Below are 60,948 nucleotides of genomic sequence, written 5' to 3' on the forward strand. Positions count from 1 at the left end.
AAAACTATATATTCATGCTATATTATATTTCAATTATGTGAGGTATGAGCTTATTTTTTCCACGACAATCTCAATAATGCATATGTATATCATTGCTACGTAATCTAATTTCAACACCTCCCTATAACATACACGTCGGTTATTACTTCTCGAATCACCTAGGGCTATGACTGTATTTACATCTAACACAACGCCAAAGAGGGAAAAAGTGATGCTTGTGGTTTCCCTTTCAAGCACGCTGACAAGTACTGAGCAAAATTACGATTTTCCACTTCAAAAAGTGTAAATTACCTAGATTTCGCGAAAAAGTAGTAAAAAAATCAATTTCAGCATTTATTCGTCAAAGTTAGCAAATTTCGCATTTACCGCATTTATTTCGTAAATTTCGCATTTATCGCGGTTATTTCTTAAATACGAAATTTACGTATCCCTAGCTATTCCGCTTCAAGTATTTTTTTCCCATGGTATTTATGTCAGGATATTTGCTAACGTTATTATTTTGTCGCCAACGATAAATGGCCAGGCCTGACCACCCTCAACTAAATTAGCCAATCAGGGAACAGAATACGGGCTTCCGAACATTTTGTCTGTAGATATCGTGAACATGCAGTCGTACCTTAGCTTCATCTCATTAATAAACGTTTTTTATTACAATTGAAACCTTTGCGTTCTCCGTATATAACGGCGCGTTCGTCGTTCGTATACACATGCAAATAACAGTTTACTTCAATAAGTTGCGCAGAACTTTGGACTGGCGGGGAGCTCAATAAATTCTAGGCCAGTGGTCTGGAGGCCAATCTTATTTGCAAAATTTTCATTCAGTATAAATTCACTGAAAAAATCAATTTCAATCAATACGTACATAAAGGATATATTGCTTCTAGATGAGGGTCGAAGACTCTGGGTACGACAGGGGGGCCACGAGAAAACAAAATATGGTTCAAAGGGGGGGGGGCCACGGGCCAGAAAAGGTTAAGAAACACTGCTGTAATCTGCATGCGTAAATTTTTATTCCTCCATAATGAAATCTTGAGAGATTCGAGGAAAGTATTTGATTTTCAGAGAAAATGTTGCTTCTACTAAATGCCGCATCCATGCACCTTATAAAAAAATATGCTCACATTTTACATTTAATTCCTCTTTATTTTGACTTTTACTGCGCGGATTATACACAGGAAGTTGTCGCATAACTGCCAAGTCTCCCGGATTTTCCGGGAGTCTTCCGAATTTCTACTCCATCTCCCGGACTCCCGAAAAATTCTTATATCTCCCGAAAATTTGCTAAACAGCCAGCGTAAATCGGGCCTTGTAACATCCGAAATTGGCGAGATGACTTGTATTTGCTTTGACCATATTTCCAGTTGCGTCTGTATGGCCCGTTTAGAGCCCGATGGCAATTGTTTTGTTGGCGTGATTTGATTGGAAAGTAGTAATGACAGGTAATTTAACTTACCGGTTGACAATGATTGGCGACTTGGCGTGATGTCTTTGCACGATGTCACGTTTTTTGCAAAAGGAGAAATCCCTACATTGCTTTCTAAAAAATTTTATAATTGTATTGATTTTTATGCATAGAACTTGGATCTGCGTAAAAACCTCCCGAATTCTAATTCCCCAAAGTTGGAAGCTATGTTATCGTATGCTTGCAGGATTTTCGCAGGGAATTTTGGGATTTTTGCAAGAAATTGCAGGATTTTTGTGCGGAAATTACCGGACTTTAGCTTTTTCACGTTTGGCATCGGATAGGAATCACCTATATATTATCCGATCGAAACGGATTAAAAGCTGAATAGTTAAGATTTTTTTTTTAAATCGGATAATTTCTGTTTTTGAAACACCGTGCATATTTATTTGTAAGTTTCTTTAAATCTAGATTTGTTTCTTTCATGAGTCGCGCAGGAAGGCGCCATATTGGTTACCTTAGACACGGTTTGTATGTCACTCAAAGAGGGAGATACATCACGGGATCCAAAAAAGCCTCACAAGAAAACCCGGGCAGCGCCGGGTATTATAGCTAGTCAGAATATACTATTAAGAGTTTTTCCGAATTGGAAAATCAATCGGAACAGAATTTATAGATTGATTTTTATTAGCAAATATATAAATGTGCCTAATTTAACTATATTTGTTTTAGATCAGTGTTTCCCAAAGTGGGCTATAGGACCTCCCTGGGGGCGATGGAATGATCCGGGGGGGGGGGGGGTAAAAGCTTTGGGTTTTGTATAGGAGCTTATGTGTTGGCTTGAGTTGGGAAGAGAGAAGTTTTTTGGACAGGGGCAAATGGAACAAAAAGTTGGGGAAACTATGTTTTAGATTTATTACATGTGTTAAATTCCCAGTGTTTAATGATTTCTTTTTGCAAGCTTTCTTTACTGGTAGACAATGAAAGTAAAAGAACCTAGTTATAAGCTGGTAAATTAACCTTTTTTTCAGTTGACCTTTGGATTGAACATCTTTTTAGGAACAAATTACGTATTTGAGATTCACAGGGATAGCAATGAATGATGGGAACTCACTTTCACTTTCAAAGGACCCAAATTTTGCCAATAATCCGCGACCCAAATAAATCAGAGAACAGCGCCATCTTTGCATGTACATAAAAAATTGAAATCGCTGACAAAGGAAATTTCTGCCAGAGAAATTATGAAATTTTATTACTAAATGAGTGTCATTGATAGTTTCGACAAAATGAATTCATTCAGCGCACAATGCGATGAGCATCGAAAAACTGTCCTTACTAATGTATTTTACATTGCTCAGGATTTGGCGGCTATTCGTGCTTTTTTTTTTTTTTTTTACTCTGCACATGCAAATCTCTTGGCAAATTTTCAAGCATGTTATACTTCAAACCATATTAGGGGACTACCAAGTGAAAATGAAGCCACGAATCAAAAGAGCTCAAAAAATCAGTCAAACTTCTTCTTAAAGTGACAAAACACTGGATTAGTCTTTGTTGTAATGAGCCCTTTTGTCCAAAGAATTAAAAAAAAAAAAAAAGGTACATGTGAAAGAGGGTTTATTACAAAAATATATATGTCGTACCTTACAAATAACCTATACGTGTTTACATCTGGAGGCGCGTGAAATGAATGAATTACATTTTTATAGCATCAGTTAATACTATATAGCAGCAGTTCACAACCTTTTCCTACCCGAGGAGCCCATTTTAGTACATAATTTATAAGGTAAAACCCTTTAGGCCTCTTTTTTTTATTATTTTATTTTCCTCCAGCGTCTGCGGGGCCCCTGGAAAATGCACACGGAGCCCCGAGATCTCTGCGAAACGCCGGTTAAGAACCGCTGCTATATCGTAACGAAAAATATTCGATTAAAAATTTTTAATTGATTCCCAGCCCCAGTAAAAAAATATCACAGCAAAGGAATTCTTCGTTATGGCCAAAAGATTCGTAATCGGAGTTATCACTGTAAACGTTTACTAAAGAGAAGTATCTAAAAATAACACATCTACACTCTTGATCGACGTTTTTTTTTCTTTTCAACTAAGTATATAATAATGACCATTTATTTCATTATCAGAAATTTACATAAGGTTTTACATTGAAAAAAATCAATGTAGCATATCAGGTAGGTGGTGTTTTTTTTTTTTTCCTTCTTCCCCCGTCGTCGACATTTGATATGGACATCTGAAAAAAGACATGATAGAGGGAAAATAAAAGACGCATGTTACAAGGAAAAGCTGGTCGGGGTTTCCACGAAAAAAGAAAAGCATCTCTAATTGACCTGCAACTGATATTCATAGCTATACAAATAACCGAAAAGCAAAAGAGTGATGATGGAAATCGTTCCGTTATGTACACGTTATTTACAATATACTTTGTTGTTTGCATCCAGTATTCAACCTCATGGTATTATATAAGGCATAAATTATATTATCACACACGGCGCAGTTTTCTATCGAGTAGGGAAAAAAAAAAAATTTATGTGACAGAACCGTTTCGAGACCTCAGTCTGTGTGACGACCTTGTTTTTACTGGTACCGAAGGCATGCTCGCAGATTTTGTTTTCAGTGGATTTAATACTTTGGTCTTCTGTGGACTATTATTAAGTTTGGGTTGATTTAGTTTCGAGACTTTGCTAACTATCAATGGCACGTTGTTACTCCCGCTGTTGCTAGTGTTCTCCCTGCATTTCTTTGGTGGGCACGACTCTGTACAACAGGGGCAAGATCTTTTAACGGAAGTCTTCGGGGTGTCCCTTAATCGGGTCCTGCCGGGAGCGATGGCGTTAGTTTGAGGTTCAGCGTCTTGCCGCTTGTTTGCAGTTTCGTCGCACCGGCTATTATCACACACGCTGTACAAGTTATTGTTTCGAGACTTTAAGTACTCGTTGTCCTTTTCGGTTTTGCTTGTGAATTTTGGTATCCTATCTACACCATCTTTACCGATCGCATCAGCGCTGGTTTCACTCGAATAATTCCTGTTGCCGTTCACTGATTTATACGAGGATTCAAAGTCCTTTTGGATTTTGTCACTGTCATTTCCGTTGGTTGATGACCCGCCTGTGGTGATCACAGCCTTAAAGTAAGAGTTGCTGCTGCTGTATACAGGTGATGGGTCTCCGTTATCGGGTATAGATATTGTCACTGCATTTGCTACAGGCATGTCAGCTTCGGACATAGAAATTATTTTGTTTCTGGGACTGGTATTCGGATAATGGTTGTTATCCGGGATTGTTGGTCCCGTGGCTAGTTTTTCATTCGCGACCGATGATTCTTGTGCCGTACAGCTAATATTTGCTGCCAAAGAATTGTCCCCAGCACTAGCAGCGTCATCACTGTTGCTACGGTTAGATGAGTTGGGTTGCTTCTGTGATGGAACATTATCATCAGGAATCACCTTAGCGTTTTCGGTGTCATGGCTTTGCTTAGGCTCGCGTAGCGATGAATGTACGCTTTGTTCTTTATCTAATTTATTGATTTTGTTAGAGTCTGCTAAATTATTTTCGCCTAAAAAATGCAACTGTTGTGTTTCGTTTGCTTTTTCGGAAGCGTTTTGCTCGTCAGTTGGTATCCTAGTGATATCCTGATTTTTAAGTCCTAAAAAAGGGTTCTTTTGAGTGTTTTCGGTTGTTAAGAAATTACTCTTATTACTGTGTGGTTGAGAGGAAGTCAACTTGTTTTCTACGGGTCTTTCCGAAGCCTTGTTTTCGCTTGTTTTTTCTGGGCTTGGGGTGTTACTTCTTGCCTCTAGCGATTCTGAATTTTTAAGGTGTTTTTCACAATCGGATATTTTATTCTGCAGGTTACGCAGCTCTTTCTCTGCATCAACGTTGTCATTGTGCATCAGGGCACCCGCGTAAAAACTCGGCATTTCTGGGTAGACCTGCCCGCAATCTTCAGTGAGGTGATTGCCAAGACCGGAATCTGATGGTTTGACAGGCTCTTTGGCTGGCTTCGGGGTTGCACACTGGCCCGAAACACATCCGCTCTTCCCGTCTTGGCAAGGTGGGTTTAAAAAAACCGAGGTGTTATCACTGTAGCGAAAAGTATGCTGTTGCTCTTTTGCGTTCGCTGGACTTCTTGCTTGACCACTGGCAGAAGCTGGCTGAAAATGTATGTTACTCGACTGCGAAACTGGTAAGTTTGCTTGCGTTGAGACCATAGTTGACTGCGTAGCAACTTGTTCCGTGCTGTTCGTCCCAGAACTACAGAATCCTGGTGCTTTACAACCAGCTGCCGTTTTATGCACTCCACCGGGAACAATCGCTCTACTCGGTTTGGGATTTCCACTGTGGTGCATGATTTCGATGCACTGCACGCTGTCCGAACTATGGCTATCGTTTTCCTCTACAACCGACCCACTCGCTAGAATCCCAGGAGCTGGATTTGCGCTCAACTTCCCACGGGCTTCTGGAGTTTTATGCTCAAACTGCTTGGTATCTGTGTAACCCGTTGCACACATACTTTTAGAAAGGTTTGTAGTTGGTGGTTCGACTGATTTCTTCAGACATACTTTTTTCTTTGTGGGACAGGACTTAGCAGGTAAACTCTTTGAAGCGACTGGTATAACAGGTTTGCAGGCCTTTGGTTTAGTGACCGTTTGTTTGTTTCTGCTGGGTTGTGCACCTTTCGCTTGCTGCACACCACTAACGGAAACAGCTTTTATGGGACTGGCAGCTAATGCTATGGCATCTGCATTTGCACGATTTAAGGAATGGACTTGGGAAACTATTTGTTCGCTGGTGGCTCCACCCCAGGGCATGTTGTCCAGGAGAAATTGCTCTAAATCTTCTAGACCCTCACTCGCTTCTGCCGGCGGGCGGATAATGGGAACATGAGCCTGACCGCTCACCAAGGAGATGTCGGCGGCACCGATCCCTGCAAAGGTTTGAGAACAGCTCGATCGTTCTTGTCCAGAATGTGGCACAATTCTGGATAGGAACTCGGCATTTGAAACACTCTGCACTGCCTGACCCACATAGCTCAAATTAGCTTGGTTTTGTCTCGCTGTTGCACAAGAAACTAGGGTCTGTCTGACAGCAGAATGAAGTGCTGACTGGTGCTGGGGAGTGGACACTTGGGGCTGAAAATATTGCAACTGGGTCTTCATTTGTGCAGCGTGTAAGTCTACAGAAGCCGTTTGAGTGGGAAGCTGCAAAGAGAAATCTGGGGGTCTTCCTAAAGCAGCTTGTCGGATCTGTACTAATTTCTTCATCTGCGGATTCAAAATAGGCGGTTGCAAAGTGTTCCCTGTAGCCACTTGCTGCATCTGAACAGGAGTCTGCTGTAACGAGTCAGATTTGGCCAATGATTGATTTATGCCTGCTTTTTTGAACTGCATTGCTTTCTGCTGCACCTCAGCAGTATGACGAGCTATGCGAATAGCTTGTTCCTGAGCAGCAGATTGCAACATGCTAGCCCTCTGTTCCTCTTTATTTTGTACAAGTGGACACTGCACACCTTGTTGGATCTGTTGTACTTGACAAGGCAGGGGCTGGACAATCGTAGATTGCTGTTGTATGTCAGATGGTTTTTGTAAAGCGGCTCCAGGCTGTAGGACTCTAGATGTCTGGCCTGTTGCACCTGCTGGCTGATGGAGCGTCGCCATCCGTGGGACACCATGGGCGATCTGTGTTGCAGGGTGCGATCCTTGTATCATTTGGAATTTCGGAACTGGTTTGGGCAAAGATGATGCGACTGGTAAAAAACTGCTTTGTTGTCCCTGTCCGATCGAAGGAGTGGGCGATGGTTGCAAGTGAAAATCCTTTGGTGGAGTGACTGCGGGTACTTGAACAGCTGTTTGAGTTTGTGCTGCTGATCGGGGTGGAGAATGCAGCGTGTAGTTCGACGAAGTATTCAATGCTTGTGCTACTTGCTGCTGGATCTGCTTGGAATGAGCAGTTGGTGAGGTCTGGTGGCTGAAATCCTTGCTTTTCCCTTCTGCAGTTGGAGACTGAAGAAGAAACTCCTGTTGGCTTTTCGAACCAACTGATGATGATTGTGTGCCCGATTCTGTAACTGCACTGCATATAACTCTATCTCCGACCTGTGAAATACACTGGCTGCTGCTGGTGGAGAATGGCACATCTGAGGTACCTTTAGGGAGATCCATTTTATGCACATTTCTGCAATGTCGCCGAAGGTTATATGCTGAGAAAAAACCTCTGTGGCATATCTCACACCAATATCGCTGAATGGCATCTGGATCTCTCTCGACCTTTTCTTTCTTTTTTCGCTTCCTCTTCACTTTCTCTTCTTCTTTCTGTTCGCCAGTTGTTCCTTCTGCCTCCATAGTTTTAGTTGCCATTACATTAGAAACCAGATCATCTGTACTCCATTCAGCTGCATTTGAAGACCCGCTAATGTGGCACTCTGCATATGAATCATTCTGCACAGTACCAACAACAAAAGTTTGAGAGGCTCCAGCTGTTGATGACAAGTTATTAGAATTTGTTAGAGTTGTGATGCTTGTCTCGCTAACTGCTGCAGTTGCTGCTTGCTGACCAGCATAAGCGACTGCCTCTTGTACAAATGTAGGATGAAATGTTTGAAGAACCTGTGAAAAAAAAAATAAGGGAAAATTACCGTCATACATGGAATAGCCCGGAGAGATGTTTTAGTTTTGTACTACACAATTTCAATTTTAAGTATTACAATAGGACCCCTAATTATAACTGAGTTCCAGGTTAGGCGAGGTACTTCTCATCAATTGTTTCAAAAAATTAGATGTAGTAAAATTCCATTTTGTCGTGACGAAATTGTTCACAGCATGCTACAGTGAATAATGAGAGCTTTACAGGTTGTGAGGGTAAATAACGACTTGGACCAGCATTTTCCAAAATGAGAGATATCACAATGTGATGTCCTCAAACTCTCAGTTTGTTATACAAGTAAAACCTTGACATGCTAACTCCCTCTACAATGATAATTTTTCGTATCTACTACAAACCTTGCCTTTAACCCCTAATGTTAAACTCTTTTCGATACAACAATATCCTCTGAACTATGAGAACTCCACTCTATATCAATATTTTTTAGAGAGCTATAACGATACTTTTTTAGCTTTGCTGTTTCCTTTTCTATTTTTTTCAAACTCTTTTCTTCAACAAGTCTCTGTGAAACCGGTAATTGGTTTTGTTCTGTTTTCTTTTCCCGAATGCTTGTTGTGGTGTGTTATCAGAGTTTTTCACCATCTGCACCCCCTCCCCCCTCCGTCCCCCATTCCTCAGCTACTCCCATGGGTCAGCATTAGATAGCTCTTTGAACAACCTTCTCTTGGGTATTGCCTGTCCTGCATGCAGGAGGCTTTCTCAAAATTTGAGAATAACAGCACAATCTAATTGTTTGATACTGCAGTTATATGTGGGTTTTTTGACCGCCACCTTGTCCCTTTTTTGAGGACTTGTTGACTGTCTAAAACTCCAGACATTCCTTTTTGTTTTTTTGTTTTTTTTCGCCAGGCGCTCTAATCCAAAAATTCAACGCCTTCTGCTGTGTTACAATATGCAAGTCTAGTGCTTCTGCGCATGGCTTTCTGGCAAGGGTAGGGCTGACAAAGCTCCAGCCCTGAGGCCCAGGATGATTCTCATATTTTTTTTGTTTTTTCACACCATAAATTCACCATAACAGGGCTCGTAAAAGTCTGGTCAGCCCGCGAAAGATCTCAGCCTAGTGTCCTGCTCTAGGATGTAAGGGCCATGCTTCTGCTATATGACACAAAATCACTGTGTAATAATTTTTTTTCCCACAGGTTAAGGCTGTTAACAATACGGTATGTGCTGTGCTAGCTACTAGAAGCCATTGATAGAAGCCACCAGAAACCAAGAAAATACCCAGTAATATTTGCTTCATTAATTGAAAAGGGGGGAAAATAATCAGTAGTTGTATGTTTTCAACAAAAATGGTCGGTAAGAAGGCCAAAACTAAGAAGTTCGGCTGTCAGTAGGATTCATCCCTTGGTCACCATATGCTGTGTGTGAAGCTGTGCTGGTTAACCAGTCAACTGTCCAATTAATTTCTCCGAGCGTTACCCGCAGTGCCCACTTTTTTTTGAAGATGGGCGCGCTTTTTCCCTCTTCTTGGAAGTTTGAAATATTAAAATATATTTTTTATAGCATGTTTTTTTATAGCTGGAATGTATCGAGACATAATATGACACCCCAAAAGTAGGAAGGGGCAGTCATAATGTCCTGTGACTAAATGAAATGCTGTTGATGGATTTATGTGGAACCATAGGAGTTGAACCTTTGCTAAAAGATATATCAGTAATAAAACAGATGCATCTTCGCAAGGGAGTTGGAAATTGAAACAAAAACGATGGGGATGCAGCTTTGCAAAGCATGACAAAGATAATAGTAATAATAATCTCAGACCTTGAAATATAATTGTCAACTCCATTTAGTGATGAGATAATAGAGTAGAAGGATGGCTGTACAGAGATGGCAGCACATGTATGACAAATTATTTCGTCATATCTATGTGAAAAAGACCGAAAAGTCTGTGTGTCGGCAAATGCCGTCGTAGGCAACACCATTACGTATATCAGCGACGGCAAATGCCGTTTTAACCACTTGACTGGTGAAAAAAACCGAAGAAAGTCTGCGCGTCGGCAAATGCCGTCGTAGCCACCAACATTACGTACGGCCGCGACGGCAAACGCCGTCTTAACCACTTGACTGGTTAAAAGAAAACTTGACTTTCAGCATCTTTTGTTTGTAGTGGTACATGTTGACCGAACAGATGAAAATATCAGATTATTTCAGATGAACATTAGACAACAATCTGTATTTTCAAATAAAATATGTATATGCGGATACAATACATATTTTCTCTCATTTTATTCATTCAAATTTCCATTATCATATTATGTGTTTTTCCCCCGTTCAAAGTCATTTCAATTACTGTTATCATCACTGGTGTATGCAACAAGGAGATTCCTTGAACTAACATATTAAAAAATGAAAGTAGTAAAATATGACACCACCAAGAAAAAATTCTGCCTACACCTATGATTATTAAAAATCTCATGGCAAACATTACTTTTACTTTTTTTGATACCCACATCATTAATTTTTAATAACTAATCAATATGGAGTAAAATAAGAGATCGTAAGTGCATTTATGATTATACTGATTACACTGGGCAACAAAATTTCAAGACTTTTCTGCTACCGAGATGAAAATAGCGATTTTCTAATTAATTTAATGTACTGAATACGAATATGACAAAGAAAAAGCTGAATTGGCTACGTTTTGTTTTGTTTTTTTAATGTGTACGCATTATTCAGAAAAAATTTATGCACGTAAATGTTACACTGCTCAACAACAAAAATCATTTTTTCATGTTCATAAGGAAATTTTAATGGTTTTACTGTATATTGGGGTTACTGACTCTGGATCTGGCATTGGTTTCGTCAGATTGGCTCCAGTTTTTGAGATAAGAGGAAATTAAATTTCATTAATACATAAGCAGCATATAAATCACATTGTTGAGAGTATACAATATCCCAAAAACTAGAGCCAATTCGGTAAAACCATTGCTAGATTCAGAATTAGAGCTCCCAATATCACCCTAAAATCAATGAATTATCTTTGACAATCATTTACTATATGTGTTTATAACACACCATTTCAAGTGATTCATATGCTGCTTATGGTAATATCATTGAAATTTAATTTTCACATTATCTCAAAAACTAGAGCAAATATGAGAAAACCAATGCCAGATTCAGAATCAGCATCCTAAAATCACTGAAATACCTTTGCAATGATTTACTATTTTTCTTTATAATGCACAGTTTCAATGTGATGTGTATGTTCCTCATGGTATTACCACTGAAATTTAATTTTCACTTTATCTGAAAAGCTAGAGCCAATCTGACAAAACCAATGCCAGATTTGGAATCAGCTGCCCCAATATACCCTAAAATCACTGAAATGTCATAGATAGCAAAATCAGTGTAGAGTAGTGTTATGCAAAACTGAAAGAAAAGCCTGCAGTGCTATAATTGCGGCACAGCAGGGTTGGTGAAAAAACAAAAAAAGGGTTTTTTTTTTGGTTCAAATAGCATTTACATTAAAAACAATTATATTTCTAAAAATCCATTCAAACTTCTAATAATTAATTGAAATAAATGATCATTAATGTAATTAACACTATTCCCATATTAATAAATACATATTTCTTGAATTTCAACAACCAAAGCTTTTGCAATGTGGTTATTTTATAGCTAGGCTTAAAAAATTAATATTAGCGTTAACACAATTGTCAAACACAATAAACATATGATAGAGACGTTTTCTCCAGTTACTTTCAACATGCTTAAGAAGCTATTTTGCAAAAACGGATGAAAACTAAGTAAAAGTACAAAATGCGTTTAATGAAGCATAATTAATGCAGATTAGTTAGCAATGATTTACAATACACACACACACACACATTGATTACATTAAAGTTCTGATTTCAAAATACTGTAAAATCAGAACCACTTGCCAGAATGATGAAAATTTGCATTTCCTGAAGCAATAGAATTACGTTTGGCAAAGTAAAAAATACTTAACCTCTATATGATCAGGGACATAATATTGCATCCACACAAAAATGCCAGTGGAATAAATTAAAGTAATCTATTTCTTCTACCTCTCTTTTCCTGATTGCGAAGGGTTACTATAACCATATGAAACAGAGTTGTGTGTGTTTTCCCCTCTGTTCTTTCGCCACCATTGTGATATCTCAACAAGATAACGATCAACTGATAACAATGGTGACGCCATTCTCCTCAGCTTTTCCCCCCTCCTTTTCTCACTGTATTACCCCCCCCCCCCCACACACACACACTCATATAATTTAATCCTTCTATTATATACTGCACATAGAAGTGAGGAAGAGAAAAAGTAAAAACAAACCTACAAAATAAGTTTGTAGCTGAGGCCGAAAAAAGAAATGCACTGTACTAGTACTTTCTTATACAATTATCTCTGTACTGTGTTACTTCCCGCCATTATTATTATTTTCTTTCTTACCCTTTCTTCCTTTTTAACGTAGAACAAGGCTACCACATTAATCGGCTATACGTCTAATATAGATCATTCAAATTTATCGCCAGTAGCTTGTACATGAAGAGGTTTAAAATGTAAAAGACGGAGCTCGTACAACCCTTTGCAGAAGGATACAGAGGATATTACTGCGCAATGTAACTAAACACCAAGCATGTTAAGTAAAAAAAAATGTTTTATCTTTCTCACCTGGTTTTCTACTGCTCCAGTGGCATCATCCATATCCATAAGACTAAATCTAACTGCGTCACTTATGGAAGTCAGAGATCGAGTTGGAGCATCAGAGCTGGAAACTCCATCAAGTTTGTTTGCTGATATCATTGAACTCACTGATATCGTGACCAATGGTTGCAATTGTTTCTCATGAGAAGTTGAGACTGATATAATTGGCACTGTAATTGAACTAGCTGGTGTGACTTTTGCTTGTTGTGCTGGCAACTCCGGTGAAGTAGCTGTAGCAGCACTCAGGGTTTCTCTTTCCATGGAATCATCTGCATTTGACTTTGGGCTCGCCGGCATTGAGTCGGCTTCTGAAACAGGTGACATCGGTTGATCGTTGGAATTGATATCATGTTCGATGTCAGCATGGTCATGCTCATTCTCGTCAACTGATGCACCTGTAATAATACCTTTTACATTGTCATGGCCCTCAAAATCAGATGCTTCATCTTTTCCGAGGTCTGTTTCAATCTGCTCTTCCTCCTCTTCACCATCAAAAGAGGTACCAAGTTGTTCATGAGCCTCTGATTTTTCTGCCTCATTTGTAATTGCTATTCTTTTGTTTATTTCATCATTATTGGTTGTAGATGAGGTTTCTATGGAAACGTGATTTTCATCAGAAACTGCAGTATCTAGCATTTCTTCTGAATTTCCTATTTGTTCTTTTTCAGTACCTTTGATAGTTTCTGTGGTAATAGACCCAGTAGGTACATTTTGCAGTTCCTCGAAATCATTTTCCCTGGTGGTTTGATTATTAGATGGAACCGGGGACGCAATATTCTCAGATTCAACTCCCTGAGCATAAGACCCATTATCAGCCAGAGCCTTATTTTTATCAGCATCAGCTGAGACAAACTTCTCTTTGTTTTCGCCAGCAGTAGATGCGACTAATTTTACATTTTTATATGCCTTTTGAAGTGGTTTTGCCACAGAGCATAATTCAGAGTTCTGGTGGCCTTGTACACCGGAACCTGTTTTAAATGGTTGCGGAAGTTGTCTACTAGCACTCCCTGAAGACAGGTTTGTGATTTTCTTTGATGATATAGGCTGTATATATTTTTTTACCACTTTTCTAGCAGTGTTAGGTAGTACTCTGTTGGTTGCAGCAGAGCTCTTTCTGTTCGATAAGGAACCAGCTGGCATTCTTGCTGTAGCATTAGACATCTGAGCGGGTATGACTCTCTGAATACTTTGAGCGACCGGCATCATACGTGGTCCACTATTGGCCTTTTTGACAACAATCAAATTGGAAGCAGGATAAACAGAGTTGCCAGACGAAACAACAACACCACCTATATTAGGGTTGCCGTGCATGACTGTGGCATTGCCGATAGATGAACAGCTGCCTAAAGGTATCACAAGTTTACCAGCAACCAGTTTGCTTCCGGCGTTACTCGGAACTGTTTGAGTCACTGGAAATGTAAGGGCAGTGATCACTGGGTTTGGTATGGCACTTTTAGAAGTTCTTCCGGTCACGTAACTGGAAAGAGGAGCAGTGACCACTTGACTAGTTCCACAAGCAGACATAGGGATCATGTTTCTGTCTTGCCCTGCATAATTTCCACCCTGCGAAGCAAAAGAAGTTGAAGGCATTGAAGTTGGGGAAGAGTTATCATCAGCCTTTTGCGAAAAGCTGCGATTTGAAGCTTGGGCTAGTGAAAGCACCCTGGAAGTTGTTTTAGAGCTCACATATTTCAATACAGTTTGTTTGTTGGATGCAATCATGAGGTTATCATCGTAAGGCTGCTCAACTCTTGACTCTGGAGACTGTCGATTTGCAGAAAGAAGTATCTGAAACTTTTTCAAGTCTTCTGGACTATATGTTTCAAGTGCATTCCGACTCAAGCTTTGGGGCAAGCCGTTCTCGTGTGCTCGTGCAGTACTAGGCAAATTATCAGAGCCATCTTTATTGACATTACTGAGATCGAGTGACATCGAACTTTGTCGTATCTGGACAGATTGCATTTGTTTGACGCTCGAAAACTCTACTATCCGTGAGTAATCCTGGGAATGGTTCATAGATTTCTTTTTATCCCGCTTCGATTTGCTGTGTTTGTGCTTCTCGTGTAATTTTACGAGACTGTTTTTCTTCTCCTTTAACTTCTTGAAACTAACCTGCTTTCGTTTCTTTTTTGAGGGGAATTGGCTTATGCTATTCGATTCAATGGAAGATGCAGATGATGTAGGTTTGCGTTTTTGTGTATAAGAGAGTCCGCCCTGAGAAAAACTATTGGAATGTTCATTGACTATACGCATCAGCTCAGTGGAGCTGAAATCACTACAGTATTCTCCGGGATCCAGCTGCAGGTCCTTTTTCTTTTTCATTCGCTGCCTTTTCTTCTTATTCAGCACGAGGTCTCGACCGTCTTTGTTATGAGTCGAATGATGTTTCTTGTTGTGGCTTTTCTCTTTCCTACCCTTCCTCCTTTTCTTTTTTTTCCTCTTCAGAATGTCGTGACTATACCTGCTGCTATGTCGCAACTGTTTAAGCATAAATTTCTTTGGATCCCGAGTTTTATGTCTTCGATGATGTTTAGCGTGGTCGTGATGCGATGATGAGGCGTCTGCACATAGCAACCTATCCAAGTTCAAATATGGATGCTGGATGTCAGACAATGTAACGAATGTTGTAAATTTGGAATCGGTCCCTCCATTCACAAATCTACGGAAGAGTAAAGTCTTATCGATGTTAGCATCATTACGAACAGTACTGTTACTTTTAAATGAAGCGAGATCTCTATTCCCTGCCATAGTTACATCGGAATCTTCTTCGCTGTCCATGCTGCCATTGAGTTGCGTGTTCAAGAACATACACCGCAAAGACGACACACTATCTAAATAATCTCTGCAGGCTTCTTTTAACTCTGTCCACCGGCTCGTACTTCTCAACTGCTGATGCCTGAGACTTTCTAGAACTATTATAAAGTCAGCCAAAAGTTCGGAAGACACTCCCTGAATCTTTGCGTCCATTATCACATGTTTGAAAGCATAGTTATGATGTTGTGCATTCCTAATTGGTGGAAGAATTTTATCTTCCACTAATTTCACAACTCCAGGAGTGTTTTCTTTATCGCTATTGATGCGACAATGATTTCCCTCTCGACTGGGACAAACATTGTCCACCATCACTTTCACAGCACTGTCGATTGCCTTTGTGGCAGCAAAGTGAACTTCATCAGGGTTTTTTTTCTCATCTGTCATAGGATGAACAAGAATGCTCTTTATTGGTAAACAGGTCCCGTTAGAATGACTGTTTTCCAAAGTACCATTACATGGAAGCTTACTGTCTGAAAAATCACTTTTGTTATGTGAATCTGATTCTAAAACAATCATTTTCTCATTTTCTGATGATTTCCATTCATCGGTCTGCGACTTGTTGGTGAAATCATTCATACGTTCGCCATTATCATCATCAGATTTACAGCTAATTTTGTTAGACTGATTTGGAGACTCGTGAAAAGCATTCAGATGACCATTCATCAATGACCCATTCTGAACAAACTCTACTTCTTTATCTGATGCTTTCAAATCATTGCCAATGTTTTCTGAAACAGGTTTTCTCTCCGCAGAATCATCTACATTTTCTTGGTCATCATACTTATGCCCCATCATTCGGACGTCACCAGATACAACATTGATTATGCAGTCCAAAATTACGTTCACAACAGATGTGACGGGAGAATCGCAATGTTCTTCACTGGTATCATTAACTGCTGAACAGCCAGTATGTTCGGTGATAGGATTTTCTATGGCATTTTCAGAGTCTACAGTCGAGTTTTCTTTGTCTGGCGGCTCTTTCGGAGAACATTCGTGACTAGAAATAGTAGTTTCTAATTTGCTGAACGAATCATTCATTTCGGAGATGACTTTGTCAGTATCAATAAAATCTGAGTTTTTGGCACACGTATTCTCGCATTCAATCAGCATTTCTTCCAAAATGCCTGCAATATCTTCATCAGTAGAGTTACCAACCGGGAGATTTACGATGTCTTCAGTTATAATATGCGGCTTTGGACAGGTATCCTCCATCGGTTGTTTAGCTGTAACAGTTTGGCTCTCTCTGCAGAATCTCAACTGACTGCAGTTGAATGGTTGGCTCTCCCCAACTTGGATGCCCCTATCACACATGACTTTAGAGACTTTCCTCTGTGGGGCTCCACCAGCCGCTGATGGCCACATTCCATGACTTCTCTGAGATTTCTTACTCCTGCTCAATATACAGTTCGATGACTGTGACTTCCTTGACTTTTCCACCGAGATCTGGAGCGACAAGGTTTTGATGAGATCAAGTTTTTCTTTCGATGGATCCAAAGAGAAAGAACTCAGAAGGCACTCCAAAGAAATCTCCTTGCTGACGTCAGTGAATAAAGTAGAAAGCTTGAAGTACACAGTAGCCATATGATTCTCGATTTCCATGATGGATTCTCTCGCATCTGCTTGCCTCGCTGCTTCCAGGAAGTTCAGGTCAGATGTTAGACCTCGTATGAAGAGCTCCAAGTAGAGGGGCAGCAAAGCTATTCCATACTGCAAAGAAAAAATTGTACTTAAAATCATTTATTCAAAGAAAACATGTGGTTTAGCTAACTTAAATTGGTTCCGATTAGTTTTAAAAATTTTCAGCGCCTTGATTCACATCAAGGGCTTAAAACTTCAATGACTACACAATTTATTTATAGTGCTAAGTACACTTTTGCCACAAAGTAGGAAATAGTAGTTCAGCTAGCCAATAGATCAATGTAACAGAGCGTTCAAACTTCAACAAATACACTTACGGCCAAATAATAATATTCCCCTTTTGTGATGGCTTTCTGCAGTTGCTATTTTGTCTCTCAGATACTTAGATAACATAAAAAAATTCAAGTGTTTACCATCTTCACTTTAAAGTATGGAAGACACAGGTGGCACTGACAACATAAATATGTTAGGGCCACATATGCACACAACACATTCCTGCATGCACTGATTCATTAGAAATTCTGCAGAGGAATGTGTACGATGTACATGCATGGGTAAGTATAGTAGTACTAGTCACTATTTTAGTCGCTTCCTAAGAGATAGCAGTTTCAGAAAATGGAATTTACTATGAAACAGCTCAACCAAATTCTCAAAAGTAAAAAGTTTTGTTTGCCCCCCTAGAATGGCAATCAGATACTTTCTACTACCAATATGTAATTTAATGTGAACCATATACACCCAGTAGCCAAAAAATTAAGAACATTCTGCTACTAACCACTAATATCATGTGGGACCTTCTCTGACTTTGATGACAGCAGATATTTTTCTAGACATGAACTTTACAAGTTGCTGAAAGTTGCTGTCTGTAGTCGATAAATATGTTTTCTTTGGTTTCGGAGTGAAATCAAAGGGACTATTGTTGATCGGCGACTATTAAAACCAATTTGTTTTAAGATCCGTCTTGTAGAGCATACAGCTATGCTTTGCAACGATCCTGAGTTATATTATGCTGCAATTTGTGTTGTATTATAGCTCTTCAATTGCTGCACACAATACTTGTCAGTTGCTTTTCACCTCTTTCACTCACAAGCGATTTCTACCCACTATTCCGCTTTCTGCTTGAAGTTTCTTGGCTTACCTGCCATTCTCTGAAGACTCGAGATACTGTAGTACAAGAAAAGCCAAGAAGGTTAGCGGCTTCAAAGATACTGGAACCCACAATCATGCCACGTTCATAGTCACTCAAGTCTCTTGTTTTTCTCATGAACAGGCAAACTGCAATGTTAACTGGAGCTTGACCAGGAGGAAACTTTTTATTAGCAAATCCAGTTTATTACATCAGCGAACGTGCTGCATGGATGAGTCTAAGTTTGAGTAAGGGGTGTTCCTTATTTTTTGGCCACTTTGTAGAATATATACTTTATCTCTTTTATGAGAAAACTTTACATAATTGCATTAACATTGTATGGAATAAAATTATTTACTAGTTAAGCTTTAATTACAAATTGCACTTTGTTTTGCTAATACATTATACATAATAGACTATAATTATTTACTCACATGTTCCCATAAGGTGTCAACAAACACGTAAAAGTGTGCACTGTTTGAAGCGTGACTAACTATGAGTTTGCGAGCACCCACTTGGACCTCTTCCACAGACCGTTGCATTCGTATTTGTAGTTCACACCACATCCGCATCAGCTCCTGAGAATCATAAAGATAAAAGTCATTAAAAATGTATCCCACCCCCTACCCAGGAGGGTTGTATATATGCTCCAAATCTCTCTTTAAAAAAATATTTGTTTTTGTTTACACAAAAAACAGAGGTAGTTCCACTCACTCTATTTACGGGAAAGGTAGATATTTCCACAAATTTCAAAGATCATACAAACCAATGAAAAAAATTGTGCTAGGTTTTTTGTTTACAGAAATCATAGGCAAAATTGTGCAACATGATAATACTTTCATGTAATGATGTCACTTAAATGAAGGGGGGAAAATATAGCAAAAACTAAGAAACCTGATGAAGACTATTTCAAAAAAAACAATAATTTATTTTTCCCCTGAGGACTTTAAAATGAATTTTTTCCCAAGGACCAGGCCTGCCATTTAGGGGTGGGTGGGGCATTGCCCGCCCCGGCTTTTGAAAATACACTAATAAAAATGGTATAAATATATACATACATACATTGAGTACATGTGCTTTGCCCCCCCCCCCCCCCCCCGGAAAAAGTTGAAATGACAGCCCTGCCAAGGACTTGAAAATGGGGAAAAAAATCATTCAAGGATTTGTGGATTTTCTAGGACTTTTTAAAGCTCTCAGGGACTGCACGAACCTCGTAAACATAGTAAGTAACCTATAAATACATGGTTCATTTCTAGGGCTGAAACTAAGTGGAGGGGAGAGGGAATCTGGTGCCCCTGGGGTTGGACCAGGACGGATGTTGAAGTCACTCTTGTTCCATTAAAAATTATGAAGTGGAGGTGCCAAAGTGAATATTAACCCCCTGCGACAGAGTAAATTTTCATCTCTACTTGCTGCCCCCTTTTTTTCTGCCAGATATTTAGATACTCACCATTCATGCAAATTAAATATTAAAAAGAAAATGATGGCTTAATATCTTTCAAACATGATGGTTTAATATCATTCCTTAAATGGTAGCTTGAAAGTTTTGTATATTTTGATAACCATAAAAAATAAAGTGCAATTTTTATGTAGTACATAAGCATTATGAGGTCATTTAGAGATGAGCAATAAAATTTTATTAAATTTTATTCTTAATCAAAGAAGAATGTAATAATTCGTTAACATTTTTTTATCTGTTATTCATGATTGAAATCCAACAAATCATTATCAAATACATCAATCTACACAAACAATACACAGAGAGAAACATAAACTTACTCTTGTGCAGCAGAAGCTTGACTGCGATAATAGATCACGGACAAGAAAAAGATTCACCAGAGTTTCCGTAAGAGCCTCCGACTCTGGCCATTGGCTGTTCTGCACTTGTCTTATGAGGACAACTGCATCGAGGCATGTGAACAGTGACGACTGTTAAAGGAAAAGGGAAACATGGTTCAACAGCACAAAAAATCATTATATCATTCATGATTTCTGCATTATGATAGAATAAACAATATTATTAATTGCAACATTTAAAGCTGATTGACGGAAAAAGATGTCAATCCTTTTCTCGAATCTTTTTCTTCTCTAAAATAAGTTTTGTTTTACACATTGATTATTAGCGTTTCCCTCAAAAATTGAATTTTATACGAAGAAATAAAAATAAGTCGAACAAAAAAAGTCTTACATCTACAACGATCTCGTTTAATCTTCCTTTCCTGAACAATATCCTCAGAAGGTTTTCCATGAAAGGTTGTTTCACATTCTGAATCCTAGATTTGTTCAGCAGCGTCTTTTGAGAGAATCTCTCGCTCTTGAGACATACACGACACAGAGAAGCTGCACTGTCTTCTAGACCAGCGGCGACTAGACATTCGACTCGAATCAGCAAAACATCTGCTGGTTCAGACTCCACAAAATCACAAGCTATAATGAAAGTTAAAAAATGCCTTTGTGAATATTTGGTTGATGTAATGAACTGTCTCCAATTTTGACACACTTAAATTATACTAAGATTCAGATTCTTCGAAAGAATAGCAGTCCACATATAGTGCATGCAAGAAACAAAATCTCACCTTGCTTGTTGTTGATATCTTTGTTGACTATGATTTGACTAAGACCAGGATCGCCCCATGGGTCATAAACGGTCATGACAAGAGATGAACACAGGGTTGCTAAACATTCAACCTCGCTGTCTTGCACCTGGGAAAACTGTATGATGGCACGTGCAAGACCACGCTTGTAATGCTGGTCGATATTCATCCAAGTTCCAGAGAGAATGCTCCTTACACTTTCCCTGTAATGAAAGGAAAAAAAATATCATTCATTATATCATATTTATTATATCCATCACGTGATAAACCAAGAAAGCTTGACATTTTAGACAGCCTGAGCTATAAAAGAGTCCTGATAACCTGTTGGAGGACGCTTCAGTAATTTTTAATGGGTCACAAGCTATACTTGGTTCATCCCGCCATAAAAAAATCATTTTTTCAAATTATTGTAATGAGAAAAACAATCGAATTATATTATTTGTAAAGAATAATGTACAGGGTAATCAACTCTTTCAAATCAGAAGATGGTGTAGAGCAAGGGGCTGGCTCCTGAAGGAAGCGCGAAGGTGCACGCCTTCCTAAAAATTTGAAGTCATTATTAATTTGATTCGATACCAACATAACATCATTAAATTAATTTTCAACTAATAATTTGTTGAAATTAGAAAATAATTATTTTCAGAAGTCCTAATTAAAGAAAAACGTGTCCCTGTAAAATACGAGTCATATGGTCACCCCATAGGTTTCTAACTACCAACATTCTTCGGCCAGCATTTTCTGTAGTAGAGACCCAGCTCTAGATAGTGCTGCTCTGGAGCAGTTCAACCAGCGCCTTCACCAGAGAGCTTTAGTAAATAGAAACATGGGGAAGGGAGAAAGAGGATGTGGTTGTTATATACAGTTTATATTATGCTTCTTCTCTGGTCTTGCCAAAAAAGCACCGGGATACTGATGCTGCCATCTAACATCTATCTTTTAAATTTATTCTATCTTTTGAATCTATTCTATATCTTATAAATTGGAATATAATTAAAATAATATAATTATCTTAGAATATAGATGTATTAGAATATAATACATCTTTTTGAATCGGAATTTTTTTTTTTGAAAGGAAGAGTATGAATTTTTGCAGTTTGAAAAAACGATTGCCAAGGGCAACTAAAAACCTAAATCATGATTTTGAACGTTAAAGTATCGGTTAGGATCACTGCTAAAATTACCTAAGTATTTATGTCAATGTTGCGTTGATAGAGCATCATTATTTTTGTACTGCTTACAGATAATGTGAAAAATAATTTGATAAACAAAAATTGTAGATTACCTGTATCCAGGGCACGATTTTGATTTCATTGCGCCCTACGCACAGTGAAAATTAGTAGGAGGGGCAGGGGCCCTACAACTCTGGGTCAAAGATATTTCGTTAGTGAAAAAATATGTGTTTAAAATTTTGGGAGTCCTCCAGAATTTTTGTGACGAACTGCCACTGGTGGAGGGTGTCACCAATTTTGGACAACAGACACTTTGGATGGCATGCTCACTATTTATTGAATTCAAAAAACAGTACAAAAATTTGCTGATGGCCACAAGAAATGGCTGCTGTTTAACAAATTATTCTATGGATATTCAATATGTTGTTCTCTTCGGTTTTCCACTACTAGTTTTTATCTACAGGTCTGTGGAGAACAACTTGCAACCCTGTCACACTTGAAAGTCAACATTCATCAACATATTTTAAGGGCCAAGTGGTCATATTGAGGAACTCGCACCACAAGCACCTAGGTTCAAACCCACCGTCACCGCAGTGGTGGTTGGCTGAAGTTTGTTTTCTGTAGTTCCCAACTTTGAGGCGTGAATGCGAGCTGATTTCCCCTTTAAAAAGTCTAGAGAGCAACAGGTCTACAACGGAACAATCTTCTTTCATTTAAGTTTTAAAATGAATGGTAAGAGTTTTATCTGAAGTGTCTGTTGTCCAAATTTGGTGTCATTTAACCAGTGGAATGCAGTCCTTAACCACAGAGAGCAACAGGCCTACAATGATAAATTATTCAATTATTACACTTCACTCATAGTTAGACAAACTGGTGGCAGATGGCAGCACTACACATAACAAGCATTACACTGAAACAAACTTCTCGTCAGGTTTCACTACATGTACACGCACGTTCCAACGTGTACCAATTTGTTAGAGATTCCGCAAAGGTGAACGCGGAGGTTCCGTATGAACAAGGTGCATGTGTGGTTTAGTAGTAGTAGTAGTCCTTAACCCCTTTTGGTGGCATAATAGAAATTGCCGAACCCTATGTAAAATGCCATATATTTTTTAATGAATTAGGCCAGCGGTTCTCAACCTGTGCTCTGCGGAGCCCTAGGGGCTCAGTGTGCACTCTCCAGGGGCTCCACGGCCGCTCGAGGGAAATAAAAACAGTAAATTTGAAATATATATATATAATTATAAATATTTTTAAACAATAAAAATAAATCAGTAACTTTGATGAATAAATAAAAAATAGGCTTACTGGGGCTCCGCCAAAGAAATTTTTTACAAAAAAGGGCTCCTCCATTCAAAAAGGTTGAGAACCGCTGAATTAGGCTTTCCTCAAATTTTCCAGGGTGCAAAGTAAGGGAGAACGAGATACGTCTTCGATGCCACTTAGTGGGTTAAGTTGCAAAGATTAATTTGTATAATCTTCTATACATTTAATAGACACAATACTGTAATTGAGCAAATACATACCTGTAGATGAATTCGAAAATGTTCTGGACATCATGGAAGTAAGAGTAGCTCTCGGAAAAGCACTTCCATGCGGCTATCAAAAGGGATACTCTGTGCTCCAAGTTCTTGTAATGATGACATTCCAGCTGCATCAACACCTGTTGGAAAAATCATTCACATATAATATCAGCTTAAGATGCATTCAGAGAAATGTGCTGCAAGTGTTCATATCAATCACAATAGCGACGAATTATTCATCACACAGAAATGAAGACAAGATCATTGAAGATTTGTCGTGGTGCATTGAAATGCCAATAACAGCCAAACTCTGATATCTCGTAGAGCCCCCGGTTGCTTAACCATTTAGGACAGTGTGAGCCACTTAATTAACTGATCTTGGAACTGTGCTGTAGGTCACTCAAGTTATCTGTAAATATGCCGTGGGGCTACTTAAGTGATCTGGAGTTGTGCTGCCAGACACTTAAATGATCTGTAAATGTACCATGGGTCACTTAAATACTCTGGAACTGTGCCGCAGTGATCTATAAATGTGATCTCTATGCTGTGGCCCACATAAGTGATCTTGAACTCTACTGCAGGTCACTTAAGTGATATAAAAATACACAGTTGGTCACTTCAGCGATCTGAAAATGTGCAGCAGGCTACTTGGATGATTTTTTGTTCAGTTCGATTGTGGTTTTATATTATTTGACCAAATTTCATGAAAATTCATTAATTTTGTTTCTATAGTCATTGAACTATACAATGCTATAGATCACCGTTTCTGAACTAAGGACCAGTAAAATGTGTGAAACAATTCAACGGACCACTTGTGTCCCTGTACTTACAGGATATTCCCATATTTTCAGTTGATCCGAATTGTTTTATACATTCGTCCAGTTTTTTTAAACGATACTTACTTTAATTTGTAATGAAGGTGCAGTTTTTATTTGAACCCATATGGATATTATTAATATCGCAATTGCAACAAAAGAATAATTTTTTATTCAGTACGATCAAGTTTTCCAAGTCTGCCTGTGGACCACCTATGCCATTGTCGCGGCCCATAGGTTGAGAAACGCTGCTATAGATAGATAAAACCAGGGGAAAAAATGTGATGTAATCAGCAAATTTAGCCTCAATGACACCGGAAAATTAGTGGGCCTGGTGAGATGTGGGAAGTCTACCTCATGGCTTCAAAATCAATCTTTCACAGTTTCAGCTTAGTGGACAATGGAATTGTCTGATATGTGTGTGTTACAGATCTGAAATGGCATAGTTTCGACATCTTTTGACAAGACCTTGTTTTCCAAAAGTTGCACAGTTTTCCGGCCATTGGACACCTCAACCAAAAGATCAATCCCATCACTTGAACCGTCCACAGGCCATCTCAATAAGTTTAGTTTCTTCCCTTTAAAGCACCAATTTTATATTCATAGGTACAGGAAGGAGGAGGTTGGCATATAAAAAAACATTTAGAAATACATAAAATAAGTTCATAAAAATATGTCACACTGGAACCAGAATGAATGCAAATTCGAAATTATTGACTGCAATAATTCCTCAGAATTAACGAGAAAAAATAATTATTAATAAAGAAAATAAATTTCAGAATTGCTGGAAATTCAGAATTAGCAGAAGAAATAATTTCAGAATATTGAAGATTTTCAAAACTAATGAAAGAAACAATTTCAGAATCTTTTAAAAACTCACAAGTGAGTTTTAAGTAAGACACAAGTAATTTCAGAATTCATAAAAATTCAAAATTAATGAAAGAAATATTTTCAGAATCGATGAAAATTGTCAGAATTAATATAATTTACAAATTTTCAGAAATTCAGAATATTTTTTCCGAATTGATGAAACTTCAGAACGAATGAAAAAACAATTTCAGAATTTATGAAAATTTGCAATTGATATTATTTCAGAATTGATGGATGAAAATTTAAAATAAGTATAAATTTCAGAATCGATAAAAATTCATTAATGAAAGAAATAATTTCAGAATTGATGAAAATTCATTAATGAAAGAAATAATTTCAGAATCGATGAAAATTCATTAATGAAAGAAATAATTTCAGAATCGATGAAAATTCATTAATGAAAGAAATCATTTCAGAATTAATGAATATAAAATAATCTGGGGGAGCCTATTTAGTCCTTTCATTAAGATGCTACCCAATAATTTTCAAAAATGTAGCTCAGGATGATAGCCAGTAGCGTACACAGGATTGTCTGACAGGAGAGGATGGGGAAGGACCCCCTTTGCGTACACCTATGATAGCACTTTATCATTTAAGAAATTCTTAAAAACCAATAGATGTTGTTTTTGCCATATCACAAGTGTTCATTCACGATTTCAATAGATTCTATAGACCAAACCTCGAGAAGAAAAAAAATAACACCTGAATTTTTCATCTCAATTATAAATCTAACCCAAAGAGGAGAAAACAAAAAATAGGAGACCACATGACAATTCATTCACGTTCTCCAAAAAAAAAAATCCCAGCATTTGAAAACAAACAAAAAAAATCCGGGAGAAGAGAATTCCTATCGATTTCTTTTTTCCATCCTATTCCCATTGCCTCCATAGCGGCTCCGCTCCCTCCAAGCGCAATAACGAAGTACGCACCGAAAAAAAAAGAAAAGTCGAGAATAAGAAAAACATAAGAAAGAAGAGCAGCTACAACAAAAATGCCAAGGCCACAAGCAAGAAAAAGCTGCTCCGAGAGAGAAGATTTTGCTCCGGAGAAGAGCAGCTAACCCAAAAATATATATATAAATAAATATCTCCAGAGGAAACACGGGAGTAGCTTGACCTCATGTTGGGATAAAAATCAAAAGAGAGAGGGGGCGATTCTTTTCTCTCTTTTTTCCGTTTTCCATGTCGAATATCACAACTCCTCTATTGTTGTACTCTATTCTTTTTTACTATACTGTATTTTTTCCCCTTTTCCTAGGAGGAAATTGACTCCGACAGGATAAATAGTATTCTCACTTTTCGCCATTCTTTCTTCTCCAGCTGGAAGTGCCAAAATGCGGACGCCATCTTGATGACGTAATCCGGAGGAGGAGGAGGAAAAAGAGGAAAAAAAATGAACGGCTGAGTTGCGTTGTCACGACCTCCTATGTGGTTGTTGTGAGGACGTAAATTTTTAGTTAACACAAAATATTACCGATATTAATTAATTAAGATAATTTTTTATTTTTTCGGTCAACGAGACTGATTGTTAATTTATTCTATCTAGGAATGATGATTACGTTGGATCAGTTTGAGGAATGAGACTATTGAAAACAAACTCATCAAATTTTAACATTAATTTTTGCACCTTCAAATAAAAAGTTTCAATTCGATAGGAGATAGAAAGGTGTTCATAAAAAAAACATAGTTATAAAAATGATTAAATAATATACATAAAAAAAAGACAACGCTTTTAAATCCAATTATTCTCCCATTTTTGTATTATTGATATTCAAAAAATACAATAAAAAAACGTAAATTTCAACAAACCTTAATTTTTTTTTTTTTCGATTATTATATCCAAAATACAGGACCCACACAAACGTGCAGTCTGAGTTGGCTCTACCAGACCAAGTATGTACATTAGGGGTGGATCGAAAAATCGAAATGTGGATAAAAGTATTGGCTTGGGGTGCAAAAGTTGTCTTTTCAGCATACTAGCATAAATGCAAAATTATTTTCAATTAATTTCTTCCGGTGCCTCAAGACACTTAAATATTTGCCAAAAATCGATTTTTATGCAAATTGTGATTAAAAAATAGAAAAATGAGTAAAATAATCGATTTCACAGGGAAAATAGTATAGGTAGAAAATGAAAAATCATTTATTGTTCATTATTAAATATATAAAATTAATTAGTATAGTAAAAGTTGGAAGGAATGGTGGAAATATTCATGCCATACCCAAGCAGTTGAAAGATGCATTCGCCTAGTGTTTGAGGCGTCGGAAAGTGCGTGTGGAGAAGAGACACGGCTTCATATTGAATGGGATAAAATCAAGAAGCCATATCAAACATTTTAATACCAAAAAGCATTACGACATTACGAGAAATATGTAAATCTTCAAATTAACACAATTAAAAAAGCCATTATATAAGTTCAACTTTTATAAGTTTTACGATTTATTGCTTTGATTTTTAAATTCATACTTCATGTATTATTATAAAATTACTATTATTTATAAGTTTATACGTTAATATCTGAATACTCTGCAAAATTTATAAACATTTTTCCTTAATTTACAATTTTTAATACATTTTCATAAAAGTGTGAATTTTTAACTATTGCTTGGGGCACCGGAAAATATTAATGGATTTCAATAAAAAAAATTACGCGAACTAATACACCCAAGACACAACTTTCCCACCCCAAGCCAAAAGTAATTTCGAGAAAAAAAAAATTTTCTTATACTTTTCTTCGATCCACCCTAATGTACATATTTCAAAATTGTTGAAGGATTTATAATGCTAAAAAATCCAGTACACAAAAACAACCATCCGGGCCAACTACAGTCTGCAACTCAGTCAACCCCAGCCCCCCCCCCCCTTCCCCTCACTTGTGGAACCATGCATACGGATATTGTGGAGAGTTGCGAAATGTCTCGCCCCTGGTTCATGAATCAGCCAGCTATACGGCTGCCAGGTGGGTTGATAACAATACACAGATTGCACGGATGAGTAATACAGCCACCTGGGGATCGAATAAAAGCGATTTCATAAGCGGGGTTGACAGACCACTTAACGTCAGCCCTGTGACTATAATCCTTTGTCTATGAATGGGACCGAATAAAAACTGAATTCATATACAGCAACATTAAATAACGAGTTAGCCCAATTTTCCTTCGGCCTTTTGGCTGAGATCAAAGTGTAGCCAATTTTGTTGACAAGCAGGTCTGACGACTGTACCCATACCAGGGGTTACCACACTTTAAACCGCGTCCCTTGTCAAAAGTTCAGAATTTTTAAATCCATAATATCATAATAAGCTTACTTGAGGAGCTTATTTTCAAAAGGGAACATTTCCATTTTTGCTAAATTTACAGTAGAAGTAAAAAACGTATTTTTACGGAATACGTTTGCTTAACAGAAGTAGAAAATAGCCCATCAGGTAGTATATTATAGGAATGGTAGAAGAATATTTAAGCACAATGTTTCTTGATCAACATTCCCGAGAGTTATCTACATTTGAATTTTTAGAAATTTTGAAAGTAAATTAGTATAAATGTTACCTTTTGATTAAAATTGGAGCTAGTCAAGTCTAAAAAATTGAAAATTTCTACGCCATCTGTCGATTCCAGAAAGTTTTACCTAGCCCAGGAAGGAAGGTACCTTCACACTGTTCTCTCGTCAGTAACATAAGAAACGCGATCATTCTACCGTGGAACCTCCCATAATGGACACTTTTTTTGAATTACGTCGACGGAACTCGATGCATTTTACTATTCATTAATGGACTCTCCTCTTTAGCGGACAAAAATTTAGGTCCATGGGTGACCGTTATCGAAAGGTTTCACCGAGAACTACCGAAGTCAATGAACGAGGTGGATATGTTGTTCCCTTTCAGTGGAAACGACTAACTTTACATTTGTAATTTTTACCAAAAATATTTCCATTGAAATAAACCCTATTGCATAGTCTGATGGAGCTCATTCTGAGATTCAGAGACCGCTAAAAATTGCTTTCGTATAAAAAAAGGTGGAGAAATGTTCCCTTTTGAAAATAAGCTCCCCATTTCAACGTGTTTATTGGGAAAAGCGCATTAATCAAGAGGCGTGTCCACATTCAGGATGGTTAGAGATGGCTCGATCAACACCATCTATAGCAGAATGCCTCCGCGCGACGCCACTGAAGAAGGTCATCTCACCTATAGCCATTGGATATACAAAAAAAAGCGCATGCATCGGCCTGCTATATCTAATGGCAATAGGTGAGATGACGTTCAACCGTGACGTCACAAAATCAGGAGCAACACTAGATACACACACACACTTCCGGCACAGCTCACTAGGTAGTAGAGATGGGACGAATATTCGGCTGCTATTCACACTTTTTGCCAAATATTCGGTTCGGCCGAATAATACTTAGGTATTCGGCCGAATATCTGTGCAAATCTAATTTTAAAAAAAATACGCAACAAATTAATTTTAAAAAATTATATTAATTGGAATTTTTCCGCGTAAATTAACAATTCATTGATTATATTTTATTGTGCAGTGCCTTTGTGTGCTAGACGTTATGTCAGGGTGAATTTTTTGGATAAGTAAAACATGAGACTGATAGTGGAATCCTACTGCAATAAGATGGAAGTGAGCATGAAGTACACAATAACAACTGAAGGATGTACCTAGAAAAGAAATGTATTGAGCTAGAGTGGAAAAATAAGTCGTAAATTTTATGATGCATTAATACTCGGGAGTAAATAATGGTTGGCATTTTCTTAATTAGATGTAAAATTGCAAGAAGTGTTGAAAAAAAAAAATGATTCTGTAAGTAAAAGTGATACTTTTCGGCTAACGAGCACCTTGGCTTACGAATTTTCTGACTAACGAAGATTTTTCTGCTTTGGCTAATGAATACAGATTCAGCTAACGAACATTTTTGGTGATATGAATGCACGCACTTGAATAAAATATCCACGTCGTGAGCTGAAATTTCACACCAATCATCAGAATTACTGTCACTAGGGCCCGATTAACTCATGTCCACCTCGGAATCTTTTTTTCAGATGTACCTACGCTTTTCTTTCTGAAATGTTTTTGAATCAAAATAGAAAATGCATTGAAGAAAAATTGCCTGTTTTCAGAGCACGCGTTCTTTCAGTGCAAGACTCTTAGCAGCAAGCTGAACAGTCTGGAAGATTGTATTTTCAATCTGCACGTATCAGACAAAAAATTCACAAATGGATGGGGACATTTATGAACTCGATTGGGTTGTGTCAACACGAGCTTTATAGTAGACTACAGCTGGTGTTGGTTGCAGGGTTGGGTTTTTGATATGACAAGCGTCAAAAACAGGTTTAAACTGTCAAATTACCAATAATTTCATTTTCAATTAACACAAATTTTATTTGTAATTGTGATGAATTTTAGAAAATTGATATTCGGCCAAATCACTATTCGTCCCATCCCTACTAGGTAGTAAACTGCTCATGGTGATAGACCTGCACTTCCTAGAGATAGAAGGCCTCTGCACTGTTTGCCATAAACGTCATTCAGACTACCTAGCAAGTTTGCCACATTTTGAAACACAGCATCCTATTTCGTTTCTTCTTATTTTGGCGCGTAGAATCTTCCGGATTGGCTCACAAATACGGCATAGTGAATGGATGTGGGGCATAGAAATCGCCAATTCTGAGCCCGACAGTTCTTTTCCTCACAACGATAATTTTTCCCCTGAAAATTCCGAGGGAAAATGGACTACTTACTTACGTCACAAGCAGAGTGCAGAGGCCTTCTATCTCTAGGAGGTGCTGGTTGTGTTCGGTTTGAAAGAAAGAAGCGACGTCACGAGCTTCGCGTGTTGGCCTTCTGCTGATGATGGTGTTGGCTCGATAGTGAAAGACCAGACACACCCCCACTGCTCATCACAGAGATATATCAAAACGTTTCGGAAAGATAGGTGATTCGACAACAGAGCGTTTTAAAATCTCGTCATAATAGGGGGATGTGCATAAGCTTAGTTCCTCTGTTATGAGCTGTTTATAGCCTTAATCACAGATCAGAAAGTTATGAAACTTAAGGAACGTCTCAATGAAGGAATGGGGATAATTTTCGAAGGCCCTTTGCATAGGTTTTGGTGTGAAATCACCCTGTTCTTAAAAAAGTTTAATCGGCAGCGCACATTCTTGTAAAGTCAACATCAAACTCTTTAGTGAAAAAATTAGAATGGAAATGGTTCTGCTACAGATGTTTAGATACCCTTCCATAAAACTAAAGCAGTGCAGTTTGAATATCAAATGTTCGCACAAAAAATTAGCATGTGTATTGCAATTTTCATAGAAAACGCCCTCTAGTGGTGCCTATTTATTTTGCTTTGAATTTGGAATGAATTTCGCTTTCGAATTCTTTCTCATACCTTCACATCATGACTTTCTGGTGTATAGATAAACTATAAACCAGAGCATGAAAAATCGGGAAAAAGAAATTAGGCACCAGCCGAATTTCTTAGGAGCCGCACAAGCCTCTCGAGAAAAGAAGCCTCTATCCTAAATGATGTCTTTTCGACTTTTCCTGAACAAATTGAAACCTTTCCATGTTGGAAGAATACCGCCATGAAATCAAACATTTTTTTGTTATCCTTGGGCTCCAATTTAGTAGTCACATAGAATGACGCCATTACCGATTTTTTTAGTCGCCTTGCCGACCTAGCAGAGGGATTTGTCAAGCCCTGCGGTAGACAGCTCACAACAGAGTAAGCTTTAATTATGCGCACCCAGGACCGTCTTAAGAGTATCATTGGCCTCTGGGAAAAGTGATCTTTCTGAGCCTCCCCCACCACCCAACTCAAAACAACCGTCTATCAATTTGAATACTCAGGCATAGGCTGACCATATTTTCTCGAGAAATATATGTCACATCGCGATTAAATACCTCCTATTATCACCAAAAATTTTCCTAAAGCAAGCAAAGTTACCAACTATTGGTAAAATCACTAAAAAATAGTCAATGACGAATAACGAAGCACTACTGCAAATTACAGGGGATTATAATGAATTCTACGAAATAAAACGTTCAAACACATGACAAATATGTGAGATGAATACTCTTTATTTATATAGCCGTAATTATCATAACATAATTTATGAGTTGCGAAGGTAATTTGAATCCTTGTTTTCAACAAAGAATACTTGAAAAAAACGGGACATTTTTACAAAAATGTCGGAATGGCCAAAATTGTGAAAATACAGGAATGTATTGGGTAATACGGGACGTATAAGCAGGCATACTCTCTTCAAAATTGTAACCAGATCAAATTTTCATGCTGGCCGCGGTATCATCATAGGACTCAGGCAAAGTGATTTTTCTGAATCGATTTGATAATTAGATCAGTTCGATGAATATCGATTGAAAATAGCAAAGAAAATTTTGTAATCGGTTATTTCAAATTTTTCACTTAGAAACAAATGGCGCAGCCAGAAAAATGGAAAATTCCTCCATGATCGTAATTACAAAAAAAAAAAAAACACCGAATGTCGCCATGATGGAAATTCCCAGAATCTATTCCGGGAAGGCGTTCGTTACGTCAGTCACTTTTCGGGCTTCCCTTGCAGGCACGTATTCAGGAAATCTGAAGAAAACGAACAGCGATATACCGATTTCCGATTCGCGAATGTCGGAATTGAATTTTTTTGAGGGGGGGGGGGCGAAGAGTCCATAGCAAAAGCTGTAGAGAATATTTTTTCTCCTCTTTCTCAGAGATGCTAATACCGACATGAAGTCAAAACTACGAAGCCATGTGAGGGGTGAAGGAAGAATATCTCACCAATAGAGAGAGAGAGAGCGAACATGATAAAAATAGTGGTAAAGAGAGCGAGAGAAAGAAGCCCAGCAGTGGGAAAAAGCGTGGTACACAACTGGGATTGCGGCGTATATACTCGTTCAAAACGTGGGTGTGTGAGTGTGTGTGTGTCAGGGAATGGGGGAGGGGTTGTGGAAACAAGCGAAACGATGAAAAATCGATACCGAGAGACCGACGACGTCTTTCACGATGACTGGCCGGCCAATGGGATGCTGCCACGTCATAATCGCCAATGCCAGAGCAAATGACAGAGGTAGACATTTTTAAAGCTTTTACTACCCTACCACACACACTGGCTCTTTCTCTCTCACCCTCGTATTTTCCCATGGTGAAAAAGGTTTTCCAAGTGGATCCGGAGCAGAGGTTTTTGGATGTCAAGAGATTGGAAAACTGAGGGTTTTAACTCGGTCGAGTCCATGTTGACTCGTTGAGGGGTGTGTGCCTCGATGGAAAGCAGCAGCAGTAGTAGCATATTCTCGAAAATTTCGGTGGGATGAAAGAATGAATCTACATGAATGCAGATATTGGATTCTCGATCTTTTCCAAACGGAGGGATCGAACATAATACGCGATTTTGTATTCTTATATAAATTATGGAAATGGGCGCGTCCAAAACCTGAATTCCTTGTCATTAAGTGCACTTGCATATATATATAGATATATGGATTTTTCACACCAGGGCACAAAACTGACCTAGATTCGAAGAAAAGCCACGAATATGTGAACAGAAAGATCACATTAACCACCCGTACATCCCCGAAGATACCTCTAGCTCCAACTGCACCATTTGTAAATCTTTATACATTCAAATGGGGGGGGGGGGGGAGGATGTTAGAACTGTTGGATACGTTACTGCAGCGGTTCTCAACCTTTTTGACTCGCGGAGCCATTTTCAATACATAATTTCTATGTCGGAGCCAAAAGGTAGCCTCTTCTATTTGCGGTTTTTTTTTTAAATAAAATTTGCTGATTGATTTTATTTCCCTCGAGTGGTAGCGGAGCCACTAAGAAGCGCACTCGCAGCCCCACGGTGCACCGTTTGAGAACCACTGCGCTACTGAGGGTTGTCCAACATTCGCGGACAAAAATACACTCCATGATTCACGACACAATCGTGGTGCTCTCGAGACGCTTAATCAAGCTAACGAAATCGATACAATGACTGATTTTCTGCGTCTGGAACAGAAAATGGGGTCAAGAGGGATGTGGAAGAGCCATGAGAGAGCCTTCATTGTATCAATAATAAATGAACGGTGTGGTGTGATATTTTCTCTCTCTCTTTCTTTTACCATTTGGTCACATAATTCAGGCTGACAGACATGAAATTTATTCGTCCTTTCCCCTAATTTGGTATGCGAGAATGGGGTGAATCATACACACATCGATATAACAGTACAGGTAAGTATAAAAAAAGATCTGTATTAAATACCCACACGCAGACATTGAAACCGACATGAATGAACCTCTTTCCCCCCCCACCCCCCCTTCAAAGGAAACCCAAATATCTGCAGCGGCCTGAGATACTCTTGGATCACAGGAACCTAAATCATCAAGAGCCTCCTCCGGAACAAGAATTTATTTGATTTTGCAATCGTTTCTGGGAATCGTAGCTGAATATCGATTTGAGACCGACAAGAATTTTTATGTTTAAGGAAATTCTCTGTCTACAACGTCAATGACAGCTCCGTCTCGAACTCTCTATTAGGATATTTTTTTTTTTTGTTCACACATGGGCCCTGGTTCTTCCGTCCAATTGGAAAGGGCTGAAGACCAGAGACAATAAAGAAGGGGTAAGAGGAAGTGGGGTGGGGGTGGAACTAAAGTTGCCAATTCCCCTACCGGTGGTCGAATGGTCACAGTGAAATTCGTTTTCTGTGGTTCTCAATTTCGAGGAGCGAATGCGAGCCGATCTCCTCTTTAAAAAGTCTCGCCACAAAGAAACAGGCCTATAACGGTACAAATCCTCAACCATTACACTTCACTCATAGTTCAAAAAAATAGATGGCAGCACTATAAAACTCTTCAAAGACACTCCCCCCTCCCCGCAAAATGGTCAGTGTCCCCTTCGAGGACCACTCTTCCAAGTGTTTTCAGAATGACAACACAATACACTGTCATGTATACAATATAGTGAATTTCACGAAGCTTAGAGGTAACATAATTCTGGGACTCAACAGCCTGCACCCCCCCCAAGGGTGGGCCGGGATCCATTCCGGGAGCCCGGATGATTCTCATTATTTTTTCCGGGGGGGGGGGTTGTTAAGTACCACATGAACCCTTTCAAGTTCCAACACCTTATGTTCTAAAGACCTATTAAGAAAAACAAGAACGTTAGTTCTTTAGGACATTAACGCCAACGACATCACCAAGATGCTTCTAGGACATCTTCCACACATGCACATCATTTGGGGGATTTTATTTCACATATGGACGCATCCCTTCGTCCAGTCGACGATTACCGAAGACCAACGAACAGGGAATTACGCCACTGCCTTTTGTTAACTCTCCATGGGAAAATTTTCCCTTCCTTCGCAAACAAGACCACGAGAAGAAAACACGACTGCCATCCGGACCACGTGACTCTCCATGTTTGTAAACACCGGCTAGACAGAAAGGGAGGGGGGTGTACAAGAGGAAAGGAAGAAGATTACACCAGAGAGAGAGAGGAGTACGAACCAGAAGAGAGAGAGAGGACATCACAGGAAAATCGGCAACAGGTGATACCTTCACCACACCACACACACACACACAATAAGTATTCGCAGTAGACGCACATATATACTCAAAACAGTGTTTCCTGGCCTTGACATAGGGAGCAAGCAAAGAGAGAGAAAGAGGTGGTCGGAAAAGAGACTCAGAGAGAGAGAGAGAGAGTCTCCACACCATATCCACCATATTAAATAGAGGCCAGTGTAGTATGGGTGTGAGTGACTGAGAGAGAGAGCCTCGTGTAGGGTTTGGAACTTGCTCCTCTTTGCTGCTACTACTGCTACCACCACCACTGGATTCCGTACCACACACACACACGTGAGTTGAGTTGTTGGAGAAGGATGTGGGGCAAGTTTCGCACGAGGTGGTGGGTTGAACCAGAAACAACCACGTGACTTTCTCCGCGCGCCAAGCTGTCTGGCGACCCAAAGAGAGAGAGAGAGAGAGAGAGAAGCTTCCATACAACAGCAGCAGCAGACACACATTAGTCCGGACCGGCTACCTACCCATCTATCTATCACAGGCGCTCACAGAAACTGGTACATTCACCCTAAGTTCTCAGCTCTCTCTCTCGCACACACACACATAAGGGAGAGAGAAATAGAGAGCAACACACCATCCCTCTCACTGTCCTCCTTCTCTTTGGGAATCTTCGGCGCTCTGTCTAACCCTTGCTCTGCAGCAGCAGCAACAGCAGAAACCTTCTCCTCCACTGTCTCTCTCTCTCTCTCTCACTGTGAAAAGCAGCTCCAATGCTCTCTCTCTCTCTCTCTCTCATTCTCCGAAACATCATCCTTCCACCAATGCCACGAGAAAACTCCTTCCCAACAAACTCTATGTGTGTGTGTGAGAGCGCCTTAACATACACACACACACATTTTCCCTCCTTTTACCACAAATCCCAAATCTATTTCTCTTTTTCGCTCTGGAAAAATAAAAAAGAAAGAGCACAGTAGTAGGTTAGTGTGCTTCTGGTGGTGGTGGTGCTCTCCTTGCCTTGAATCTTTCAAAGAGAGAGAGAGAGAGAGAGAATATAAAGAAAACCATTTTTTTTGTCTCCTCTTCTCCGGTACAAATTGTGAGACAAAAGACTTTTTTTCCTCTATCTTTCGCTCTCCTTCTCCGTCTCTTTATCCATTAAGAAAATAAAGAGCTGGAGAGAGAACTTGTGCTCACACTGACATCGTGGTGATGTCCAACTAATTAAATCACGCGAGGTTTCCAAAAATAAATAGATAAATAAATGAAGAGCGAGCAACACCTAACCTACGTGTTTGAGATCCCGGATGAAAATGTCAAGTTCCATATACCCGATATTTTTCCAGAGAAATTTTTATCAAGGGGGAAAAATTTTCCCGATCCGAAAAAGCTCGGTTGTGTGTGAGAGAGATGCGAGATCGATTCGGAACCAAAACATCGTATCGATCAAATTTTCCCCAGCAGCGTCGTGATTGGTCTGCCCGGAGCATTGCATGTTATTGGATACATCACATAGCGGTTAATGATGATCATCATCATTTTCCTTCCCTTTTCACCGCAATCAGCATCAGCTATTCGTTGCCATCCCTTTGAAGAAGTTTTTTTTTCCCCCTGCGGAATTAAAAATTTATGTGGACAGAGAAATTTATGTTGGCGTTTCGCGGTAGGAATTTACAGATACGTACCAAAAAATTTTATAACGTTCCAGACCTTTTTTCCTTAGGCTACGTCAAGCCAGATTTGGATCCATGTGAAACTCATACAATCAAACTACTCAGTTATAACGGCATTCATGAAACCAAGAAATTCTGACGTTAAAACCGAGGTTGAGCTCTTTATTGTTTGATAAAATAGCCAAACTGCGTGTTGTAACGACACCCCGACTATAACGTCCACAACTGGCTAGGATTGATAGACAATAATATGTTGATGAACCTTCGTTATAACGTCGATGAAAACGCTGAAACCATTTTTCGTCACTTTTGTTTTCGTTTTTTGCAAAAAATTCCAAAAATTAGAGATCAGGACAATGAGGAAATGCTTACGAGTGTCGATCTCATATCCAAAAACTGTGACTATAATTTAAACCATGTTGGTGAATACCAGCCTGACCAACTTGTTCATTGGCATGACTCATGTAAAGGAACATTCCAGTATATAATTTTGTCCCTCGAGACTTTATTCCTAAAAAAATTGTCCCGTTTTTCTTTATAACGAAGATTAATTTAATTCATAATCTTGATTGAAATCACAAAATGAAGATGACTTGCATAATTTATAAATTATGTTGTATAAAAGGAATATTACTACAAATATAAATATCTATAATTGCCATATTCAATTAATTTTTTTCTTTTCATAAAATACATTTTAACCCTGTGCAGACTTGCTGTAGCACTTTAATTCCTCCCAAAGGTAATTTATAAGCAATAATTGGCAATTTCGCCGACAACATTTTTGGAGAGAGTCAGCGATGCCTGTATTTATGATTCCCATTTTCCGGATAATCGTAATGAAATAGCAACTTCATGCACAGAAATTGATTGCATCTGGTTATGGACTACATGCGGAGGAGGAGGGGGGGGGGAGGGAGAGAAACAGAGCCGCTACCAACAAGAGATGGTATATATAAACAACAGGAGGCCCAGTGGTTTTCAACCTTTGGAAGCCCGCGACCCGGTTGATTTCTCTTTTGCGAGTGGAAGGCCTAGTTATACACACGACTGATGGGAAATAAATGGGTAAAAATGAAACAGTGAACCACTCACGGCCCGATGTGACTGATGTCAAGGCCCGGCGGGTGAGAAACACTGGTATAGCCTATATCCGGGCTCCAAAGCAGAGCATGACGAGAACAATCAGTGCTGCCGAAGAACAATCTCTTGAAGAATTCGAAAGGAAAGAACTCTATACATAGGACCAACGCGCTTCTTGAAATTCAACAACGTACCCGCGCTGGTCTTCCAGGCGTCTTGTGGTTGCCTGCGGCGTTTTGCGGTTTGCTCGTAATTCAACGCGCGTGGAACGGAGAAAAGAAATAATAAACTTTTCATCGTTCCTTGAGCATCGAATGCTCCATCTATCAGCCCCTGAAGGGTTTCAAGAGAAAAACAGCCAGGACAAATTGCCCTGCGGTTGCATTAAAATACTTATGATGGCCCAGTCTTTTTCTTTTGATAAGTTGAAAAAATTTAAATTTCACTCACAGGTGACGCTGTAAAACGAAAAACTCGACATAACACAAAATGCAACGCAAACAGTGCATAATTAATATTCATGAAAATTTGCATTGAATCAAACTATCAAATTTTCACGCCCTCTGCATATCAGGTTGCATTAAACTCCGAAGTGAATTACAGACGACCCCTTTTCAAACAGGAGACAGTTCTTAAAGATATAAAAAATGCACGAATTTAAAGGGTTGACAATCTCTGGAGCGATACTTGATTCCTTGTGAAAAACTAATATGGGAAAGTGCTTTGTTTTTTTATTTGACAAATAATTGAGTTATGACGCTTTAAAAGTTGGTGACGTCAGTTCATAATCCTGCCAAATTCACCGAACGTACACCAAACATTCTTGAAGGTGATAATATCCTATTAACTCTAAAAGAGAAAATAGAGAAAGCGAAAACCGGTTTTTTCTGAGATTGCAGTTTCATCTTCACCCATGAGATTAAAAAAAACCACCACCTCAAAAATTCTAAAATTTTGTAGAAATGTTTACTAACCATGTGTCTTAGTAAAATGAACCTCATATTTAGAAATTAAATCATGGGAAGTATTTTTAAAAAAATATTGAATTCACATTTTTGAAAGTCATACATTTTTTTTAAATTTGAAAATTAGCAACATTCAAATGAATGATCAAATATTAAAATTCGAGGTTGATTTTACTAAAGACTTGAATAAATATTCCTACGAAATTTCAGAATTTTTGGTGCAGAAGTTTTTTTTTTTAATCTTAACGGATGAGCTCAAAAACTGCAATTAGAGAGAATCGAGTTAAAACTGCTTTTTCTTGTTCACGTTTTTGCACTATTATTCATTATATTTTTTTATTTTGAAAAAACTAAGTAACCCGATTTACACGAAATATTTTGCATTTGATTTTCATTTGAATGAAATATTTTTTTAAAGTCATGTTTGAAAAATCAACTTCAGAAAACGTCACACCCCTTTAAATGAATAAAGTATCACTAACGATTTTTAGAGGAGATTCTTTTTTTTCCAGTTGCAATTTAAAAGTTTTGGAAGATTTACATTTTGCATCGCGGCTTTTCATTGTAATTCTGCAGCATAATTAAATTAACAAGCTTATTGAATGAAATCGACCGAGTTACAACAAGCCCAAATGAAGTCCAACAAATACAATTTAAAATTTTTACGGCGTTTCATTTATGTTACGAGTATGTGCATGACACAATACTCAAAACCATACTTAGAGAACAAACAATAAAGAGGTTATTTTTTCATTTTGTAAATTTAAAACCGGGGTGGGGGATTAAGAAACGAAATATAGGAGCTTCTCGAAAACACGGCAAAATTAGTAGTGTCTGAGGTCCGTCTCTCCTGAGAGCGGAGCGGGGCAGCAGTCCCCCCCCCCCCTGTAAATACGCCTTAGAGTGAAAATTCATCTGAAAAAATTATCTTTAGGCTACAAAAAATTTCGTGTAAAGAAAAAGTGTCAAAATATTTCTCATAAAAAAGTTAAGTATATTTAGATCTCATTTGGTAGCACTTTACAAATCTGGTGATGAATTTGCTAACGTAGTGGACGAAACCAACACGTAATTACGCGTAAGTTACACGCGATAAGAAGGTTATTATATCACACTACATGGAGAAGAAAAAGCGCCAGTCATGAAAGAAAAAGGCCGAAAGCTTCTAACGGGATGGAATATTTCGGTTAATTTTCAAAAAGTGACAACCCGCTGCTGGCGGAAAAACGTAGGCTACTTAAGTTCGGTGTTTGGCGCGGAACTGACCGTTAGAAAAATAACGTGTCACAAAATTTCAAACCCTTCTAACTCACTTAATATTCGTCTGATTCAAAAACGAAAAACATTTTGCCACATTAGTTTTTCAAAAGGAACCACGTGTGTAATTATTGGGCTGTCGATAGTTACCACCCTGTACATACTAAAAAGAAAATGAACTATATTGACTGAATTCCGCGGCTTTTGGTAATTCTGTGTGCAATGTGTGGAACCGGAATTATATATAATCGAAAATCATGCAACAAGAATTTATTAAAAGGCACCACAAACGTGAAAGCAAAAACGATAAAAATATTTCGCTATTTCCCGAGAAGTCGTTGCATTTTTTTTCCACTTTTCATCCCTAAATTTTGCCACCTTCTAGTTCCAGCCCTGGCAATAAACTGACAGAAACCAAGTTCCACACCAATAAATCATTGAAATCAATCCAAATTCTAGTTCTCGTTAAGAAAATACAATAACTCTGCGTTTTATACAATTCTTATAACGTACCGTCCTCTTGCTGACACGAAAAGAATACACACAGAATTCATATTTAGCTTCACGGCACACACATACGTACGAATATCATTAAATAAGGCCATAAAACTGAAATGGATACGGTCATCGACGACGTGGTAGCATTCGATAGTTCTTCAACACCCTGGAGCTGGCATCCAAACAAGCTGCGCAAACAAGCATGAGAAGTCTTGTTCTGCTGGAAGGAAGCCAACGAGATCACTTACCACCATGCAACCGTGTTTTCGGAAACGTGGACCATATCGTACAAACGCATTCATTTTTCAATATGGCCATACGAAGAGGAACGAGCACTTGGCACAAGTTCCAAAACAAATTTTAAAAAGTTCTAGATAAGCATCAATCATGCGCAAAATAAAATGCATTCGCCCCGCTTCATATCGATCTACTGGAATCGGCTATAGAAGGTGTCAATCTACCCACCTTAATTATGAAAAAAAAAAAACATTCTGAGCGAGGGGGTGCGACAGTCACTTATTTATGGTTATCCTTCATAACATAACCATTCACGAACCACGCAGGTGGTTGCGTTACTCGCGCTCTCCACTAACAGCTGCCTCAAGCCCCCGTCACCAAAGCATGAAAAAATAACACCGAAAATGGCACAATTTTTAGAGGACTGCTTCAATACGTTTCTAGAGAAAAGTGCCTGGCAAACGCACAAAATTGTCGATATTTCGAGTTTTATTTTTTGGCAGCAAATAGATGTATCGTAGAAAGGTGGTGATAAATAAATGTCTATCTGCTAGTCTAAGATTCTGATCATATTCGACTGATTAAGGGCATGCTTCTATGCGCTCAATCACTGACATCATAGTCTAAGAAAATCAATCCAATCACAGATAAAATGCGATAGAAGAAAACTAGATTAACGATAGATTAAAGGGAGTATTTTTGCATCTAACCCACTCCATAAATTTATCTCGTCCGCAATCAATTGCGACTAAAAATAATAATAGTAATGAAAAGAATTATCGCTTGGCACAGTTCCGAGAACAAGACGAGCAGCTCCATGAAATAGCAATAACCACGGAAATCGGATGGATATAAGTTTGGTTACACGTTAAGGAGTTGTGTGGAAAATATGACTCTCATGGGCGCGACGTTATGTACATAGAATGTTAGGGCGGTTACACAATTAACGGACTCTGCAATGTGATATTTGCCTCCTTGACGTCACCGGAGGTGTGGCTGAACTGACCCCATTGAATGACACCAAAAGGACGACAGCCGACGAAATTCCTGTCGTGGTGCTTCATTCATGGTCATCCATCAATTTGGAGGGTCTTAAAAAATGAGCACATTATTCGATTTCCTGAACCCTATAAACGATTCCCATTAAAATCGCGTATTGTACTATGTAAAGCCTTCCTGAAGCGATTTTCAAAAAAGAATAAAATGTTGAACGAACCGTTGTTGACAAAAACAAGACGTTATAATATGGCATTTTTCAAAAACGACGTTACGTAAGACATTGTTGAAAAACAAATGTAGGTAGAAAATTTTTCTAAGAAAAAGACCTTACAACACAAAGCATGGTTTAAAAGTAAAAGACGTTGTTACGCAAAGCATTGTCTGAAAGAAAGACGCTGTTACGCAAAAGTTTGGAAGATCGATCTTGTTACGCAAAGCATTGTTTGAAAGAAAGACCTTGTTAAGCAAAACAGTTTGGAAGAAAGATCTTGTTACGCAAAGCATTATTTGAGAGAGGGCGACGTTGCTACGCAAAGCATTATTTAAAAGAAAGAGACACGTAAATAATTTATTTTAAGGCAAAAAGAAGTTGCAAAGTAAGACATTGTTCAAAATAAAAAGACGTTACAACATGAGTCATTGTTCAAAAGAAAAACTGTTAAGAAAGAATTGTTTAAAAGAAAGATCTTGTTATGCATAACATTGTTTAAAAAACACGTGGTTATGCGAAGCACTGCTCAGAGTGACGTCTCAGCCACCTCGTTGGCCTGTTGTGCCGTTGTATTTGTATTTAAGCGTGTATAACGCTGGCATTGCACTAGACAAGTTTGATAAGAGATCTTTTACAAAACTTGAAAATTTCAACAAATGCGCGTATCGGTTACATTTGCTCGAATGTAACCAATAGGTTTATTGGTTGTTTTTCAAGTTTTGTAAAAGATAATTTATCAAACTTTAATAGTTTAATCCCAGACTAAGGAACCACGACCTCGGGCTTAAAATTTGGAAAAAAGTTTTCATCGAACATGTTTTTTCAATTTAAGGTATAAACAAAATATATGCATGGCCCTAACATATTTATGTTGCCGAAGTTATACATGTTCTGCGTTATCATGCAAGAGAATATATTGGCTTTTAAACACATAAAGGCACGTACGCACTATTGAACTGAATCGTGCGTTTACACGTTATCATAATTTGGATGTTGTTTCGAACGACGAACTAGGTAATCCTTTTTGAGAATCCTGATGTTGGCTTTTCCAACGAACACAAAGGAAGTTCGTGTACCCACGAACGCGTTAAGGCACGTATACATTAGCGAGCGGACCATACAATGTAAGCATTCGCAATTGATTGTTCAGTAATTTGTACGGTGTTTTGAACGATTCTTGAGCTGTTTGAGCAAAGAAAACGTTTGTGTACCCACGAACGGATCAGAACCGTTGCAGGGCGTTGTACGTTGCAAGATCGATGAGCTAATGTATACGCGCCTTAATAAAGTTGAACCCTGATTGACGAGTGTGATTCGCGGAATTTTCTGAAATTCCTGTGTTTCCGTTCATCTCAATCCCAACTTCACGATTTAGCAAATAAAAAATGACAGTCCCACCCGATTTGTAAAATCAGGGGGCTCTACTGCATTAGCTATAATGCAATTTCTTTATTCCTTAAAATTCAAAATCCAATTCGTTCCATACAAAAATGCGATCGCCTCGATGACAGGATTCACATAAAATCAAACTTCTCACAAGATCGGCTATTTGAGCAACACCATCTACAGCAGAAAGCCCCCGCGCGAAACTCGTGGCATCACTAAAGAAGTCCATTACGCCTATAGTCATCGGATATACTGCAAAAAAAAGAGTAAAGATATCGCATGCGTCGACCTGCTATATCCAATGGCTACAGATGAAATAGATTACTTCAGTGACGTCAAAGCTTCGCGCGAAGACCTTCTGCTATGGATGGTGTTGATTTGAGAGACACTAAAATAAATTCAGAACTTTATAAAGTGTCAAAATTATAGACCGCCTCCAATCAAAAGGAAAGAAAAAAGTTAATTTATTAAAATTTCCGTCTTTCTACGGGCTGATTACTTAATTCTCCTTGGCGAACCGTTGATCCTAGAGTCATACTTCCAGTTACAAAAAAGTATCCAAATAATGTGTAGAACTCAGATCCGTCATTCATGTTGCACAGTTACTAAAATAAAAAATTAACTTCGTATACGAACACCTTGCCCTCAAAAACACAATTAGAAAGTTGTTGCCCTGTCTCTCCTAAGCCCAAAAAAAATTTTTTTTAACGTTTCTTAGTGCAATATTCGCGGAGATATTTGAATTTAAAAAAATTGAAGGAAAGTTGGGAAAGGACAGCATAAATATAAAAAAAAAGAAGCGTTTCCGTTAGCTTTTGTTTCTTTCCCAACTTTAATCCGATTTTTGAATGCAAATATCTTAGGGATTTTTGTGGAACGTGGATTTTTTCTTTTTGGGAGGGGGGTGCAGGAGAGACAGGACATCAACTTTCTAATTATGTCTTTGAGGACAAGGTATCTGTATAAAAAATTATTATTTTTTAAATAACTGTACAATTACTTGCACCACGAATGGCATATCTGAGTCCTACACGTTATTTGGATACTTTTTCTACTTGGAAGTATGCCTCTGGAATCAACGGTTCGCCAGTAAAATGCGGCGAGGGGAATTACGTAATCACCCTGTATATTATACCCCAAAAAAAATTCACCTATTGAAAAGTGACGAAGAGATAACGGTAATCGATATCCATAGTTTTTGCCGCTTCCCCAAGAACTGAATGCTTTCGGGAGACAATTACAGCATTTTTTTAGAACATAAAAAACAGCGAAAATCAAGAATTTCGTACTTTGATATCTCAGGGAATGGGAATTTTCCTACGAAAGTACAACATATTCAATTAGAAATAAAGAGAAGGCACAATTTTTACTAATTACCATTTTATTTGACTGGGGGGGGGGGAAGGCTATATGTATAAAAAACTGTACATTTCATGTTTCCCATAATTGCCCTTTCGTTGAAGTTTTACTACCATTTAATTTCCTGTTTTTTAGCTGAATTTTTATTTTTTTCATACTTTATTAATTTTTTCAAGTACCGTGCAACTGTTATTCTCTTCAGAGAAATCTTCGTGAAAAACTACGAGTGCATAACAGTTTCCCAAACTTTTCATTGCATCGCCCCGGCTTCAGAATTTTTTTTCTGTCATCACCCCCCCAACTCAAGTGAACCCATTGGATCGTATATCAAATTCGTAGCTTTTATCACACCCCCCGGACCATTCCATCGCCCACCAGGGGCAATATTGCTCACTTTGGGAAACAGTGGTGTATAACATTTCTTAAGGAAAAAATTCCCCTTTCAAAGAATTTGAGCATAAATTCCCTTTCAAAGGGTTTGAGCAGGGTTGTCATTTCAAATTTTTCCGGGGGGGGGGGGGCAAATAACATGTATTCAATGTTTGTTTTTTATATATTTGTGTGTGTGTATATATATATAACATTTTTAACAATTTTTAAAAGCTGGGGGGGGGGGCAACGGCCTTTCCCTGACCCCCCCCCCCATCCCAAAATGACGGGCCTGGGTTTGAGCATAAATTCCCTTTTAAAGGATTTGAGCGTAGCATTAAGATGATCAATTCAGCAATATTATAAATAACCAACATATATTCATTTAATTTGCAATTAATTCCCAGATTGCACACAGAAAAATCTAATATTCTAAAGCTTCTTATAAATAAAATTTCCATCTTTACAGAAAAAGCTGTTTCCTTGCCATAAAATCTCAAAAATTTTGCCAAAACTACGATTTGAATCTGAATCTATTTGTTTTTAGGCATGATTAAACTTTAGGTATGATTCAATTACTTCCTTCAGAATCTGCATTTCCTAGGCGTTCCCTCACCAAAAATATACAAAGTGCATAGCAAACAGGGGGTATGCCATTTTATTGGTGAACCACTGACCCCTAGAGGTATACGTGCAATTAGAAAAAGCTTCCAAATAATGTGTAGTACTCAGATATATCATTCATGTTTCAAGGAGTTGTGTAGTTATTAAAATAAAAAAATTAACTTTCTATGCAGTCTCTTTGTGCCCCAAAACTCAGTTAGAAAATTATTGCCCTGTTTCTCCTGAAGTACACATATAAGATTGGTTTTAAACTGATGAATTAAAAATCTACTAAGCTATAGTCAATGAAAAACAATGTAAGATAGTATATGAACCATAATAAGCTAATCTTTTAATTTTCATACAGGGATTATAATTTCTTTATTAACGTTCAATGCTAAGATTGTACAAAAACAAATACAATGCATTTTAAAACTAAAAGCTTAAGGAGAAAGAAGACAGTGTGCGTGTTTTGAGCAATCAATGGTGATTTCGGTGCTTGAACACCCACAGAAATTTGGAGGGTGGGTTCAAGCACCCCCAGAAATGATTCAGCAATTTAAATTTCCTATATGAAACTCAAGACGAATGCCCATAGGTTTAGAACATGACACCCCTGTGAGCAATTTTGGTGTCAACACAGCGTGTCATATACAGGGTGTCCTGTAAGTGAAAATGCAGCCTCTATCTCATCAATCGTCCGTCGTAGAGGTATGATTAAAATTCAAAAAATGATCAAAAGGCATTCAAAAATGCCCACGTACCAGTTTTGAGAATGATATAATACAGCGTGTCACAAAATAAGAAATCTAAATTGTTATATGGTCCCCTCATCCTCTAACTTCCAATTAGAAAGTTGTTGTTCTGTCTCCCCTGGGCCAATAGAAAAAATTTCAGGTTTCTAAGTGCAATATGTGCTAAAATATTTAAATTCAAAAATAGGAGAAAAGTTAGGAAAGAACAGCGAAAGCTACCGGACAATGCTGCTTTTCCTCATTTATGCTGTCCTTTCCCAATTTTTTGAATTCAAATATCTCAGCAAAATCGCACTTAGAAACATGGACTTCTTTTTGTTGGCATCAGGAGAGGTAGGGCAACAACCTTCTAACTGGAAATTAGAGGAAAGGGGGAACTATAAAAATTTAGATTTTTTTATTTCGTTATGCACTACATTTTCACTCTCAAAACTGGTATAGGGTAATTTTTGAATGTCTTTTGAGCATTTTTCTTAATTTGGAATCATAACTCTACGACAGACGGTGCATAAGATAAAGGCTGCATTAACACTTACAGAAATTAAAACTGTCTATAAAACCACACTTTTCCCCCTCAAAGGTGGCTTGAACCCATTGCTTTTATACTCCAAAAGGAAAAAAAAAATATTCTATTGCGTGACAGCACACCAACTATCAGTTTGACTAGCGTAAGAAAAATTGAATCCCTAATCTTGGTGTGGAATTGACTGAGCAGCATTCAAAATGGTGAAAAGTCTTGTAAAACTTCAAGTCCTCCTGGTTTAATCGATTCTCGTGTGCATAAAATGAAAAAACGATCAAATGAATGGGAAAATCACTACGATCAATTGAAATCAATTATAATTTTCAATATTTTTCACAAACACAAAGGCCACAACAGGCAAAATGCCCAAAGGGGCGGCTGAACAAAAGATGACCATAAAAAATATGGATGTCAAATATAACTCAACTACAACAATCCAAAATAAGAGCAATTATCACGAAAAAAAAAACACACTTAAAGTAAAACTAGTAAAAACCAATGATTATGACAAAATAAAATGCATTGTCCATAAAAAATTTTGGTTGTCTCATCTAGGTATAGATAGTTGATTAGGTATGGATTCATCCCATTATAAACATCGTTTTTCTTTTCAAAACTCCTGGAAGTAAGCTATTCCATTTATTCACAACCATGTTAGAGAAAAATTCCCTGTGACACAACCTCTAGTTGTGTCTTACAAAATGATAATGGTGTCCCCTCATTCACTCTGACAGTATTAATAACTCATTTCATCCTATCCATTGGCGTTGCTCATTTTACACACATCAATCATATCCCCTGGACACCTGCGCACTTCCAATGTAAATATATTCAAGAAATCAAATCCCTCTTCATAGCTCAATCCCAGTGTACCAACAAGAGTGCAGAGGCTCTTCTCTGCACCTCTCAACAAAGCCTATGTCCTTCTGTATAGGTATGCATAAGACCGGAACCAGGGCCGTCTTAAGAGCATCATAGGCCTCTGGGCCAAGTGATTTTTCTGAGGCCCTACCTGACGAATTCTCGAAAATTTGAACCAGTTCACATTTTTTTGAGGCCCCTGGGTGGGCCCATGCTTTAAGATGGCACTGAGTGGAACCTAGGGGTGGGACAATTCGAGCCCCCTCCCCAATAAATTTTGCAAGGGGGCCAAGATCCCCTCCCCCCCCCCCAACAATTTTTGGTAAAACAATGCAATGCACACCCTCCCTCTCCTGCATACATGCTTGAGTCTCGTATATATGGGACGATCAAAGCCCCTGAGAAGTGGAAGGATCACTTTAGAACACGAAGGCACTTTTTTAAGAATGAAACTGAGCACTCTATTCACTTTTTTGACCACTGCTGAACAATGTTCAGAAAACTGAAGCCACTCGTCAACGAGAATTCCAGAATCGGTGATCATATTTGAGAATCAGGAATATTAATATTTAACTTGCAAGTGAAACGTGGGTTGTTCAAACAAAAATCAATGGCCATGCTCTTTTCATTGCTGAAACTCATAATCCATTCTCATTTGCCCATGCTGTGGTTTTATATAAAGCGTTGGCAAATCCCAGCACCAGGTTATTACGGTACTAGAAAATCTCCACTGGTGCCCAGAATGTTCTAATACAAATACAAATACAAATACAAATACGACGCCACAACAGGCAAATTGCCCAACGAGGTGGCTGACTTAAGAACATCATGGATCCCCGAGCCATTTTTTGGAGGCCCTACCTACTACTGCTACACCCCAAATGCATCCCCGCGGAACCCCCCAACGAATCGGTACATGCGGGAATGTGCGTGTACGTGTAGTGCAACCTGACGTAAAGTTTTGTTTCTGTGTAATGCTTGTTATGTGTAGTGCTGTCATCTGCCCCCAGTTTTTCTAACTATGAGTGAAGTGTTATGGTTGAATGATTTACCGTTGTAGGACTGTTGCTCTCTGTGGCGAGACTTTTTTAACGGGAGATCGGCTCGCATTTGCGCCTTGAAGTTGGGAACCACAGAAAACCAACTTCAGCCGACCACCACTGTGGGGTTCGAACCCGGATCCTCGCATCACGAGTCCGCACTATAACCACTCGACCACCACAGCGGCCTGTATGTGATTACTAAATTAGAGCCTAAGGACCGCTTGAAATTTTCTGATTCCATGACAGTGTGTTGGCACATTGACACATGGAAAGAGGATATCAAGTTTTCGAAAATCGAAAAAACATAATTTAGGAACATTCCTCTTGAACAAAAACCATGCTTGGCTCTTAAGAAATTTAGCTGGTGCCTAATTTTTTTTTGGATTTGCCAAGCACTGCTTTATATAATTGAATAATATGAAAATTATCTATAACATCCTCGAAATATGAGAATACTGTTTCACTCATAGGAATGAGTTATAAGTTCTGTCATCATCATTCCCTATTTAATGTATATGTGAAAATATGTTTAAAATATGTTGCGCATCTCACCTTTACTATAAGTATCTTTTAAAAATACCTGTATAACTTCTATCTTAAAAAAAAATAACTATTTTAGAGATTAAAATTTTTAATTTCAATAAGCCGTCTTGAACCCATATGAAATACCAGGGGTCTGTCTTGACTTTTTTTAATAGAGTCCTGTTTTTGTAAAAATTTTACTTATTTTTGTGAAAAGGGTCATTAATTTTCTGCAAAATAAGTAATTTTGTGGGAAGCGAAATGATCAAGTTAATTGATCACAAAAAAAAATGAAACGTCAAACTTATGGTTTCATTAATTTGTGTTTTGTGAAGGGTCCGGATTTTTGTGAAGAACCCAAAAAACGGGCCCAACTTTTGACCAGACAGACACCTGAATACAAAAGACACCACTTATTGGAATCACAGAAAATGTTATCATTCAAATAAGCAGCATGCACTGTATCTAGAATACCCTAACACTATTTAAATAAGTTCCAGAACCAAGGCTTTGCTTTCGTTTTGTGACATTATTGTACAGTTCCATATGAATTCGATGGGAAGAAAAGAAAAGAGGGCGTATAAGTACAAATAAGTAGTTGCGCTCAAGGTAAAAATAAAAAATATGCATAGTAAACATTATTTAAGAGAATCTACTGATACCTAGTTTTATTATTTTTAAATGTAAAAACTGATGAAGAAACATCATAGTTAAAGAAAAAAATTCATTGCATTTCGGAATAGCCAAACGCAGTGATTCCATAATTCCCTCTCGCTGCATTTTGCTGGCGAGCTGTGGATCCTAGAGACATACTTCCACTTAGAAAAAGTATCTAAATAATGTGTAGAACTCAGATACATCATTCATGTTGCAAGGGGTTGTATAGTTATTAAAATATAAAAATGAACTTTTTATACAGACGCCTTGTCTTCAAGAACCCAATTAGAAAGTTGCTGCCCTGTTAAAAAAATTCCATGTTTCTAAGCGCAATATTTGCTGAAATATTTGAATTACAAACTTAGAGAAAAGTTGCGAAAAACAGCAGAAACCCAGGCCAGACGAATTACAAAAAAAATCTAGGTGGCAGAGCAGTTTTATAGGCACCAAAAAAATTTTCACCCGAAGAAAAAGGGTCCAAAGTAATGCTTCTTTTGACTTTTTCAAGGCATAGTGACCATCTTTCATGTTGGCAGATATGCTGCAATAAATTCCAAACATTTGTCCAGAGCTGGCATAAACTAACAGGCTACAATTTTTTCCCTCATTTATGCTATTCTTTCCTCCAATTTTTAAATTCAAATATTCCAGTGAATATTGCACTTAGAAACTTTTTTTTGGCCTCAGGAGAGGAAGTGCAAAAACTTTCTAATTCGTTTTTCAAAGACAGGGTGTCTATATATAAAAAAGTTAAATTTTAAATTTTGATAAATACCTATCCCCTTAAAATATGAATGGCATACTGAGTTCAACACGTTATTTGGCTACTTTCTCTAAATGGACGTATGCCTCTAGGATCAACAGTTAACCAGTAAAATGTGGGTAGGGGGAATTATGGAGTTCCCCTGTATATTTAGTGAATTAACAAAATTTGTGTATTTCTCAAGTACTTTGATATTATTATTCATTTCAGGGGGTTTTAAAGTCATAAAAGACAATAATCTTCATTCTGACAGCAAGAAGGTTTTCCACTGGCGAACTATTGAAGTTGAGACGAAGTTCTTTTTCTTCTGTTTTTTTCAACAGTTAAGCATTTCTACATTGCATTACTGGACTAATGTCAGAACTGTTGAAAATTGACTCGCCACACTCTGGCTTTAACCCCCCTCATCTACAAACTCAGTAGAGAGCACCATTATTGCAAGATGGGCAAAATTAATCCAAAATCATTCATAATACTTTAGTGTTTGAAAAAAATCTGATATGATGGAATGATATCAGTCAATATTAAATAGTAATTCAATTAATAATAATACAAATTCGATCCCCACAAAGTACAGGGTTCTCAACAAAATCTGCTTAATCATTTCCAAAAGTCCAGAAGAAAGAAATATATATACATTTATATAACTCAATATCTTAACTCCCTTCCCCAACTGTTTTCAGACTTTATTTCCTCTTCACAGAATTTTTCCCTTGGCTTTCATCAAGTATTTACATATTTCCCCAATTTTTATCGGATATTTTATATTTTCCCAGATAATTTTCTATTTTACTAAAGTTCCATATAAATAGTTTTTTCCATGGCCATTTTTCTCAGTCACCTTGTTGGGCATTTTGCCTGTTGTGGCGTTGTATTTGTATTTATTTGTATAATACGCATTTAGTCATATGTTTTTTTTCCTCCATAAAACCTTTTTGGACAGTTTTTGTAATTTTTGACACTGTCCCGGCAAAATGACTAACCCTGGCTATGAGTTTATGATTAAGGAGTTAATTAATAAGTTAGCACAATGTACTTCTGTAATCCATATAGATAAATGCTTAAGCCGATATTTTATTTATAGACTATATTTCTGTACTACTGAACCGCACATTACACCTTCTCCATCTTCCTTTGCGGAACCTCTAGCGAATTGTTACATGTTGGAATGTGCATGCATGTGCAGTGAAACCTGTTTGTTTCGGTGTAATGCTTGTTATGTGTAGTGCTGCCATCTGACACCAGTTTTTTGTAACTATGAGTAAAGTGTAATGATTAAATAATTGTATCGTTGTAGGCCCGTTGCTCTCTGTGATGACCTCCATGTCTGGGCTCAAGGGTGAAAGTTACGTCTGTATTCCTTTTCAACTACCACTCTCCAAACCATCTTAACATTCTTGAAATATAAGTCACTTCTTCAGATAGGTATCTTTATAGTTTGCAACTTTCGTTGCTCGCCATGAAAGATGCAGACTTTGGATATTAAAAAAAAAAAAACAAGACTTTTAGTGCGATATTGTCATTTCTTAAAATCCCCACAAACAAGAACTGTATTCAGTACGGAATGGAAAGGCTAAAGCATTTCCTTTTTGAGAAACAATTTCAGTAATTTATAGCAGTAATCTTTACAGAATATTCGTAATTTTAAATTCTCCTGACAGGAAGATAAGTCTTCCCTCGGAAAATGAATATGCACCATATTCCCTCAGGAAACATGCGTTAGTCAATATCTAAGAAACATCTCTGTATGTCAGAGGTAAAGAGCACTATGAGAAGAGCCTTTTAAAGGTTTTTTTTCTTTTTCTTGTGCATCTTTCTATGCAGCTCACATGTTTTATAAAGTGAATATTTCTGTTATTTATTGAAGATATATATTATTTTTAGATATTTGTACAACATTTGGATAAGTTTTTATTCAGAATTGTTTGAAATTTTATGTTAAAAAATTATGTTTTCTTATGTAGAACTTTTTAAAACTCTAAAACATACTTTTTCAATTATTTCTCATTAAATATTAATTTACAGTACCTTTAAATAATTTCTATATTATGAAAAAAAAGAGTGAAATTTCTAGCTAAAAAAACTGTTGAGATGTATATATTCTAAGTGTTTTTAAAAAAATCATGAAAAAAGCCAAAACCCCTGATTAAAAAAATCATTGTTCTAATGCGTATTTAATTTATTTTTGGATAGACTAGGCCTACTGTGTAATTGATCTCAAATGACCATTGTAAATTGACTGTAAACGTAAATTTCAAACAAGCGAATATAGTAATACCTCAGCCTTACAATTTTTTCAGCAAAGAATTTTGTTTGAGATATTTCTGTCTCGGGCTCACGAATAAGGATTCGGCTATAAGGACAAATTTTATTTTACAACTACACACATGCTACTAGCATAGCAACATTTTGAGCTGAAGTTACACCTCGATTTTCATCAGGATTAATGTCACTCAATCCAAATTAGTTTACGTCTGTGTTTATGGATCTTTCCCATGGTGTATCTTCACTTCTCTTTCAGAAGTTTTCGAACCATTTCACATAAAATAAAAAAATTGAGTCAAGAGTAAAGGCATAAAAAGGAGCGCAGAATTGAACGTTTTCAGTGCAAGATTCATAGCAACAAACTGGAAGGTCTGGACATTCTAGAAGCTTATCTTTTGAATTTCCATGTATGGAGACAGGAAAATGAGCTGATCACATCACATAAGGGAAGACCTATGATTTTGACTGGAATATGCTCATAGAGTAAAATTAAAAGAGTTTCAGTATCTAAAATCTTTATGTAAATTTGCCTTTATCCTATTGTGAAGCTGTTCGCTCCAGTCTTCGGTCAGTTTTTGTCTTTTTTATAGTGCTTCTTGGTGTTTCCATAAATCTTATCCTTATATTTTAGGCCGAACCTGGAACAAATTAAACAATTTTCCATAGATACTTATAGGAAATTGTGTTTCGGCTAACCAGAGTTATTCCAGAACAAATTATCTTCATTAGCTGAGGTATAATTGTACTGCGATGGAGCTTGGGCTGGATAAAAGTTTACGCTCATATACTTAAGTTATTTTGCAATAGAGTATAAATGGTTTGTCATGAACATTAAATTTTATAACTAAATGTGATATTTAATTCAGCCCTTAGATATTATTTAATTTTACACTTTTCACAGCTCTAATGAGATATTTACTCATAAACGAAATGGGTTTAGCCATTCTTCTTTTGAATAAAGAGGGTTTTAATGCAGAGAGGTTCTTGATTTTTTATGATTCATGAACCCTTTCAGGGGCAGCTTAAGCAAGGGTGCACCTGGGCAGCAGATTGTAAGGGGAGGCGGCTCAGGCTTTAGTTAGATACTAAACTTTTTAAAAATTACTAATAGTAAAAACTTACATGACATTTTGGAGTCATACTTTGACGATGAAGATGTTAAAAAAATGAGGGAACAGACTAGGCCTGGGACCGAATTCCAGAAACAAGAATTAACTCAGCCACAAGGAGGCAAATGTGCTTTTTAATGTCCCGTGGCACTCATAAGGGTAGTGCTAACAAGCAGGGCCACAACTAGGAGGAAGCAGGCGGGTCTGGTATCCTGGGTGCTGGACCAGACGGGGCCGAAAATTTCACTCTTTCAACATTATAAGGGGAGAGGCGCCAAAATGTGTGCTTGCCCCAGCTGACTAAGCATCAAGTTGCGGCCCTGCTGACAGAGCTCTAGGGCCATGGGACAATAATTCGCATTTTGTTTTTTCACACTATAAATTCACTATGGGAGGGGGGACCAGACAAAGGTCCCAGTCTGGGGGGGCTGCTGCAGGTGTGGAGGAGCATGGTAATGTAATGATGGCTTATCAATAAGAGTTCATGGCCCCCACATGGGCAGGGCACCAGCGCTGGGGCCCGGGACAATTATCATCATTTTTTGATTTTTTCATGCTATAAATTCACTATAGAAGGGCCCGGGAAAAATCTAGTTCGGGGGCCCACCAAAGATCCCAGCCTAGGGGCCCACACCAAGATGTGGGGCCATGGAAGAGTTGTAATGTGAATCAATTTGTCCGATATAATTAAGAACGGTAAAATAACTCTGGAACAAAATGGGGGACAGGACAGTTTCTTTAAGACATATGGTCAGGGGCATTTTGTTTGGTAACAGATGTGTGTGTGTGTAGTTTGTCCCAGGGTCACCTGGGCTAAAACCCTGTCATCTTCCCGATAAGGTCATCTTTAAGGGCCGCATATGAGGCTTTACGACAGCAGGTGAGCTTGAGCCCCCCTCCTAAACCCTTTGTATCGATATAACAAAGGCCAGGAACCTTCTTGCCACTAAGGCAGAGTTCACACTGGACTGTTACAACTTTGACACAGATTAATTAAAAGCATGAAACTGGTACTGATTTCATGTTTTTAACCAATCGGTGTCGATTTTATTATGTGTCACAGTGGGATTCTGGTATCCATCATCACTCTACACACTGAAACTTATCAGTACTGATAAAAACTGAAGAGTTTAGTTGAACTGGTGTGATGAGAGATTGGTGATAAGGGTGACACATTTTCATTTTCACTGGAGACAGTATTTCAAGTTCATCTAGTCATTCTAGCCCAGTGTTTCCCAACCTTTTCTTTTCACCTAAGCATCTCGTAAAATAATGACGCCCTTCTTTTTTTAAAAAGCACAGCAGGAGGGGAGAAGGATCTGCGGCCCAAGATGACAGGAAATTTAAGAAGTTAAAATATTGAAAAAAAAATTATTTAAATGGTTTTAATATATTTCTGTAAATTTGAAACTCAGAGATTCTCTCAGTGCTCTTCCGAAACCTTAAATTAGCCTATGTGCTCCCCTTCCCCCTCAGAATCTGTATGAAGGAAGCCTTAAACGTGGAAAGCTATATAACTTGAAGCCCTATAACCTGGTCTGAAAAAAAATGAGTTTTCAACCTTTAAGACAGTGTGGGCGAAAAAAAAAATTTACATGAAGCCCAATGGCCAATAAGTCATACTATGGTATCTTAATTCTCGCAGTAGTGTGTTAGGTAAACTTGATGGGTCCCAGGGATTCGAGGCAAATAGGGAGCCCCCACCCCCAAAAGCAGAATGTTTAGCACTGTTCTGCGACGAGCCCTCAGCTGACTGGAAATGTTCTGCAGTAAAAATCCCCATACATGTAACAGTGTTTTTTGCACTTTTTCTTAAAATTCTTCCAAATTGTTCTGCAGTAGCGCTAATTGTTCTGTGATGTACGTCGCAGATTTTGGTACATTCTGTTCATTAATTTGTGAATTATTTTTTCATTAAATATGGATTTTCATTAATTCTGCAGTCATTTTTTTATTGAATATGAATTATTTTCAATATTATAATTAACGAGAGAAATTAATTATGAAATTAATTTCCGCTAAATTTGAATTTTTCATTAATTCTTTAATGGCGGTTTAATCAATGTTTTTCAATTATCCGTGTTCACCTTCCCTCACTATTAGCTCGGATAATCCGGTAGTCCATTTATTCGTTTAACAGTTCGTAAGCGTATAAATGTATTGAAATAGTGTGCAATATTTTTTTGAGGAATTTCAACAAAGGATACGATGATACACACTTAAGTATGGGGATGACTAATATTACACAAAGATGTTATAACCAAAAACAAGGAAGAAGAAAACAAACATTTATGCTGCAATCACCGATTTTTATAGAAATTATTTGATGGATAATGATAATCAATACTGAATTAAATTTAAAAAAAAAATCTCATTCATTGTTAAATGCGGCTAATTCGATAACATACATAACCCTACTTCTCTTTCAGAACTTTTCGAACCATTTCACATAAAATAAAAAATTGTGCCAAAAGTAAATGCATTAAAAAAGGGAGCTCAGAATTGTACGTTTTCAGTGCAAGATTCTTAGCAACAAACTGAAAAGTCTAGGCATTCTAGGAGCTCCTCTTTTGTATTTGCATGTATGCAGACAGGGAAATAACCCACATGAGCTGACCACATCACGTATGGGGCCAAAAACTCCTGCTCAATTTTGTGTTGTGTAGCTCCCCCCCCCCCCACCCCATAAGTTTATGTAAGACTGATATGGCAGCCCGCATTTTCTTCTTAACAATGACTTTTCCCCCCAATAAGATAAAATATTATCTCGATTCTATTATAAATTCCCCTTTATCCAATTGTGAAGTCATTTGTTCCAGTCTTTGGTCACTTTTCATCTTTTTTCCACAGTGTTTCTTGGTGTACTACAAATCTTATCTTCACATTTCAGGCTGAACATGGAGAATGAAATTAAACAATTTTTCCACAGAAAGTTATGCAAAATTGCATTTTGGCAAACGAATGCGATTCCAGAATGAATTATCTTTGTTAACAGAGGTATCACTGCACTGGGATGGAGCTTGGGCCGGATACAAGTTTACGCCCGTCTATATAAGTTATTTTCCAATAAGTGGTTTTTAACGAACATTAAAATTTATAACTGAATGCGATATTTAATTCAGCCCTTAGATATTATTTAATTTTACACTTTTTACAGCTCTAATGAGATATTTACTCATACCCGAAATGGGTTCAGCTATTCTTCTTTTGAATAAAGGAGGTTCTTAACTTTTTATGATTCATGAACCCTTTCCAGGGGTGGCTTTAAGCAAGGGTGCAAACGGTTCAGTGGACTTGGGCAGCAGGTTGTAAGGTAGAGGCAGCTGAGGCTCAGACACTAAAATTTTAAAAAATTACCAATAATAACAAGAATTTACTCTGTCACAGAGACAAATGTTCATTTCGGTGCCCCCATGCCCCCCCCCCCGCAAGGGTAGTGCTGACAAGTGGGGCAGCAACTAGGAGGAAGCAGATTGGTCTGGTACCGCGGGTACTGGACAAGGCAGTGAAAATTTCACTCTTTCAACATTACAAGGGAGCGCCAAAATGTGCTTGTCCCAGCTGACTAAGCATCAAGTTCATAGATTTGAAGGAGAGAAGCTCTTATTATTCTTTTCCTCCAAGGTGTAAACGTCCATTTACTCTTTTCAGAGTTCAATGAAAAACACATAAATGTGAATGAAATAGTGCGTAATATTTGAAAATCACATGTTTTCGAAGGAATTTCGACACAGGATATGATGACACATGCTTATATGAAGATGACTAATATTACATACACAAAGATGTCATAACCACAAACAAGGAAGAGAAAAAAAAAAGACATTTATGCCGTAATCACCGATTCTTATAGAAATAATTATAATGGATAATAATCAGGAAAATGATAATCAATATTTAATTAAATTGACAAAAAAATTAAAAATTTAATTAATTCAATTTTCAAACGCCGTTAAGTTGATGACGTACATAACGGTCGTAGAGAGAGCGAGAGATAATGAGGATCAAAATGATCCCGAGATAAAACAATAAGATTCTTCAATATTAAATAACCTAGTGTCCTAGTGCCATAATAACCGTTATTATTGTTAAAGGGGGGAAAGAGAGAAATAGGCATATATATATATACACACACACTAAGTAAAGTAGTAAAGGAGAGGAGGGGTGGGGGTGTAAAGCGGTTTTTCTCTCACTCACTCTCTCTCTATCCTCGGGAGCGATGGATATACACACACGCACATACAAACAACAAACACTCACTCGCACCAACAATACCGGCCGAGGGCATTGTTGAACGAAGCACTGTTGGGGGGCATTGTTGGATCGGAAACAACAACGGATCGTTTACCTCACGTATGGTGAGACGGCGGCGGCCAACTTGAGATGTTTTGGTAATCCTTACGACATCTGTGTATCCCTGTGAAGTTCCGGGCACAGCCTCGGCCGCCATCTTATTTTCCAAGAGCAGTGAAGCCAGCTGATTGGCTGGCAGCGAAATAAACCCTTTTATTACTTAGTTATGATGACGGTGGTGGTGGTGTGGGAAGGGGGGGTTTCTTCTTTTTAATACACAAAAATGTTTGCGTCGGGGGGGTGTGAGAGGGTTTCGATGAAACATTCTGAAAGAGGACATATATTATAATTGGTATCGCCACGCCTTCTTTGCTGGTTGGGGGGGGGGGAATAATGGTTGTAATGTGGTTATACTGGACTAAATTCTAGTTCCTTGTTCATTCGTTCCACCAGCATCTCCTGTGATGTCCACCCTCCCTCTCTGATAGGAGGACACCGAAACCAATTGGACAGGTTTCAATACAATTGGAAATTCTGAAAACTAGCTGTTCGTGTAGGGGATACTGATTTTTAGAAAGAAAATTCACCTCTATCTCTCTCTACGGGGTCTCACACTCGCGCCTTCTTGCATTCTGGACGAGTGCGCTACCACTGCGCTGTACAAGCAGATAGAATATTTCTTCCTTGTAGCGTATATATGCTAAACAGTGACATCTTTCTCTGCATGTATGTCACCATCTGGTGTGTTTGATGTCATTTACCCAAGTTGTCGCATGACGTCAATAAAAACGTTTTTCGGAAGTCATAAAATGTCTCAAACATGACGTGATAAAATGGTCATTATGTCCATTTTGGAAACGTCAAAAAAACGACCATTTGCAAATAGTTGGACTTTCAGAAGATACATAGCACTATTCGAAGAGACGGGGGGGGGGGAAGTATGACTTTCTGGCGCTGATTATTTTTTTGACTGACGTCATTCAGAGAAAATGACCAAGTTTTTACTTCATATTTGACGTCAGGCAACTACTCGGGTACGCGATGAGCCATTCGCTAATCACCGTCCGTCTCACGATACAGCTCCAAGGAAGAAATGTGCTGCTGCAGCGTAGTGGTAGGCAGTGCCGTCTTAACGCATGGGCCCACCCGGGCACGGCCCGGGGGCCTCAAGAGAAGAGCCCGGGCTCCACAAAAATTAAATCTTGTAGAAATTTTCTAGAATTAACCAGGTGGGGCCTCAAAAAAATCACTTGGCCCGGGGGGCCATGATGCTCTTAAGACGTCCCTGGTGGTAGTGCACTCGTTCGGAATTCGAGAGAACGTGGATTCGAATCCTTTTTTCCTGAGCAGTGGTGCTCGACCTTTGGAAGCCAGTGACCTGGTAGGATTATTATTATTATTTTAATTTTTTTTTGAGTGGAATGCCCAGTCATAAACACGACTAATGAGAAATGAATGGGGAAATATGAAATAATGAATCACACTCACGGCCCGGTTTTAAGAGTAACTTATCCCGGGCCCGGCCGATATGATTCGCCATACAGGTGTTCCCCGGAGGAAGCATTTATTTTCCTCAATGAAAAATAACAATTATTACATCTTACCCCAAGCAACACCATTAACATCTCACGAACAGATATTTGGCGCCCCTGGGACTTGCAATACGTATTTTACATTAAAGAAAAAGATGTAGTACGTATAGCATATATAC

The 60,948-nt window shown here is 38.1% G+C and overlaps 1 protein-coding gene across 1 annotated transcript; it reads right to left on the minus strand.

Annotated features, from left to right (window-relative positions):
- Positions 1-3,505: 3,505 nt before the first annotated feature.
- LOC149084541 (uncharacterized) lies at positions 3,506-59,404 on the minus strand. Its single transcript, XM_089234955.1, has 8 exons — positions 59,293-59,404; positions 23,604-23,740; positions 20,891-21,111; positions 20,503-20,741; positions 20,094-20,243; positions 18,749-18,892; positions 12,704-17,257; positions 3,506-8,015 (listed from the first exon to the last, which is right to left on the minus strand). Exons 1-8 carry the CDS (start codon positions 59,392-59,394, stop codon positions 3,939-3,941), a joined length of 9,624 nt encoding a protein of 3,207 aa, XP_089091081.1. The 5' UTR covers positions 59,395-59,404; the 3' UTR covers positions 3,506-3,938.
- Positions 59,405-60,948: the final 1,544 nt, after the last annotated feature.

This window comes from Pholcus phalangioides, unplaced genomic scaffold (genome assembly GCF_987345545.1).
Source record: "Pholcus phalangioides strain wild (caught in Gottingen) unplaced genomic scaffold, Ppha-v1.0 ptg000008l_1, whole genome shotgun sequence".
In the NCBI taxonomy this organism is placed as follows: domain Eukaryota; kingdom Metazoa; phylum Arthropoda; class Arachnida; order Araneae; family Pholcidae; genus Pholcus; species Pholcus phalangioides.

Bases quoted from the DNA above. Each gene is read 5' to 3' on its own strand.
- LOC149084541 (XM_089234955.1), bottom strand. From the start codon at position 59,394: ATGGCGGCCGAGGCTGTGCCCGGAACTTCACAGGGATACACAGATGTC. The intron at 18,893-20,093 runs GTAAGTTTATGT...TATGATTCTCAG, and splicing joins CAAGCTTCTGCTGCACAAGA to GAGCTGATGCGGATGTGGTG. The intron at 8,016-12,703 runs GTGAGAAAGATA...TTTTTTTCACAG, and splicing joins CTGGAGCAGTAGAAAACCAG to GTTCTTCAAACATTTCATCC.